The 72,089-nt window shown below is 37.9% G+C and overlaps 1 protein-coding gene and 2 pseudogenes across 1 annotated transcript; all 3 read left to right on the top strand.

Annotated features, from left to right (window-relative positions):
* Positions 1-11,666: 11,666 nt before the first annotated feature.
* LOC143626726 (uncharacterized) lies at positions 11,667-12,011 on the top strand. The gene has a single exon (XM_077096718.1). The coding sequence runs from the start codon at positions 11,667-11,669 to the stop codon at positions 12,009-12,011; it is 345 nt and encodes a 114-aa protein (XP_076952833.1).
* Positions 12,012-23,183: 11,172 nt separating this feature from the next.
* LOC143626689 (akuammiline synthase 1-like) lies at positions 23,184-24,532 on the top strand (annotated as a pseudogene).
* Positions 24,533-38,454: 13,922 nt separating this feature from the next.
* Positions 38,455-39,803, top strand: LOC143626688 (akuammiline synthase 1-like; annotated as a pseudogene).
* Positions 39,804-72,089: the final 32,286 nt, after the last annotated feature.

The following is a 72,089-nucleotide window of genomic DNA, read 5'->3' as shown; positions in this document are numbered from 1 at the left end:
AACCGTGGGCCACGGTCCGGAGTCGTAACTTTCGATTTTTCTTCTTATTTTATGAGTCTTTGGGCTGTCTTTTCATTATCTTTTTCATTCACAACAACCCTAAGACGGTTTTGGAGATCAAGATCAACACTTTGGTGGTTATAATCATTTGTTTTGAGTTTATCATTCATTGGATTATTTTAATTGAGGTGATGAGTAATCAAACAATGTGTGGCTAATCATCTTTATGTTCTCTCCCGAATTGTAAGGTTTTTCAATTGGATTACTTGTTTTTCGCTTATGTTATTTGTGGGATAATCTTTGATCTTATGAATATATTGCTATGGTGATTGTGAGTTTGTATTGTAATTGTAGTATGATTTGAACTCGTGTTCTTGACTATCCGTTCTTGGTGCCATAGGCAATCGAGATTTAGTAGAAGAGAATTAGGGTTAATAATACTAAACTGATTTTTGAGTGACAACCTTGCGTTTTTGTAATCCAAGTACTTAGTCCTCTTTTGTCACAATCAATTGCATTTTCACAAAACTATATTCGTGTAGTTCATTCCACAAATAAGCGTTAACTTGATCAACATTGGAAACCTGAAATCAGGAGAGAGCATTGTTTCTCTTATTGTTTAAAAACTCGTTTAATTGTTTTAGTTATTTTCGTTAATCAAATCAATCAACCAAATCATTGAATTTATTTTCTGCACTTAGTTTAATATAGTTAAATTTTATAGCTACTTAGTAACGCATTTTCCACAAACTCCCTGTGTTCGATACCCGCTTATCACTATCTAATAGTTGTAATCGGTTTATTTTTTAGTGAGTCTTTGACCTCACGTCAGCGAGTCCCCAGTTAACATCTGTATCTTTGGGCCAGTCCCCAGTTTGGGCTTGTCCCCAGTTTGTTGGGCTTGTCCCAGTTTATTGGGCTTGTCCCCAGTTTATTTTATGGGCTTGTCCCCAGTTGCACCGGCTTATGGGGGCATATGCTAAGCGAACCGCAAAAGAGAGGCACAACCGGTTGGAGATGTGGAACCGTGCCAATGCGTATAGGCGTGAACATGAGATAAACATGAGGTTCGGATGATCGTAATCGGAGGATGCGTGAGCAATGGCATGCAGGTGAACCGGTTGTAGCGGATCCGCAAGTCGTGGATTACATGACTCTTCCTTCGTTTGACGGTTCGGTACGATATCCCGAACCACCACTTCATCATTCAATGTCGGTCAGCCCAATGCAATCAATGGCACCTCCACCACCACAATGAGAAGGAAGCAGCAGTGGTGATGGGGTGTTTAACTTCAGCCAGTTTTCAAAATTCATGACATCTATCTTCGGGACGGCCCACCCGCCGTACAACTGATCGAGCCGCGTGAATCCAGGTGAACCCTGTTTTGTATATTTTGTATAATTGTTTTTATCTTTGTTTCAGTTATTTTTGGGTGGATGGGTAGAGGATGGAATGCTTATGATTAAGTATTATGGGAATGTGTTGGAATGAAGGTGGTGTTTAACAAGTGATTTGTTTTATTTTTCTTAAAACCGTACATTGGGGACAATGTATCCCAAGTGTGGGGATGAGTTTTAAAAAAAATCGATAAAAAAATATAAAAATAAAAATCAGAAAACAAAAATTTTTAAAATCAGAAAAACAGAAAAATTTTAAAAAATGTGTTTAAAAGAATCGGAAAGTGGTAAGATGGCGGGGTAAAGTTTTGGTCCCTTTTCATGGTCACAATTCCCTAAATAACATGTGCCTAGTTGTTTTTAAAAAAAGGAGATTATGTAGTTTTCTAACCAAGGTTAGCATGCTTTTGGTGTAATAACTTGCATAACACGTTCATTTACACTTGAGAATTGAGAAAGTATTGTTTGGTGGGACGATTGATATTCTCCGATAGAACTTGTACAATTAGTGCATTTCGAGATCTTAGCTTGGCATGAGTGCAAAAGTGATAGAGGCACTTAGGTTAAGCCTTGTCTAGATGAGTGCGAGTGTGGATTTTGGGGGGTTGGGGCCTCATACATTATACATATGAGGATGGTCATGTCAGGGGCGGGGGGTTGGTTCCTTTAGAAAACTTTATTGGGCCCATTCTTTCATTTAATCAACCCGGGGTTATTTTTCGAAACGATCCAACTTAATTTGTTTCTATGTAATTGTTTTAGTAATTATCAGTCAGAGATGTGAAGCATTATGTTTATCATGCTAGTTTATAATGTTCAAGTATTATATTAGTTCAAAAAGAAAAAAAAGAGAGAAAAAAAGAAAAGAAAAAAAAAGGGTTTGTATTAGAGTTGCAATGTTTATGTATATAATGTTCAAGTATTATATTACTTCAAAAAAAATGTTAGTGATGTTTATAGTTGTTTATTTTATTTTTATTTTTCTTAGATTGTTTGTAATAAGTCGGATCGGATCGCTTGAGCTATTTTCAATATTCCCTTCCATACCCTTACACTTGTCCCATTACAACCCGTTTAAGACCTCTTGATTTGTATCAATGTCAATAAGCATTTACATAGGTGGAGATTTGATGATTGTACAAGCGTATGCGAGGAGAATTGATTAAATATGAAATGTATGGATGATCACCAATAAAAAAAATGGTAATGTGTAAATGTGTTATGTATAGGTAAAAACCGAAAGCATGTTAGGTTTGGCTAGAAATCTTTCGTTTAAATGGAACATCAAGCGAACTAGTGCACCCGATAAAAATAAGGAAATAGGGTATGACTTGGGACCTTAACTGAACCGGAATTGTGGTAAGATTGGTGGAAACAAGTTGAATGGAATAGGAAGTTTGTGTCGAGATGTTGCTTGAGGGCAAGCAACGTTTAAGTGTGGGAATGTGGCGGGTGGTCCATGGGACAACCCTTAATTGATTTAAAGCCGTAATAATCATGTTTTTAATTGGTTTATTTGGTGGAATTAGATGACTACGGTGTGTTCGGTAATTTGTAGGTACCAAGGAGGTTCCGGAGCTATTATGGTGTATAACGAAGAAACCTAAGGAACCGGAGACGCGAAAGAAGTCAAAAACGTGAAAAAACATGGATGTATGGCTGAAGTCCATCGTGGCTCACGGTCCAGACCGTGAGCCACGGTCCAAATGATGATTCAAACAGAAGCCACCGTACCGTGGCTGGTACGGTGGCCGTGGAGCTAACCGTGACCCACGGTCCAACCGTGGGCCACGGTCTGGAGTCGTAACTGCCGATTTTTCTTCTTATTTTATGGGTCTTTGGGTTGTCTTTTCATTATCTTTTTCATTCACAACAACCCTAAGACGATTTTGGAGATCTAGATCAACACTTTGGTGGTTATAATCATTTGTTTTGAGTTTATGATTCATTGGATTATTTTAATTGAGGTGATGATTAATCAAACAATGTGTGGCTAATCATCTTTATGTTCTCTCCCGAATTGTAAGGTTTTTCAATTGGATTACTTGTTTTTCGCTTATGTTAATTGTGGGATAATCTTTGATCTTATGAATATATTGCTATGGTGATTGTGAGTTTGTATTGTAATTGTAGTATGATTTGAACTCGTGTTCTTAACTATCCGTTCTTGGTGCCATAGGCAATCGAGATTTAGTAGAAGAGAATTAGGGTTAATAATACTAAACTGATTTTTGAGTGACAACCTTGCGTTTTTGTAATCCAAGTACTTAGTCCTCTTTTATCACAATCAATTGCATTTTCACAAAACTATATTCGTGTAGTTCATTTCACAAATAAGCGTTAACTTGATCAACATTGGAAACCTGAAATCAGGAGAGAGCATTGTTTCTCTTATTGTTTAAAAACTCGTTTAATTGTTTTAGTTATTTTCGTTAATCAAATCAATCAACCAAATCATTGAATTTATTTTCTGCACTTATTTTAATATAGTTAAATATTATAGCTACTTAGTAACGCATTTTTCACAAACTCCCTGTGTTCGATACCCGCTTATCACTATCTAATAGTTGTAATCGGTTTATTTTTGAGTGAGTCTTCGACCTCACGTCAAATTTTGGCGCCGTTGTCGGGGAGTAGTGCGCAACGTGTGTTAGCTTTAGTAGTTTTTGTTTGTTATTTTCGGGTTTACGCTGGTTGTGTTAGTGTTTAGGTACCTATAGGTGTATGCATACTAGAGGCTCTAACAGGTCATCACCGCTAGTAATCGATCCCGAGATTGACAGAACACTTCGAAGAAACTGAGTCTTACTTAGGGAGAATAAGCTTCTTGGTTCTCCAACCGCATCAAACAACATGGATTCACCAGTTCCTACTTCGGGTCAAACGATCCCAACTACACCTCCATCAAATCCACCTCCACCAATCACTACTAATATATCTACAGCATCAAGTGAACTCCAGCACAAACCACAACCGAACCCATCAATGCCCAATTTACCTATGCAACATCATCCACAATGCCACCTATTACAAACCTTTTTCCTACATTTGGTGCATCGTCATCTCAACAATATCAACCACCAACCTTTCAACCATCACAATTAAGTTACCAATATCAACCTCAACCTTTCATGCAACATTCAAGATCACAAGGTGACGGATACGGATATGGGTTTGATAGTGAATTTGAGGGGTATGAAGTGGAATGTCACTACATGGGAGGTGATGGAGGAAAAATGGTAAATCCGGGAACGTTTGGTTATGGTCAATGGCAATAACCGCAACAAGTGCAAGAGCTTAATGTAACATCCTAAAATTTTTATAATGTTAAATAAAAGAAAGTTATGTTTAGTGATTTCACGTTTTAGTTATTTAATGTCGAGTAAGGAACGGGTCATGGGCTTAGATTACGTAAGATGGGTTAAATGAGAATGGGCCTTGGGTCCGTGGGCTTATAAATACCCATCCCAAGCCCAAGATATCATTTTATTTCCATCTTTCTCTTTTACACACTCAAAAGCACACACATAACCGACCGAGATCCGAAGTCGAGACCCGAGATTTTGCTGGTAGATCTGAGTTGGAAAGGTAAGAACTAATCCCGCAAAGCTAATATTACTGAAAATGGTTAGGATTTGACGGGTTAATCGGACCCGAAACACAACTGCCCAAATCGGACCCCTAAAACGTCGATTTTAGGCCGATTTGATGGTTGGGATTTGTAGGCGCCGATCATACGATTCCGTGGGTACCAAAATCGAGTTATTTGGCTAAGAAACGAAGGAGTTATGGGCAAACAGATCTGCAGCGCGACAACTTCGCCTTCATCTGGGTAACTTCGCCTTCAAGCGATGAACTTCGCCTGCAAGCTAAGTTCTCCTGATGAACTTCGCCTGCAAGCCAAGTTCGCCTGATGATAAGTTCGCCTGAAGCCAAGTTCGCCTGATGGCAACTTCGCTGAAATGGTAACTTCGCCTAAATGGTAACTTCGCCTAAAAGCCAAGTTCGCCTGAGGTTTAACTTCGCCTGAAGCCAAGTTCGCCTAAGGTTTAACTTCGCCTAAAAGCCAAGTTCGCCTAAGGTTTAACTTCGCCTGAAGCCAAGTTCGCCTAAGGTTTAACTTCGCCTGAAGCCAAGTTCGCCTAAGGTTTAACTTCGCCTAAAGTGAAGTTCGCTTAGAAAATAAATTAAAAACCTAATGGAAAATGTGTTAAGGCAGTTATCGAAAATAAAATTTTTCCAAGCTGACCTGGCAGCTTAACCCCAGCCAGGGGCTCTGCCCCTTGGACCCCGCTAGGGGCTGCCGCCCCTAGAACCCCGCTGCCAGGGGCGCTGCCCCCGGACCCCCGTTCGTTGTGGGTCATATATAGATAGAAATACAAAACTAGTAGTAGTAATTAATTGATATGTGTAAATATTATACAGTTAGCCGAGCCCAGTTAAAGAAAGGAATTACGATCAACGGCGAGCGTAACAGGATCCAGGTGAGTTTCTAGCCCCATTCCTTGTTATGTTTTCGGGGCTGTGTGCATACTTGATGTGTTGTTAATACATTTATCCTAAGTGATAAATGTATGCCATATGTGATATATGTGATATGTATGAATGATTGCTTGATGGTTCGTGAACGATCTTCGGATATTGCACGTACTGTCAGGTTGTAACGTTATAAAGCCATATGTGATATATGTGATATGTATGAATGATTGCTTGATGGTTCGTGAACGATCTTCGGATATTGCACGTACTGTCAGGTTGTAACGTTATAAATATGGCAAGTATGATATGTATGTTTATGTGTATGAACGTAATAAAGTTAATAAAAGAAGGAAATGACGATTGTATGGTTGTATGGTTACGAAAAGGGTACCAAGCCCTAATAATACTCGATGTATGTTGCATGTTGTATGGTAACGAAGAGGGAACTGAACCCTACTAATATTCGAAGGCAAGGGACCAGACCCTTATAATATCTGTGATGTAAGGGACCAGACCCTTAGAATATCTGTGATGTTAGGGACCAGACCCTTATAATATCTGTGATGTTAGGGACCAGACCCTTACAATATCTGTGAGGATAGGGACCAGACCCTTCATAATATCTGTGATGTTAGGGACCAGACCCTTATAATATCTGTGATGTTAGGGACCAGACCCTTATAATATCTGTGAGGTTATAGGGCGAAAGGCTCTTTAAAACGTATGATTATGAATATAAAGAAAGTATGTAAGTAAGAAAGAAAGTATGTAAGTAAGAATGAAGGCATGAGTACTTATGTGTGTATGAAAGAAAGTTATGAGGTTAAGTACGTATGTATGTAATAAGGTATTGTATGGTATTGTATGATTAACTAGAACTCACTCAGCGTAGCTGACTTTTAGTATGCACGCAGGTGAGTAGGTTGAGACAGCTGGCTTGAGTGGAGGACACATGGCAGAAGACTAAAGCCTGGCATCTGAAGATCTGATATGTTTTATAAGTTATGTTTTGATTTTGAAAGACAAGAGGAATGTTTTAAGACATGATTATGAATTGATATGTAATGTTTTATGAAAGTTTTATATTCCGCGTAAAGTTTTTAATTAACTCTGATATTTAGAACTGTGTTTATGAGTAAATCCAACACGAAAGTAAGGTTACCGGTAACGGGGCCTTACACTTAATCGACAACAACCACCGCCGGTTGTTGTCCAACAACCCATTCAACAACCGCCAGTTATACAACAAGCTCAACCACCAGTTCAACAAGCTCAACAACAACCACCGGTTGTTGTTAATCAAGTTCAACAACCACCGATTGTTCAACAACCGCAAGGGCAACCTCAAGATCAACAATTCCAACCCCAAATGCCCCAACCACAGTTCCAACAACAGTTTGTGCAGCCAAGGCCCGTTTATAGGCAAATGGGTCAACCAAGAGTACCAATGGGGGTACTAAGAAGGCATGCAAGAGAGATGGTAAGGGGAATTGAAGCCCATTTCCGACCCATAATTACTAATAATCCGTCTCCGGTGGTTATCCCTCTCAATAATCAAGGGAGGACATTTGAAGTAAGAACCAATTCCCTTCAAAGTCTTCCGAAGTATAAAGGTCTAACAACGGAGGAACCTTACTTCCACTTGGAGGCATATGACTCCATTTGCAACACAATTGGGGGTCAAGGTTTTACATCAGATGATGTGAAGTTGGTTCTATTTCAGTTCTCATTGGAAGACAAGGCAAAGAGATGGTTTTACACTTTGCCTTCCGCGTCTGTTTATATGATGATAAAGAATTTTCCTCATCACGGTATTGCTTTATGGGAGTTGTTGAATGCATTTCATGAAGGTTTGAGTATGGAGGATGAACAGGATTTGCGGTTGATTACTAATGGTTCATTTGGTACCAATTATGAACAAGATGATTGGGCGTATTTGAAACAAATGGCGGTTACCTCAAAGAGAAAGGCTCAAACCGGTAGAAGAGCAAGACCGGAGATTGGTAGACCGCAAGTGCAATCCATGGAAGAAGGAAATGTACAAACCACTAATCAATTCATCAATGTTTGTACAAATTGTAACGAATTGGGTCATGCAACGGAGGTATGTACGGTAGGTCAAGCACCGGTGGAAGAGGTAAATGCACTTCAAGGGGGAGGTGGTAGAAATTACAACATGAACTCCAACACCTACCACCCCGGGTTAAGAAATCACCCGAATTTTTGATATGGAAATCCCGCCACTCAATCTAATCCTAATTTTCAAGGAAGTCAAAGCAATTATGTTCCTCGCCAACAATATAATAACCAAGGTAATTATCATGGCGGGAATAATCAAGGATTTCAAGGTCAAGGGGGTGGTAGTCAAAGCGAGTCAACGGGTCAAAGTTCATCAAGTGGTAATGAGGTTATGGACATGTTGAAGTTAATGCAACAAGACATGCAACGAAGAAATCAACTTGATGAGGCGCGAATGCAAAAGGATGAAGTAAGAGATAAGGCCATCCAATCTTTGACTACACAAATGGGTCAACTCGCAACTGAAGTGTCCGAGTTGAAGAAGAATAAAGGTCAGTTGCCAAGCGACACAAAGGTAAATACCTCTCATAACTCTTCACGTAATGTTCCTATTAACCACGTGAGTGTTTTAAGAAGTGGTAAAGAATATAAAAAAGATTTATCACCGGGTGTGGTTGATGGGGAAGTTGAGGATATTACGGGTAATGAAAGTAATGATGAAATTGAAATTAATAAAACCACTAAACATGTCACTTTTGAAAAACCGTTAAAAAAATCCGGGTCAAACTTCACGTTTAAACGATGAACATAAGGAAGTAGAACCAAAGGTGGTTCCATTTCCTTCGGCTTTACTTGACCCGGGTAAGAAAAATGTTATTTCAAGAAGAGGTCCTCAAAGAAGAGATGTGGGAAGTCTTTAAGCAAGTAAAAGTAAATTTACCGTTACTTGAGGCAATCAAGCAAGTACCCGCATATGCAAAATTTTTAAAAGAATTATGCACTCAAAAGAGGCAACAAAAAGTGCCTCTACGAGTGGATTTAACTGAGCGGGTGAGTGCTATTTTAAAAGGAGATCTTCCTCCTAAGCTTCAAGATCCGGGAACGCCCTTAATTAACATTCAAGTAGGTGATTTTCAAATGTCTAAGGCGTTACTAGATCTTGGGGCCGGAGTAAGTATTCTTCCGGGGGGTTTATACGACCAATATGATTTTGGTCCTTTAAAACGAGTTGAGACAACGGTTGTTTTGGCCGATTTGTCTCATAAACTCCCCCGAGGAATTGTGCGAGACGTGATAGTAAAAGTTGAAGAATTTTACTATCCGGTTGACTTTTTGGTCTTAGATTACTCATCGGTTGATTCGACCCAACAACAAAATGTTATATTGGGTCGACCGTTTTTAAACACCGCTCATGCTATTATTGACTGTCGATCGGGCACAGTTGATGTGGCTTTTGGAAATAGAAAAATGAGATTAAATGTGTTCACTAACGGATCTAATGCTTAATTTGGTGATGAGTGTTTCATGGCAGATATTGTTGACATGTGTGAACCGCACAATTATGAGGACGATGCTTTGGAAGCATGTGTTTGTGATTTTTCTAAACGGGTACATCTTTGTGCATTGAGGATGGAAGAGAAAAATCAAGACGTGTTGGCGGTTAAAGAAGGACGGCCACCTTGGACTCATCAAATTGAAAGTCTACCGGCTGTGATAGATTCGGGTACTAAACCGTCATTGGAAAGTCCACCAAAGTTGGAATTGAAGGATTTGCCAAGCCATTTGAAGTATGCGTTTTTGGGGGATAATGACACATTACCGGTCATTATTGCATCCAATTTGGAAGAGGCCTAAGAACAAAAATTGTTGAAGGTGTTGATGGCGAACAAGGCTGCCATAGGTTGGACAATTGCTGATTTAAAAGGCATTAGTCCATATTTAGTTATGCACAAAATCATCACCAATGAGGAGGCAAAACCAACCCGAGAGACTCAAAGAAGGTTGAATCCCAATTTGAGAGAAGTTGTAAAGAAAGAGGTAATCAAGTGGTTGGCAGGAATCAACTATCCTATCTCAGATAGCGCATGGGTAAGTCCTACGCAGGTGGTACCGAAAAAAGCAGGTATACAGGTAATTAAATATGAAAGCGGTGAACAAATCACCACCCGACCGGTCACTGGGTGGCGAATTTGCATTGATTATTGTAAATTAAACGCCGCTACATGTAAAGATCATTTTCCATTACCATTTATTGACCAAATTATTGAAAAATTATCGGGTCAAAAGTATTACTGCTTTTTGGATGGGTACTCGGGTTATAACCAAATTGCCATTCACCCGGATGACCAACACAAGACCACTTTCACCTGTCCTTATGGCACTTTTGCTTTTCGGCGAATGCCATTCGGTTTGTGTAATGCCCCGGCCACATTCCAACGTTGTATGATGAGTATTTTTTCGGATATGGTCGGGGAATCGCTCGAGGTATTTATGGATGACTTTTCCATTTTTGGCCCAACTTATGAAAATTGTCTCAATGAATTAGAAAAAGTTTTAAAATGGTGTGTTGAGACAAATTTAGTTCTAAGTTGGGAGAAAAGTCACTTCATGGTACAAGAGGGTATCGTGTTGGGTCACGTAATTTCAGAAAAGGGAATGGAAGTGGATAAGGCAAAGGTTCGGGTAATATCATCTTTACCTCCACCTAAAAACATTAAAGGGGTAAGGTCATTTTTGGGACATGCGGGTTTTTATAGAAGATTTATTAAAGGCTTTAGTGTTATCACAAAACCTTTATGTAATCTATTATTAAAAGATGCTCCTTTTGATTTTACTAATGAGTGTGTGCAAGCATTTGATGTTTTGAAGGAACAGTTGGTGAAAGCTCCCATTCTACAACCACCGGATTGGTCAAAGCCGTTTGAGATCATGTGTGATGCTAGTGATACTACTATTGGAGCGGTATTGGGTCAACGAGTTGATAAAAAGGTGGTGGTAATTTATTATGCGAGTAAAACTTTATCTGAAGTGCAACTTAATTATACAACCACCGAAAAAGAATTGCGTGCGGTGGTGTATGCTTTGGATAAGTTTCGCTCGTATATTTGGGGGAGTAAGGTGATCGTTTATTCGGACCATAGCGCGGTTCGATATTTGATGGAGAAGAAGGATGCAAAAGCACGGTTAGTTAGATGGGTATTACTTTTGCAAGAGTTCGATTTAGAAGTTCGGGATAAAAAGGGGTGTGAGAATGTAGTGGCGGATCACCTTTCCCGAATTCCATTGGAGGGTGTTGATGACCCGATGGAGATAAACGAACGGTTTCCCAATGAACAATTGTTAGCTGTATCGACTACACCATGGTATGCCCACTTTGTGAGTTATTTAGCAACGGGATCTATTCCAAGTCACTGGGTGAAGAAAAGAAGGCAACGGTTCATGGCCCAAGTGAAACAGTATATTTGGGATGAACCGGACTTGCTCAAGATTGGTTCGGATCCAATGATAAGGAGGTGTATTCCTGATTCCGAGGTGTCGGAATTTTTACTCATGCACATGCATTGGCGTGTGGAGGTCATTTTAGTGGTCAAAAGACGGGTTATCGGGTGCTCCAATGTAGGTTTTATTGGCCCACACCTTTTAAAGATGCAAGTGAATATTCCCGACATTGTTTGAATTGCCAAAAGTTGGGTAGTATCTCAAAACGGAATGAAATGCCTTTACAGCCCATTTTGGTGGTTGACATTTTTGACGTTTAGGGCATAGACTTTATGGGCCCGTTTCCGAACTCATATGGGTACTTGTACATCCTTGTTGCAGTTGATTATGTGTCGAAATGGGTTAAATCAATTGCAACAAGAACTAATGATCATTCTGTGGTTTGTAAGTTTGTACAAACTAACATTTTCTCGAGATTCGGTATACCAAGAGTGATTATAAGTGATGGTGGATCGCACTTCAAGAACTTCATGTTTGGTAAGTTGTTGAAACGTTATGGTGTTAATCATCGAATTGCAACACCATATCATCCTCAAACTAGTGGCCAAGTTGAAGTTTCAAACCGCCAAATTAAGGAAATTTTGATGAAAACGGTTCGGGTGGATAGAAAAGATTAGTTGGTTAAGTTGGACGATGCATTATGGGCATATCGAACCACTTATAAGACACCGATTGGTACTACTCCTTACCGGTTAGTGTATGGAAAGGGGTGCCATTTATCAATGGAGTTGGCTCACCGGGCATTATGGGCACTTAAGAGTGTTAATATGGATTATCATGAAGGCGGAAGGTTGAGGAAGTTGAAGTTGAGTGAACAAGAGGAAATCCGAGACGAAGCATATGAATGTTCCTCGGCGTATAAGGAAAAGTTAAAAACAGTGCATGATGCTAAGATACGAAAGAGAACATTTGAATTTGGACAAAAAGTATGGTTGTACAATTCGAGACTCAAATTGTTTCCTGAGAAGCTAAAAAGCAAGTGGATGGGTTCGTACGTCATCACAAGAGTAAGGGAGTTTGGTGATGTGGAGATTGAAGATATGCAAAATCAAACGAAACAAGTGGTGAATGGTCATCGCCTCAAACCATACCTAGAAGGTAAGGATCTTAATGTGCTTGAAGGTGACAATGTGAGTTTCGTTTTAAATTGATACAACTCAACGGTGAAGATCGATCGCACGGTACGGTCCCTTCTGTTTAAATTGATACAACTCAACCGTGACTCACGGTCTAGACTGTGAGCTACGGTCCACTTGAACAGACATCAGAACTGAATCAACCGTGACCCACGGTTCGGACCGTGGGCCACGGTTCGGCGACGAGAGAAAGAGGGGGCCGGGTTTTGGGTGTTAATAAACAATAAAAATCAATTTTTACATCAATTCTTAACCACACAAATCACCTAACTCTATTATTTACTTCAACTCTCATCTTCTTCTTTCTTAAACCTTTCTTCCCCCTAACCTCCATCTTCAAAGATCCATAACTTCTTCATAACTTCACCAAATCAACCAATTTTTGAGTCTATTTTGACTAAAATTTCACAAGGATTTCGATTAAAGCATTGCTTTTGGAAGAATCCTCTGTTTTGTAGGTCGATTTTTGGACAAACAAGTTCGAAAATTTTTGGGTTTTTGGTTTAGTTTGAAGCTTTCTTCTTCTACATATTTAACAACACAAAGGTATGGAATCCCTTGTCATTATTGATGGTACATTGGATTGAAGTTGTAAGTTTGTTACGAATGTTTCTATGTACCCACTTGCTTGTTTGAGTAATGAGTATAATGATATGGTATGGTTGTGGATAGTTAATTATTGTTACAAAAATATGTTTGCTATATTGATTAATTGGAAATTATATGTTGAAGCAAATGTTGAAAAATTTGATCAATTGATTAACAAGTAACTATCCACAACCATAGTAACAAGCAAGTGTGGGGATGAGGATGTTTACCTAATTTGGTTTGGTTGGGTTGTTGTTGTGTGTAGATGGGAAGAACATCGGATAAAGGAAAAGGAAAGGCATCATCTTCAAGTGGGTGAGCAGCCCAATTAAAGAGACAAAGGATGCAGGAAGAGCAAGCATATGTGCAAGTACAATCGGTAAAACCCACTTGGAAAGGTGGGGGATTGTCAAAGTACCCATCGGAATGGCAAGCGAAGCTGTTTGTTGATAAAATGGCTACGTTGAATAAACGACTTGATGGATACATGTGTGAGAAGGAGGTCACCGATCCTGGTGTTGAGGTTTTTGGGATAGTTAACAAGTTTAAAGCTTTGGGTTGGGAAGCGGCGTTAAAGTGTTATGATAACGAAACGAACACTTTGTACGACCGAGAGATTGAAGAATGGGTATCCACGTTAAGATGTCCCGCATACAAGAAGGGGCACGATATGAAGTTAATTGGGACGGTAGGAGGTCATGAAGTGGTGATGTCATTTGATTCATTTAATCAGATCGCGCTTTTCGACACCAAGCCAAGCAACTCATACATCTACCCCTCTGCCAAAGACTTATTTGATTGCCCCAACAAGCACCCTCAATGGAACGACATGTTAGCAAAGGTGATTAAATCAAGAGAAGGTTTTAGTGATCAGATTTTGAGAAAAGATTTGAAGATCGAGGCAAAGTTGTTGATGTCTATTTGCTTGCACAACGATATGCCTCGTCGGGGGGACATTTCGGTAGTAAGGAACAGTGATGTTCCTGTTTTGTATGCGTTGATGTGTGGAAAGCCCCTTATTTCTTACGATATCTTGTCATGCATAATATTTGGATCAGCCGAGAAAGCAACAAGCGGAAGTTAATTCCGCATTGTCGACTGATCACAGCGTTGTTAAAGAATCAAGGTGTGATAACTGACGAGTCGGTGGGAATGAACAAAGTATTTAAAGAGTTTAAGTTGCCAGATTTGCCGGGTTGTGAGTACACACAAACTGATTGGCACCATGTTCTTGTGTGTGATAAGGTGAGATGGAGAGTAGCGAGAGAGGATGTTGAAGTAGATGATGAAGAGGAAGATGATGAGGTTGAACAAGTAGAAGAGGTTGGTGAACCTGATTATATGGACGTTGGTGGTGGCAGCAGTTCCCAACACGGGGGTTGGGACTATTCGGATGGTTATAACTCTTACGGGAATAATTGGGCCCATGTGGGGTCGATGAATGAGGTGGTGGAGAGGCATAGGCCCTCCACGTATGAAAACTGGTCTGATCAATCGCGTTCACTATTCGATCATCGGACGTTTATGGGGGCATATGCTGAGCGAACCGCAAAAGAGAGGCACGACCGGTTGGAGATGTGGAACCGTGCCAATGCGTATAGGCGTGAACATGAGATGAACATGAGGTTTGGATGATCGTAATCGGAGGATGCGTGAGCAATGGCATGCAGGTGAACCGGTTGTAGCGGATCCGCAAATCATGGATTACATGACTCTTCCTTCGTTTGACGGCTCGGTACGATATCCCGAACCACCACTTCATCATTCAATGTGGGTCAGCCCAATGCAATCAATGGCACCTCCACCACCACAAGGAGAAGGAAGCAGCAGTGGTGATGGGGTGTTTAACTTCGGCCAATTTTCAAAATTCATGACATCTATCTTCGGGCCGGCCCACCCGCCGTACAACTGATCGAGCCGCGTGAATCCAGGTGAACCCTGTTTTGTATATTATGTATAATTGTTTTTATCTTTGTTTTCAGTTATTTTTGGGTGGATGGGTAGAGGATGGAATGCTTATGATTAAGTATTATGGGAATGTGTTGGAATGAAGGTGGTGTTTAACAAGTGGTTTGTTTTATTTTTCTTAAAACCGTACATTGGGGACAATGTATCCCAAGTGTGTGGATGAGTTTTAAAAAAAATCGAAAAAAAAATATAAAAATAAAAATCAGAAAACAAAAATTTTTAAAATCAGAAAAACAGAAAAATTTTAAAAAAATGTAAAGAATCGGAAAGTGGTAAGATGGCGGGGTAAAGTTTTGGTCCCTTTTCATGGTCACAATTCCCTAAATAACATGTGCCTAGTTGTTTTTAAAAAAAGGAGATTATATAGTTTTCTAACCAAGGTTAGCATGCTTTTGGTGTAATAACTTGCATAACACGTTCATTTACACTTGAGAATTGAGAAAGTATTGTTTGGTGGGACGATTGATATTCTCCGATAGAACTTGTACAATTAGTGCATTTCGAGATCTTAGCTTGGCATGAGTGCAAAAGTGATAGAGGCACTTAGGTTAAGCCTCGTCTAGATGAGCGCGAGTGTGGGTTTTGGGGGGTTGGGGCCTCATACATTATACATATGAGGATGGTCATGTGAGGGGCGGGGGTTGGTTCCTTTAGAAAACTTTATTGGGACCATTCTTTCATTTAATCAACCCGGGGTTATTTTGCGAAACGATCCGACTTAATAGGTTTCTATGTAATTGTTTTAGTAATTATCAGTTAGAGATGTGAAGCATTATGTTTATCATGCTAGTTTATAATGTTCAAGTATTATATTAGTTCAAAAAGAAAAAAAAGAGAGAAAAAAAGAAAAGAAAAAAAAGGGTTTGTATTAGAGTTGCAATGTTTATGTATGTAATGTTCAAGTATTATATTAGTTCAAAAAAAAATGTTAGTGATGTTTATAGTTGTTTATTTTATTTTTATTTTTCTTAGATTGTTTGTAATAAGTCGGATCGGATCGCTTGAGCTACTTTCAATATTCCCTTCCATAACCTTACACTTGGCCCCATTACAACCCGTTTAAGACCTCTTGATTTGTATCAATGTCAATAAACATTTACATAGGTGGAGATTTGATGATTGTACAAGCGTATGCGAGGAGAATTGATTAAATATGAAATGTATGGATGATCACCAATAAAAAAAATGGTAATGTTTAAATGTGTTATGTATAGGTAAAAACCGAAAGCATGTTAGGTTTGGTTAGAAATCTTTCGTTTAAATGGAACATAAAGCGAACTAGTGCACCCGATAAAAATAAGGAAATAGGGTATGACTTGGGACCTTAACTGAACCAGAATTGTGGTAAGATTGGTGGAAACAAGTTGAATGGAACAGGAAGTTTGTGTCGAGATGTTGCTTGAGGGCAAGCAACGTTTAAGTGTGGGAATGTGACGGGTGGTCCATGGGACAACCCTTAATTGATTTAAAGCCGTAATAATCATGTTTTGAATTGGTTTATTTGGTGGATTTAGATGACTACGGTGTGTTTGGTAATTTGTAGGTACCAAGGAGGTTCCGGAGCTATTATGGTGTATAACGAAGAAACCTAAGGAACCGGAGACGCGAAAGAAGTCAAAAACGTGAAAAAACATAGATGTATGGCTGAAGTCCACCGTGGCTCACGGTCCAGACCGTGAGCCACGGTCCAAAATGATGATTCAAACAGAAGCCACCGTACCGTGGCTGGTACGGTGGCCGTGGAGCTCACCGTGACCACGGTCCAACCGTGGGCCACGATCCAGGATTTTTAGCAAGTCACCGTGACCCACGGTCCAACCGTGGGCCACGGTCTGGAGTCGTAACTGCCGATTTTTCTTCTTATTTTATGGGTCTTTGGGCTGTCTTTTCATTATCTTTTTCATTCACAACAACCCTAAGACGATTTTGGAGATCTAGATCAACACTTTGGTGGTTATAATCATTTGTTTTGAGTTTATGATTCATTGGATTATTTTAATTGAGGTGATGATTAATCAAACAATGTGTGGCTAATCATTTTTATGTTCTCTCCCGAATTGTAAGGTTTTTCAATTGGATTACTTGTTTTTCGCTTATGTTATTTGTGGGATAATCTTTGATCTTATGAATATATTGCTATGGTGATTGTGAGTTTGTATTGTAATTGTAGTATGATTTGAACTCGTGTTCTTGACTATCCGTTCTTGGTGCCATAGGCAATCGAGATTTAGTAGAAGAGAATTAGGGTTAATAATACTAAACTGATTTTTGAGTGACAACCTTGCGTTTTTGTAATCCAAGTACTTAGTCCTCTTTTATCACAATCAATTGCATTTTCACAAAACTATATTCGAGTAGTTCATTCCACCAATAATCGTTAACTTGATCAACATTGGAAACCTGAAATCGGGAGAGAGCATTGTTTCTCTTATTGTTTATAAACTCGTTTAATTGTTTTAGTTATTTTTGTTAATCAAATCAATCAACCAAATCATTGAATTTATTTTCTGCACTTAGTTTAATATAGTTAAATTTTATAGCTACTTAGTAACGCATTTTCAACATACTCCCTGTGTTCGATACCCCGCTTATCACTATCTAATAGTTGTAATCGGTTTATTTTTGAGTGAGTCTTTGACCTCACGTCAGCGAGTCCCCAGTTAACAACCGTATCTTTGGGCCAGTCCCCAGTTTGGGCTTGTCCCCAGTTTGTTGGGCTTGTCCCCAGTTTATTGGGCTTGTCCGCAGTTTATTTTATGGGCTTGTCCCCAGTTTGTTGGGCTTGTCCCCAGTTGCACGGGCTTGTCCCCAGAATATTTATTGGGCTTGTCCCCAGTTTAATGGGTTTGATCCCAGTTAATAATATGAATTATTTGCAGCGGAATTCCTAAGTTCTTTCTGAAGATCGAGAAGCTAAGGATCCCGGATCCTAAAGCTATTCCTTTAAGGATCATTAAGAGTTCGATACTTCTGGTAACTTAGGTCTATTTTGACCTTCTAGTATGATCTTTGCTAATTAATTTATGTATGATATTTGTTGCAATAAATTTGGGTATTTCAGTTTGAAAGGCTATTTGCTTAAAGTTATTTGATTACTAAAATCTTTAGCTATTTTCAGGATCCTTTATCCTAAAATTTGCCCTTTGAGGGAATTTTCTTATATAAATTTTATCAACTAAGTAAGATAATTTTTCTTAATATTTATTAAGGATATCTTATCCTGAGTTATTTTCTTAAGGATCTTTTATCCTAAAAATCTTTTACTCAGAGTTATTTGTCAAACTATCAACAATGTTAAAGTTATATCTAACAAATTTTTGAAAATAAATAACAAGTAAATAGTCAAAAGATTTATACATTAATTAAAATAAGCCCCAAGGACTTATCCAAAATTCTCAACCTGGACTTCACCATACGAAAGATGGACCATCCATCCGGGTTAAGTAGGAGTTACTAACGGTTCATAAGTGCAGGAAATTTAAAAACAGGGGCAAAAAAGGCTTCATCCCCACAAACAGATGATCCCACCACCTTTGTCACCCCCGCAGATTGCCTTAAGGATCCAGGATCCTACCCTTCGTGACCCACATTGAAGGAAGATCAGTTCCCCCTGGTATTGAGTCGCGTTTTACAAAGAAAAACTGATTCCTCCACACGGAATCATTTAGCGTGGCTTTTGAGATCGGATGGGGCTGTCGGGGCTTGGATTTGAAGATGAAACTAGCAGGACCGTGGGTAGTGAGGGTATACAAATATGACAACTCGGGAAGGCCGAAATCGATTTTTTCTCCTTCGATGATTTTCTCGATAGTGCTGAGAACCCTCCAAATCATCGGCATGGCCTGTATGTAAGAGATGCCGGTGGAATCGAAAAAACTTTGGGTAAAAGATGGAAAAGAGTACTTGTAGCCGATCAAAAAGGGAGTCGCCGGAAAACAGATCCAAACCTTGGAGTACACATCACACCTGACACTGGATTCATAGGGTCAGAATAGGGTTCTCGGAGGAAATAGCGAGTGAAAACTATCGACCTCGGGATCCGTAAACTTGCAAATCTCGGTCGACGGATTGGCAATGAGGCACTGAGGTTCCATTTTCGACAACTCTCAATCATCGGAAATTCGTTCGGAAGGGTTAGAAAGAGCCGGAGAAGAAGAAGACGAAGCAGCAGACATAATGTAAGAAAATAAGAGAGAAAGGTAGAAAGGATACCTGATGCGATGGAAGAAAGCGTGTATATAATCAAAGATATAGGGCGGCATATATAGACGGTTATAACTAACCTCGGGGGTTAAATGGTAAATACTCTGACAAAACCGTCCCATCTATCAGTTTCGCAGCAATTTTGAATTTCAAAATGACAGCTGTATTCCACTGTCACCTGCCATTTTGGGGGCAATTGTTAGGCCATGAATTTTATACTGAGGATCCTTTATCCTTGACTGTCTTATGGATAGTTTATCCTTGAAATATGTATCGGGATATAAAGGATCGACTATCCTCGGTATTACTTGTTTACTAATGATTGCATTTAGTATGGTGATGTGTTAGACAGGTGTAGCAACTTTAAGACGTACTTGTACCAATTATCCTCACAGTTAATTCTCTAGCTGGAGCATGGATCCAGGATCCTAGTTCAATGTAGCTGTTAGTGGACGAAGTCATATGAAGATGAACGTGCAAATATCAACAACGGCTACAAGACTCGTTCTCCCGCTTATCTCGCTAATGGATGGCTATTGGCACGTGGTCAACGGTCGTGGAGCGGCTAGGTGGAAGACTTCCAGATAATTAGGGAATATTGTTAGTGATATTTTTTATTTAAATGAGCTATGATCGAGTAGGTAAACACATGTACTATCACACACACTAACAGCAGAAACAAGCATTCTCTCTACACGCTAGCTTACTTTGTAATTTCGATCAGATACTTCACAACACTTGTAACCACCTTTTATTATCAATATAATCGACGGTGATAGTTTTCACCGTCTGGGGGTTTTTTGTGCCGGAGACCACGATAATCACATACTCATCGACCAAAGGTTACCTTGTTGATCATTGACTAAAGTAATTCGACCAAATATTATCTTATTAATCCTTGACCGAAGTTATTTTACCAAAGATTACCTTGATAAGATTTGACCGAAGTAAGACTATCTTGGTTAAGTGCTTTTTCCCTCATGATCAAACCTTTGTGTTCACCAATATTAAGCTTATACACTTTCCATTATCGAGTTAGCACCTTACCTCACATAACAGATTTGGATACTTGATCCTTAGCTGATTTTTGTCCAAAACACTAAGTTTGCCAAGGCATCTGCCCCAGCATTCTCTTCCCTTGGTACCTGTACAATGCTAAACAATTCGAAGGATTTTGCTAATTCCTTCACAACATCTAGATATTTGATTAGTTTTTCTCCTTTAACGGCGTATGAGCCATTAAAGTGGTTAGCAATCAACAATGAATCTATATATACTTGAAGATACCTGATCCTCATGTACTTAGCTAATTGCAAACCTGCAATCAGAGCTTCATACTTGCCTCATTGTTCGTTGCTTGAAATTCATAGGCTATAAACTGAGGTAATATGTCCCCCTGTGGCGATTTTAGTAGGATACCTAATCTCGTTCCTCTTACGTTGGAAGCTCCAATAGTGAAGAGTATCCAAGGATCCTTGGTCTCTTCTAGTTGTTGAACCTCCAAATCAGCTTCTTTCTGCATGTCGTTACTGAAATCAGCCACAAAGTCTGCGAGTGCTTGTGACTTGATGGCTGTTCTGGGCTCGTACTGAATATCATACGCACTCAGCTTCACAGCTCACTTGGGCATTCTACCTGATAATTCTGGCTTTCTAAGAACATTCTTAACATGATAATTAGTTCTCAATATAATAGTATGAGTCTCAAAATAATATCTTAATTTAGTAGAAGCCATAATAAGTGCAAGAATTAATTTTTCTAAATGAGAATTACCTGGCTTCTGCATCTAAAAGACTCTTACTTACATAATAGATGGGATGTTGTTCACCTTCATGATCCTTCACAAGGACAGCACTTACAGCATTTCTTGATACAGCTAGGTACAGGTATAAGGATTCTCTATCCACAGGCTTCACCAATGGCGCCATGGTGGGCGCCAAATTGTTTTGGATAAAAATCGGCTAAGGATAATGTATCCAAATTCGTTTAGTGAGGATTAGTGCTATGGTGATGAAAGCAAGTATGTATCGATTGCAAACACAAACACACGGATTTGTTACGGGGAAAAGCCCTTGATCTGGTTCGGATCGCCGGCACAAAAAACCCCGGATGATGACAAATCGTATATCACCACTTTATTAATCAAAAAAGGGTGTTACAATTGTTGGAGATATTGATCAGTATTACAAAGATAGCTAAGTGAACGAGCTGCGATAGAGAGAATGCTCAGGTGTGTGTGAATACAATGTGTTTTCTAACTGATCATAATCTCAATTATAAATAAAAGATAATAACTCAATGGAGTTTTTAATAATAAAGACTATTAACTAATAATCCCTAAAAATCCGCCATTGTCTTCAATATAATCCTAACAGCCACTTTGACCACGTGCTCCATCACTCAGACTGCGAAATAGGGGGTAGACCAGGTCTCTTAGCCATTACATCTGTCATATATAATGTTATACACAGGAAACAATCGTTAGTAAATAATAAGTACTGAGGATCCTTGATCCTAATGGGATCTGACTAAGGATAACTGATCCAAGAACATATGTCAGGATAACGTATCCACAGTGTCAAATTTCTGTGCACTAACAGGCGTATTAGCGTGTATTATTATTAAACAAATATTGTGTATATCATTATAATAGTGTAGGAGATCTAGTTTTCCTTATTTAAGGAATAGGTTGTTGTGTCCATTCTATATATTAGTATCTCCTAATTGATTTTATTAAGCAAAATACAAACGATTGTTTTGATTTTCAATAAGATGAAATATAAGGACAAGAACTGGTGTAATGTCCATCTTTTCAGCGTAACAGACAGTGGGATGGGCATTTATTGGTTGTCAGGCGACCACGAGCGGAGGTAGAGCCTCTGGCCAGCCGCGATTGGAGGTGTCAGAGGCTGATTATGATCAGAATTTGTTGGTTTGGGCAGAGAATGTAGCTTGTGGACGGAATGGTGTTTAGAGTTTGTAAAAATAGTTCATGACTTTCTGTGTGCAAGAAGATCACGGAATGGTGGTGAGTGTTTGATGGTTCTTTGAGCATTGGAAAAAGTATCAAAACTAGAACCATGGCCACAAAGAAACCAGAGGCGTTTGTCTTCATCGAGAACCAGTTGGCCACGTAATCACAAAGGGATTTAAACTTGTGACCGAAATCAGAGACCGTGGAGTTTCCTTTTTTTAATTGCCAGAGAGAATCATGGAGGGTATGCATGCGTTCAAAAGAGTGGTGACTGTAGGCATGCTTGAGAGCTTGTCATAGTTGATACTTGATAGGCTGACTTACATACAATGGCCTCGGCCATGGCTTCTTTTTCTTTCCAGGGGTTGCGAATAGTTTTGTTATTTGAGATGATGGATTCCAGTGGATCGATGTACGTGTGGAAGAACCGGATGAACATGGTTCTTCCACATGAGATAATTAGTATAGGAGAGGCGGATGGTAATGAGGTGCACAAAGGTTGGAAGAGCCGGCCATGGTGATTAAGGTTTGGAAAAAGAAGATATCGATAAGGATGGGTCGTTGGGATGTCTCATGTCTGGCTCTATAACCTCGAAAGAGAGCTGAAAGTGAATGAATATTATTTACACATGTGAGCCTATTAATTTGAATTTTAAACAACTTTAGACTAGTCCAGTAACTTGCATAGAAAAGAGAATGAATATTATTCAAACATGAAGAGAATTTCTCTTCATCTAATTTACATATAACCGTATTTGACTAAGTCTGTACATTTGAATTTTAAACAACTTAGACTAGTCTATTAATAATATTATCAACTTTTTGGGTGCGGTCCATATATTTATGTGTGTGTATATATATGTGTGCATATCATTTGCAGCTTCAAAATTAAAAACATCAAATCATTCCATAAATTAATGATGGTGATCGGGAAGATCCTACGATTCGGAAGAAGGCAACTCCACACCATCATTTCTCGAGAAATAATCAAGCCCTCATCTCCAACACCATCTCATCTCCGGACTTACAATCTTTCCCAGCTTGATCAAAGCATCCCACACATCTATATGCCACTAATTCTTTTCTACCCAAACAATGAAAGTTGCGGTTTAACCGCAGATGAAAAAGCCCAGGAGATAAAGAAATCATTGTCACATAGCCTAACACGATACTATCCATTTGCGGGCAAGTTAAACACTCCGATGGCACCTTATATTGACTGTAACGATAAGGGAGTTGTGTTTGTTGAAGCCAAACACGATTGCCATATGGACAAGGGGCAACAAATGAGCGAAGAAGATAACTCTATTGGCCAACTTTTTCCTGATGGCATGCTGTGGAAACATTCTCCTCAAAGCACCAGTCTTGTAGGGGTTCAAATTAAGCACTTTGCATGTGGTGGAACAGGATTGGCACTGTCTGTGTCACACAAAATTGGTGATGGTTGCACTCTTGGCTCATTTGCTAATCATTGGGCTTCAGTTACACGTTATGGTTCCACTGATCACAAAGAAGTATTGGCACTTAACCCTCATTTTATTCAATCCCCATCTAGTACCGATTCTCTTCCACCAGAAACTGCGGTTTTGAATCCACGTATTGCCAGTCTTGTCACCAGAAAATTTGTGTTCCCCAACTCAAAGTTAAGTGACCTGAAGAACAAGGTCCTCGTGATGGCCGAAGCTGGATCTATAAACAATCCTACACGGTTCCAAGCATTGACTTCTCTAATTTACAAAACCGTAGTTGCAGCAACCAATTCTAGGTCATCTTATTTTAAGCAGTCTTTTTTGAGTATTCCAGTGGATTTGCGTAATAAACTTGTTCCAAAGCTTCCCCAAACAACCATAGGAAATTTGATTATATCGATGTCATTCATGACCCGGCGTAAAAGTGAAACTTCATTAACTACGATGGTTTCAGCATTACAATAAAAGCAAAGATGGAACTTGAACAAGCCCCTATCCTGCAACAGGCTTCTCAAAACTATAATTTGTTTCTATCAAGTTTAGGGAAGGAAGATTTAGAAGCATTTCTGAATAGAAACTTTTGGTGTTCGAGCATATGTGGATTCCCTCATTACAAAATCAATTTCGGATGGGGATCGCCCACAATAGCAAATATCACGTTTGGATCCTCGGACTGGACTGGTGCAGTGCTAATGGATACTCCAAATGGAGATGGTATCGTAGCACGGGTGACTTTAGAACCATAAGATATGGAAATATTTCAGAAAGACAGGGAATTGCTTTCGTTTTGCCAAATTTAACCGAATTTCTTTATGCATCGATAGAAAACATATGCATTAGATCTATCGACGACATTTTGTTTGATTCTGGTGGTAAAGTCAGCGGAGTTATGTTATAGTTTATGAAATGTGTCAAGTGAAAAGGCTATCTTAGATATGATCATTAATTCTCATTATTTCTCTTAATACGATATCATTGATAGTTTCGAATGAGGCTTTCCCTATCCAAGATTGGCATTCCGTTTGTGTGTATGCTCATGTTAACATAATTATTTTTAAAATAGGATTCATTTCAAGTTGAGGAACATGTTTTGTTTGTTAAACGTATTTTCAGTACATGATAATCGAAAGTTTTTGAGTTTAAGAACTATGTTGCATGTGTAAACTCAACCACTGAGGTTCCTGAATTTGGATGTTTCAGATTATCGATACGTGTGTTACATCAATAAAAATCCAAAAAACAATAGAAATATTGGTCCCAAATAATACCTACACCAGTGGTTATGGTGATCAGTCGATATCGGTTCGTCACGTGCCATTATTGTATCAAGTTTCCGTATAGTTAAATTTACGATACAACTTTGTTTCTAAAAAAGATTTATATTGGAACGTAAACAAAAACCTCGTAGATTATATTATATTGCATTATATATAAATTATCTATAAGATAAATGCAATGGGTTGGTGCCGCAAGATCGTCATTGGTTCATATGGCAGCACCAGCTCATGCCACGCCATCCAGTTTTTTTTCTTGTTTTGTAAAAATAAATTGTCATAATTCTGGCACCATAATAAACGTAATTTAAACCGATCCAATTCGCATCGACTCGCCATCGTAGTGCCCAAGTTTTACAGACCAAATAACGTCATTTTAAATATGTTATATATTGTATTAGAAGTTACACAAGTATTTCCAGTGCTTCCTATCATAATTTTTTGGTTTAGTACTAGTACCGTAAAGAAACTCACTGATACTAACCGAATTCGTGTTGGTTTAATTATCAGATGTATTTGTTATTTAGTATGTTAATTTTTTTATGGGCTATACAAGGGCCGCAATTGTCTTTTGTTTTAATTAACAAAAAAAAATTTCAATTCAATGTCCGTATTAAACCAAATGCATGTTATTGCACTGCCAAAATATAACGGGTAGTGTTATTATTTAATTTTGGGTTATCTTTTATATTATTTTAGTGTCACAATATTCTTCTATCTTTAAATAAAAAAAATTACAGAAAAGTTGACAAACGACATTGTAGAAGTGCCTTGAAGCACTAATGGTTGATTATATAATTGTAATCGATTCATGTTCTTTAAAATGATTAATGTAAACCAAAGTTTGGTTTGGTGGACTGAAAAAAATGTGACACCTCGATCTTTCACTTCATCTTTAGAGATGATAATGGAACGGGTTTAAATATTTCGAAGCCCATACATGAATAGTAATGCCCATCTCAAATATGTCAGTATATGTAGGGTAGTTACACATCAGCTATTGGGAAAATCCGGGGGTTTCTTGTGTATAACTTTCTATCCTACCTAACAAATAAAAAAAGATTATACTTGTCATTCTAGGCCACCAAAATTTGTGCTAGCGAGGATGGTGCTGGCAATGGTTGATGGAAATATTTATGTGGCTTTTGACCCTTTAACATTTATATGGACTAAATATGTGTAGCCTCATAACTATGGTATCTAACTTTATGAGAGTTAATACCATAAGGGGTCAATATGTAAATATGATGGTTAAAAGATTATGAAGTCGTTGCCCTAATATAACTGTCATTAACGATCATCTTCTTCTATATATGATCACAAACAAAATACTCAAACACCATAATTGCATCCATCATAATTAAAGGCAATTAGACTCTTAATCAAGATCACCATCATGGCATCATCTTCATCAAACACTTAAAGGAATGAATCTTCTCCATCAAGTAAGTTTTACAACCCATTATTTATGGTAGATTAATTTGGGAATTGTATAATTGATACCAATTGATTCAATAGGTGATATCAGAGCCATGTTAATTGATAAATTTCATCATGTTCGATTGATTTTATGATTAGCAATTTTGTAGTACACACTTTCTGATATACAAAATTGGCCGTTCATATAATCGAATTAATAGTATGGTGCTAATGAAATAGAGTTGAAAATTCCGATGTTCATATATGAATTATTATTGTATTATGTTTGCAATATGGATAACTGCACAAAATTTCATGCGCCCCAAGTTAACAATCTTGACTTTTAAATTGTGGTTTATCCACAAAATTAAGTTTTCACTTCAATAAGTATCCAAGTTGTTTCCACCAATTTTTTTTTCTTTTTTATCTGAATGAGAAATTATAATAAATTGCATCAGATATCATTAATTTGTATGCAAACAATTTGAAGTAATATCTATTATTTGGATGAATGCATAATTTACATTGGATGAATATATATGAATTATGATATCTATTATTATGATAACCAATAATTGATGTAATTTGATTTCCAAACATTTTCATTCAGAACATATATATAGTCAACAACTGTATTTGGTCATTTGGATAAACTTATGCTTAAAAAATAAATTTTGATGAATAACAAGATCATGTGGATGATTTTTAAGTTCAATCTTATTATGATTCATCTGAATTTACATGTTACTGTATATATTGTTTACATCTTAGATGCTTTGTGCTTTAATGATTTGAGTAATCAAACCAACGGGAGATCACTCAAACCAATATAAGTACTAATATCAAGCCACTAAATATACATCATCTAAATTGTTATTCCATGAACCCAATGTGAATTGGTTTAATAATTTAGATAGTGAAAATAAACATATTTGTTTCATTATACCCAACGGTGTTTTAAAATAAATATGTTTAAGAAATCATTTGATATAACATTTTATGTTCAATTGTTAACTGAACCAACGAGATGCTAATAGTTTAACATAATGTGTAATTTTACCTATTATTTGGTGTTAGTAATAGGTCATTATTTTATACCTGATATGTTTTATTTTGTATCCTAATTATGTTGTGTATAGTCATAACTAAGCATAATATGTATACTTTACATGCAACAGCATCTACCTTATGATCAGGTTCCGGTTATTTGCACGGAATAGAACCTTTGAACGGAAATAACTTTGGTACTTGGATAGAACAAGTTAAGTTGGCCTTGGGATTTATGGACCTTGATTATTCTTTAAGACATGATGCTCCCCCTCCTCTTGCCGATAATCTAACGGTAGAACAAATGAAAATTCATGATTGGTGGGAGCGTTTTAACAGAATGTCTCTTATGGTAATCAAGAATTCAATCTCTCCTATCATTAGAGGAGCCATCCCTGATTCGGAAAATGCTAAGGCTTACTTAGACTTGGTTGAGGATCAATTCAAAGGTACCTCAAAAACTAATGCTGGTATCTTAATCCTTAGAATGTTAACTACCAAGTACAACGGGACAAGTGGGGTGCGTGAGCATATCATGATGATGAATGACATGGCTAACCAACTGAAAACTCTAGACATGGAAATCAGTGAAGGTTTCTTAGTTCACTTTATTATGACATCTCTTCCTTCTTAGTTTGATCTTTAAGATCAACTATAATACTCAAAAGGAGAAATGGAAGATGAGTGATTCAGGAAGAATAACGCTTAAAGCTAGAAAAGCATGATATTTCTCACCTAGCCACTTTTGACTCCAAGAAGAAAAAGAGCACATTCAAAGGTAAGGGTGAAATGGGAAATAAGTCAAAAACCCAAAAAGTTCTCTACACCTGGAGCAAGTACTAGCATAGCTAAAGGCACTCCTAAATGTCGTTTCTGTCACAAGAAAGGGCATTATCAAATGGATTGTCCAAAGTTTCTGGAATGGCTAGCGAAAAAAGTTATTGCCCTAAATCTTATGATTCATGAATCATTTAATGTTAATGTTCCTTGTAATACATGGTGGTTTGACTCTGGTTCCACTGTACACATTTCTAATTCTTTACAGGGATTCTGTACAATAAGGAAGATGGAAAGAAACCAGCGGACGGTTAAAGTGGGAAATGGCTTGGTTTCCGAAGTGGAAGGCGTGGGGACTCTTTCTTTAGTTCAAGATGGAGGCTTCATTTTAAATTTACCTTAAACTTTATATGTACCAACTATTACTAGAAACTAATTTCTGTTCCTAAACTAGATCGTGACGGATATGTATTTACATTGGGAAATGGTAAATGTATTATAATTTTCAATTCCCGCAATGTTGGTTATGGTCTATTGGAATATGGTAATCTTTACAAATTACGTCTAGATCATAATTTTTCGGAATCCCAATTGTCTTATAATGTAGAAGAAAACTTTGTATGTAAAAAGAGGAAAAGAATTACAGAGACTTCATCTAAATTGTGGCACCAAATATTAGGCCATAATTCACGAGAAATAATGAAGCGACTCGTGAAAAATAAAGTACCACCAAAACTAGACTTTTCCGATTTTGAAGAAAAATGTGTTAAGTGTATTAAAGAAAAATGACCAAGAAAATTAAGAAAGGTTCCACTAGAAGCACAGGATTACTTGATTATATCCATACCGACATATGTGGTCCTTTTCTTACGGGTATTGGAGGGCATAAGTCGTTTATTACCTTTATTGATGACTATTCGCGTTACATGTACTTGTATTTAATCCATGAAAAATCTGAAAGTTTAGAAACTTTTAAAACCTTTAAGGCTAAAGTTGAGAATCAACTAGACCGGAAAATAAAGGTTGTAAGATCAGACAGGGGTGGAGAATACTACGGCCGACACACCGATGTTGGACAAAGCCCGGGGCCTTTTCATGAATTTTATAAGAATCATGGTATAATAAATCACTATACCATGCCCGGGACTGCTCAATAAAATGGTGTAGCTGAAAGGCGTAATCATATTCTTATGGATATGATACGTGGTATGTTGGCTAATTGTGATCTCCCTTTATTTCTTTGGGCTGAAGCATTAAAAACAGCCGTCCACATACTTAATCAAGTTCCTTCTAAGTCTGTCCCTAAGACTCCATTTGAACTATGGATGGGAAGGAAACCTAATTTAAATTATTTTAAAGTGTGGGGGTGTCCGGCTGAAGCTAAATTGTATAATCCACATTCCAATAAATTAGATATGTAAACTGTTAGTTGCTCTTTTATTGGATATCCCGAACGTTCAAAAGGATATCGATTTTATTGTCCTTCTCATTTTACCAGAATTGTCAAAACTAGACATGCTGAATTTCTTGAGTTTACAAACTTGAGTGGGAGTGACGGTGGTAGGCAAATAAATCTTTAAGTAGAAACTGAAGAGGCACCATCCAATGACATACCGATGCCCGTTAGTCAGCTACTTGAACCACCTAATGATTCGTTGGTTTCTCATAATAATAGTGTTACTAACACCGAGGAACCATCTACATCAAATCCATTAACATCTCAAGAGTTAAATGAACAAGAGACTCAAGAACCGCCATTAAGAAGGTCTTCCCGGCCTAGGCGGCCCATAGTTTATGATGATTTTGTGACTTACCTTCATGAGACTGACTTTGATTTGGGTAAAATAAATGATCCAACTACATTCAAAGAAGCCATGAATTGCGACCAATCAGCTCAATGGTTGAGTGCCATGGAAGATGAGTTGAACTCAATGAAAATAAATAATGTTTGGACACTTACTGAATTACCAAAATGTGCTAAGCCTGTAGGTTGTAAGTGGGTATATAAAACTAAATTAGACCCCTAATGGAAACATTGAACGTTATAAAGCACGTTTGCAAAAGGATATACCCAAAGAGAGGGAATTGACTATCAGGAGACCTTTTCTCCCGTGTCAAGAAAGGATTCCCTAAGATTAGTTATGGCCTTGGTAGCACATATTGACTTAGAGTTACATCAAATGGATGTTAAAACTGCATTCTTAAACGGATATTTGCATGAAGATGTGTTCATGAAACAACCTGAAGGTTTTGAGCCTAAAGGTAAAGAACATTTGGTATGCAAATTAAATAAGTCAATTTACGGGTTAAAATAACCATCTAGACAATGGTACATCAAATTTGATGAAGTAATAAAAAGACATTATTATATTAAAAACCAAGTAGATCAGTGCGTTTATATTAAGATGAGTGGGAGTAAATTCATCATACTTGTGTTATATGTTGATGACATCTTACTAGCAAGTAATAATTTAGACATGTTGCATGATTCCAAAGATTATTATCTGCTAATTTTGACATGAAAGATCTCGGTGAAGCCTCTTATGTGATTGGCATAGAAATCCATCGAAATCGCTGCAATGGGACATTAGGACTTTCTCAAAAGGCATATATTGAGCGGATACTTAAAAGATTTAATATGGAACATTGCACTCCCACTGTAGTACCTGTAGTTAAGGGTGATAGTTTTGGGTCTTATCAATGCCCTAAATCAGAGGCAGAACTCAAACAAATGAGACTCCTACCATATGCTTCTATTGTAGGAAGCTTAATGTAGGGGTGTTCATGGGTCGGTTTGGGGCAGGTTTTGGTAAAACCCATAACCATAACCAACATGGCGGTTAATAGAAAACCATGACCATAACCGATCCGTTATGGCGGTTTCGGTTAATCGGTTTTGATGGTTATAACGAGTCGGTTATGGGTCGGTTAACCGTGACCAAAACAAATATAATTAGGCCTAAACCTTTCGTACCAAATATTACCAAAAAAAAACAAAAAAAGACATGACCCGATCCAAAAAAATACATAATCCATAATATTAATACCAAATATTCAAACGAAACGCCATGACATAACTCAACAATAAAATTCAAGTTAATTCGATAAGAAACAATGAACCAAAACACAAAAAGATAGAATCCGACAATATGTTCGTATCATAAGTATAATAAACGGGGCGGTTCGGTTATGGCGGTTTTGATATTATCAATAACCAAAACCGACTCGTATCTGGCGGTTGTCAATAATCATTAAACCGACCCACCGGTTATAGCGGTTATCGGTTAAAATTGGTTCGGTTATGGTTCGGTTTATGGTTAACAACGGTTAATTTGCTCACCCCTAGCTTAATGTATGCTCAAGTATGTACTCGTCCCGATATCGCATACATAACTGGAATGCTTGGCAGGTATCATACAAATCCTGGCCTAGATCACTGGAAAGCTACTAAAAAGGTATTGCGATATTTACAAGGGACAAAAGAGTATAAGTTGACTTATAGAAGGTCAGATGATCTTGAACTCATAGGCTATACCGATTCTGATTTTGCGAAGTGTAAGGATGACAAAAAGTCTACTTCGGGATACATTTTTATGCTATCAGGTGGGCCCATTTCATGGAAGATTCATAAGCAGCAATTAACTACTACATCAACAATGATGGCAGAATATGTTGTGTGTTATAATGCCACGTGCCAAGCATTGATTCTGAGAAATCTGATTAAGGGACTCAAAATTGTTACTTCCATACAGAGGCCTATAAGGATGTTTTGTGATAATAGTGCATCTGTGAGTTTTTCAAACAGTAATAGCTCAAGTGATGCTGGACTATATCTTGACACAAAGTATTTGTTTGTACGAGAGCGAGTGAAAGATCAAAGTGTTATTGTTGAATATATTAGCACACATGACATGTTAGCGGTCCAACCGTGGGCCACGGTCTGGAGTCGTAACTGCCGATTTTTCTTCTTATTTTATGGGTCTTTGGGCTGTCTTTTCATTATCTTTTTCATTCACAACAACCCTAAGACGATTTTGGAGATCTAGATCAACACTTTGGTGGTTATAATCATTTGTTTTGAGTTTATGATTCATTGGATTATTTTAATTGAGGTGATGATTAATCAAACAATGTGTGGCTAATCATTTTTATGTTCTCTCCCGAATTGTAAGGTTTTTCAATTGGATTACTTGTTTTTCGCTTATGTTATTTGTGGGATAATCTTTGATCTTATGAATATATTGCTATGGTGATTGTGAGTTTGTATTGTAATTGTAGTATGATTTGAACTCGTGTTCTTGACTATCCGTTCTTGGTGCCATAGGCAATCGAGATTTAGTAGAAGAGAATTAGGGTTAATAATACTAAACTGATTTTTGAGTGACAACCTTGCGTTTTTGTAATCCAAGTACTTAGTCCTCTTTTATCACAATCAATTGCATTTTCACAAAACTATATTCGAGTAGTTCATTCCACCAATAATCGTTAACTTGATCAACATTGGAAACCTGAAATCGGGAGAGAGCATTGTTTCTCTTATTGTTTATAAACTCGTTTAATTGTTTTAGTTATTTTTGTTAATCAAATCAATCAACCAAATCATTGAATTTATTTTCTGCACTTAGTTTAATATAGTTAAATTTTATAGCTACTTAGTAACGCATTTTCAACATACTCCCTGTGTTCGATACCCCGCTTATCACTATCTAATAGTTGTAATCGGTTTATTTTTGAGTGAGTCTTTGACCTCACGTCAGCGAGTCCCCAGTTAACAACCGTATCTTTGGGCCAGTCCCCAGTTTGGGCTTGTCCCCAGTTTGTTGGGCTTGTCCCCAGTTTATTGGGCTTGTCCGCAGTTTATTTTATGGGCTTGTCCCCAGTTTGTTGGGCTTGTCCCCAGTTGCACGGGCTTGTCCCCAGAATATTTATTGGGCTTGTCCCCAGTTTAATGGGTTTGATCCCAGTTAATAATATGAATTATTTGCAGCGGAATTCCTAAGTTCTTTCTGAAGATCGAGAAGCTAAGGATCCCGGATCCTAAAGCTATTCCTTTAAGGATCATTAAGAGTTCGATACTTCTGGTAACTTAGGTCTATTTTGACCTTCTAGTATGATCTTTGCTAATTAATTTATGTATGATATTTGTTGCAATAAATTTGGGTATTTCAGTTTGAAAGGCTATTTGCTTAAAGTTATTTGATTACTAAAATCTTTAGCTATTTTCAGGATCCTTTATCCTAAAATTTGCCCTTTGAGGGAATTTTCTTATATAAATTTTATCAACTAAGTAAGATAATTTTTCTTAATATTTATTAAGGATATCTTATCCTGAGTTATTTTCTTAAGGATCTTTTATCCTAAAAATCTTTTACTCAGAGTTATTTGTCAAACTATCAACAATGTTAAAGTTATATCTAACAAATTTTTGAAAATAAATAACAAGTAAATAGTCAAAAGATTTATACATTAATTAAAATAAGCCCCAAGGACTTATCCAAAATTCTCAACCTGGACTTCACCATACGAAAGATGGACCATCCATCCGGGTTAAGTAGGAGTTACTAACGGTTCATAAGTGCAGGAAATTTAAAAACAGGGGCAAAAAAGGCTTCATCCCCACAAACAGATGATCCCACCACCTTTGTCACCCCCGCAGATTGCCTTAAGGATCCAGGATCCTACCCTTCGTGACCCACATTGAAGGAAGATCAGTTCCCCCTGGTATTGAGTCGCGTTTTACAAAGAAAAACTGATTCCTCCACACGGAATCATTTAGCGTGGCTTTTGAGATCGGATGGGGCTGTCGGGGCTTGGATTTGAAGATGAAACTAGCAGGACCGTGGGTAGTGAGGGTATACAAATATGACAACTCGGGAAGGCCGAAATCGATTTTTTCTCCTTCGATGATTTTCTCGATAGTGCTGAGAACCCTCCAAATCATCGGCATGGCCTGTATGTAAGAGATGCCGGTGGAATCGAAAAAACTTTGGGTAAAAGATGGAAAAGAGTACTTGTAGCCGATCAAAAAGGGAGTCGCCGGAAAACAGATCCAAACCTTGGAGTACACATCACACCTGACACTGGATTCATAGGGTCAGAATAGGGTTCTCGGAGGAAATAGCGAGTGAAAACTATCGACCTCGGGATCCGTAAACTTGCAAATCTCGGTCGACGGATTGGCAATGAGGCACTGAGGTTCCATTTTCGACAACTCTCAATCATCGGAAATTCGTTCGGAAGGGTTAGAAAGAGCCGGAGAAGAAGAAGACGAAGCAGCAGACATAATGTAAGAAAATAAGAGAGAAAGGTAGAAAGGATACCTGATGCGATGGAAGAAAGCGTGTATATAATCAAAGATATAGGGCGGCATATATAGACGGTTATAACTAACCTCGGGGGTTAAATGGTAAATACTCTGACAAAACCGTCCCATCTATCAGTTTCGCAGCAATTTTGAATTTCAAAATGACAGCTGTATTCCACTGTCACCTGCCATTTTGGGGGCAATTGTTAGGCCATGAATTTTATACTGAGGATCCTTTATCCTTGACTGTCTTATGGATAGTTTATCCTTGAAATATGTATCGGGATATAAAGGATCGACTATCCTCGGTATTACTTGTTTACTAATGATTGCATTTAGTATGGTGATGTGTTAGACAGGTGTAGCAACTTTAAGACGTACTTGTACCAATTATCCTCACAGTTAATTCTCTAGCTGGAGCATGGATCCAGGATCCTAGTTCAATGTAGCTGTTAGTGGACGAAGTCATATGAAGATGAACGTGCAAATATCAACAACGGCTACAAGACTCGTTCTCCCGCTTATCTCGCTAATGGATGGCTATTGGCACGTGGTCAACGGTCGTGGAGCGGCTAGGTGGAAGACTTCCAGATAATTAGGGAATATTGTTAGTGATATTTTTTATTTAAATGAGCTATGATCGAGTAGGTAAACACATGTACTATCACACACACTAACAGCAGAAACAAGCATTCTCTCTACACGCTAGCTTACTTTGTAATTTCGATCAGATACTTCACAACACTTGTAACCACCTTTTATTATCAATATAATCGACGGTGATAGTTTTCACCGTCTGGGGGTTTTTTGTGCCGGAGACCACGATAATCACATACTCATCGACCAAAGGTTACCTTGTTGATCATTGACTAAAGTAATTCGACCAAATATTATCTTATTAATCCTTGACCGAAGTTATTTTACCAAAGATTACCTTGATAAGATTTGACCGAAGTAAGACTATCTTGGTTAAGTGCTTTTTCCCTCATGATCAAACCTTTGTGTTCACCAATATTAAGCTTATACACTTTCCATTATCGAGTTAGCACCTTACCTCACATAACAGATTTGGATACTTGATCCTTAGCTGATTTTTGTCCAAAACACTAAGTTTGCCAAGGCATCTGCCCCAGCATTCTCTTCCCTTGGTACCTGTACAATGCTAAACAATTCGAAGGATTTTGCTAATTCCTTCACAACATCTAGATATTTGATTAGTTTTTCTCCTTTAACGGCGTATGAGCCATTAAAGTGGTTAGCAATCAACAATGAATCTATATATACTTGAAGATACCTGATCCTCATGTACTTAGCTAATTGCAAACCTGCAATCAGAGCTTCATACTTGCCTCATTGTTCGTTGCTTGAAATTCATAGGCTATAAACTGAGGTAATATGTCCCCCTGTGGCGATTTTAGTAGGATACCTAATCTCGTTCCTCTTACGTTGGAAGCTCCAATAGTGAAGAGTATCCAAGGATCCTTGGTCTCTTCTAGTTGTTGAACCTCCAAATCAGCTTCTTTCTGCATGTCGTTACTGAAATCAGCCACAAAGTCTGCGAGTGCTTGTGACTTGATGGCTGTTCTGGGCTCGTACTGAATATCATACGCACTCAGCTTCACAGCTCACTTGGGCATTCTACCTGATAATTCTGGCTTTCTAAGAACATTCTTAACATGATAATTAGTTCTCAATATAATAGTATGAGTCTCAAAATAATGTCTTAATTTAGTAGAAGCCATAATAAGTGCAAGAATTAATTTTTCTAAATGAGAATTACCTGGCTTCTGCATCTAAAAGACTCTTACTTACATAATAGATGGGATGTTGTTCACCTTCATGATCCTTCACAAGGACAGCACTTACAGCATTTCTTGATACAGCTAGGTACAGGTATAAGGATTCTCTATCCACAGGCTTCACCAATGGCGCCATGGTGGGCGCCAAATTGTTTTGGATAAAAATCGGCTAAGGATAATGTATCCAAATTCGTTTAGTGAGGATTAGTGCTATGGTGATGAAAGCAAGTATGTATCGATTGCAAACACAAACACACGGATTTGTTACGGGGAAAAGCCCTTGATCTGGTTCGGATCGCCGGCACAAAAAACCCCGGATGATGACAAATCGTATATCACCACTTTATTAATCAAAAAAGGGTGTTACAATTGTTGGAGATATTGATCAGTATTACAAAGATAGCTAAGTGAACGAGCTGCGATAGAGAGAATGCTCAGGTGTGTGTGAATACAATGTGTTTTCTAACTGATCATAATCTCAATTATAAATAAAAGATAATAACTCAATGGAGTTTTTAATAATAAAGACTATTAACTAATAATCCCTAAAAATCCGCCATTGTCTTCAATATAATCCTAACAGCCACTTTGACCACGTGCTCCATCACTCAGACTGCGAAATAGGGGGTAGACCAGGTCTCTTAGCCATTACATCTGTCATATATAATGTTATACACAGGAAACAATCGTTAGTAAATAATAAGTACTGAGGATCCTTGATCCTAATGGGATCTGACTAAGGATAACTGATCCAAGAACATATGTCAGGATAACGTATCCACAGTGTCAAATTTCTGTGCACTAACAGGCGTATTAGCGTGTATTATTATTAAACAAATATTGTGTATATCATTATAATAGTGTAGGAGATCTAGTTTTCCTTATTTAAGGAATAGGTTGTTGTGTCCATTCTATATATTAGTATCTCCTAATTGATTTTATTAAGCAAAATACAAACGATTGTTTTGATTTTCAATAAGATGAAATATAAGGACAAGAACTGGTGTAATGTCCATCTTTTCAGCGTAACAGACAGTGGGATGGGCATTTATTGGTTGTCAGGCGACCACGAGCGGAGGTAGAGCCTCTGGCCAGCCGCGATTGGAGGTGTCAGAGGCTGATTATGATCAGAATTTGTTGGTTTGGGCAGAGAATGTAGCTTGTGGACGGAATGGTGTTTAGAGTTTGTAAAAATAGTTCATGACTTTCTGTGTGCAAGAAGATCACGGAATGGTGGTGAGTGTTTGATGGTTCTTTGAGCATTGGAAAAAGTATCAAAACTAGAACCATGGCCACAAAGAAACCAGAGGCGTTTGTCTTCATCGAGAACCAGTTGGCCACGTAATCACAAAGGGATTTAAACTTGTGACCGAAATCAGAGACCGTGGAGTTTCCTTTTTTTAATTGCCAGAGAGAATCATGGAGGGTATGCATGCGTTCAAAAGAGTGGTGACTGTAGGCATGCTTGAGAGCTTGTCATAGTTGATACTTGATAGGCTGACTTACATACAATGGCCTCGGCCATGGCTTCTTTTTCTTTCCAGGGGTTGCGAATAGTTTTGTTATTTGAGATGATGGATTCCAGTGGATCGATGTACGTGTGGAAGAACCGGATGAACATGGTTCTTCCACATGAGATAATTAGTATAGGAGAGGCGGATGGTAATGAGGTGCACAAAGGTTGGAAGAGCCGGCCATGGTGATTAAGGTTTGGAAAAAGAAGATATCGATAAGGATGGGTCGTTGGGATGTCTCATGTCTGGCTCTATAACCTCGAAAGAGAGCTGAAAGTGAATGAATATTATTTACACATGTGAGCCTATTAATTTGAATTTTAAACAACTTTAGACTAGTCCAGTAACTTGCATAGAAAAGAGAATGAATATTATTCAAACATGAAGAGAATTTCTCTTCATCTAATTTACATATAACCGTATTTGACTAAGTCTGTACATTTGAATTTTAAACAACTTAGACTAGTCTATTAATAATATTATCAACTTTTTGGGTGCGGTCCATATATTTATGTGTGTGTATATATATGTGTGCATATCATTTGCAGCTTCAAAATTAAAAACATCAAATCATTCCATAAATTAATGATGGTGATCGGGAAGATCCTACGATTCGGAAGAAGGCAACTCCACACCATCATTTCTCGAGAAATAATCAAGCCCTCATCTCCAACACCATCTCATCTCCGGACTTACAATCTTTCCCAGCTTGATCAAAGCATCCCACACATCTATATGCCACTAATTCTTTTCTACCCAAACAATGAAAGTTGCGGTTTAACCGCAGATGAAAAAGCCCAGGAGATAAAGAAATCATTGTCACATAGCCTAACACGATACTATCCATTTGCGGGCAAGTTAAACACTCCGATGGCACCTTATATTGACTGTAACGATAAGGGAGTTGTGTTTGTTGAAGCCAAACACGATTGCCATATGGACAAGGGGCAACAAATGAGCGAAGAAGATAACTCTATTGGCCAACTTTTTCCTGATGGCATGCTGTGGAAACATTCTCCTCAAAGCACCAGTCTTGTAGGGGTTCAAATTAAGCACTTTGCATGTGGTGGAACAGGATTGGCACTGTCTGTGTCACACAAAATTGGTGATGGTTGCACTCTTGGCTCATTTGCTAATCATTGGGCTTCAGTTACACGTTATGGTTCCACTGATCACAAAGAAGTATTGGCACTTAACCCTCATTTTATTCAATCCCCATCTAGTACCGATTCTCTTCCACCAGAAACTGCGGTTTTGAATCCACGTATTGCCAGTCTTGTCACCAGAAAATTTGTGTTCCCCAACTCAAAGTTAAGTGACCTGAAGAACAAGGTCCTCGTGATGGCCGAAGCTGGATCTATAAACAATCCTACACGGTTCCAAGCATTGACTTCTCTAATTTACAAAACCGTAGTTGCAGCAACCAATTCTAGGTCATCTTATTTTAAGCAGTCTTTTTTGAGTATTCCAGTGGATTTGCGTAATAAACTTGTTCCAAAGCTTCCCCAAACAACCATAGGAAATTTGATTATATCGATGTCATTCATGACCCGGCGTAAAAGTGAAACTTCATTAACTACGATGGTTTCAGCATTACAATAAAAGCAAAGATGGAACTTGAACAAGCCCCTATCCTGCAACAGGCTTCTCAAAACTATAATTTGTTTCTATCAAGTTTAGGGAAGGAAGATTTAGAAGCATTTCTGAATAGAAACTTTTGGTGTTCGAGCATATGTGGATTCCCTCATTACAAAATCAATTTCGGATGGGGAACGCCCACAATAGCAAATATCACGTTTGGATCCTCGGACTGGACTGGTGCAGTGCTAATGGATACTCCAAATGGAGATGGTATCGTAGCACGGGTGACTTTAGAACCACAAGATATGGAAATATTTCAGAAAGACAGGGAATTGCTTTCGTTTTGCCAAATTTAACCGAATTTCTTTATGCATCGATAGAAAACATATGCATTAGATCTATCGACGACATTTTGTTTGATTCTGGTGGTAAAGTCAGCGGAGTTATGTTATAGTTTATGAAATGTGTCAAGTGAAAAGGCTATCTTAGATATGATCATTAATTCTCATTATTTCTCTTAATACGATATCATTGATAGTTTCGAATGAGGCTTTCCCTATCCAAGATTGGCATTCCGTTTGTGTGTATGCTCATGTTAACATAATTATTTTTAAAATAGGATTCATTTCAAGTTGAGGAACATGTTTTGTTTGTTAAACGTATTTTCAGTACATGATAATCGAAAGTTTTTGAGTTTAAGAACTATGTTGCATGTGTAAACTCAACCACTGAGGTTCCTGAATTTGGATGTTTCAGATTATCGATACGTGTGTTACATCAATAAAAATCCAAAAAACAATAGAAATATTGGTCCCAAATAATACCTACACCAGTGGTTATGGTGATCAGTCGATATCGGTTCGTCACGTGCCATTATTGTATCAAGTTTCCGTATAGTTAAATTTACGATACAACTTTGTTTCTAAAAAAGATTTATATTGGAACGTAAACAAAAACCTCGTAGATTATATTATATTGCATTATATATAAATTATCTATAAGATAAATGCAATGGGTTGGTGCCGCAAGATCGTCATTGGTTCATATGGCAGCACCAGCTCATGCCACGCCATCCAGTTTTTTTTCTTGTTTTGTAAAAATAAATTGTCATAATTCTGGCACCATAATAAACGTAATTTAAACCGATCCAATTCGCATCGACTCGCCATCGTAGTGCCCAAGTTTTACAGACCAAATAACGTCATTTTAAATATGTTATATATTGTATTAGAAGTTACACAAGTATTTCCAGTGCTTCCTATCATAATTTTTTGGTTTAGTACTAGTACCGTAAAGAAACTCACTGATACTAACCGAATTCGTGTTGGTTTAATTATCAGATGTATTTGTTATTTAGTATGTTAATTTTTTTATGGGCTATACAAGGGCCGCAATTGTCTTTTGTTTTAATTAACAAAAAAAAATTTCAATTCAATGTCCGTATTAAACCAAATGCATGTTATTGCACTGCCAAAATATAACGGGTAGTGTTATTATTTAATTTTGGGTTATCTTTTATATTATTTTAGTGTCACAATATTCTTCTATCTTTAAATAAAAAAAATTACAGAAAAGTTGACAAACGACATTGTAGAAGTGCCTTGAAGCACTAATGGTTGATTATATAATTGTAATCGATTCATGTTCTTTAAAATGATTAATGTAAACCAAAGTTTGGTTTGGTGGACTGAAAAAAATGTGACACCTCGATCTTTCACTTCATCTTTAGAGATGATAATGGAACGGGTTTAAATATTTCGAAGCCCATACATGAATAGTAATGCCCATCTCAAATATGTCAGTATATGTAGGGTAGTTACACATCAGCTATTGGGAAAATCCGGGGGTTTCTTGTGTATAACTTTCTATCCTACCTAACAAATAAAAAAAGATTATACTTGTCATTCTAGGCCACCAAAATTTGTGCTAGCGAGGATGGTGCTGGCAATGGTTGATGGAAATATTTATGTGGCTTTTGACCCTTTAACATTTATATGGACTAAATATGTGTAGCCTCATAACTATGGTATCTAACTTTATGAGAGTTAATACCATAAGGGGTCAATATGTAAATATGATGGTTAAAAGATTATGAAGTCGTTGCCCTAATATAACTGTCATTAACGATCATCTTCTTCTATATATGATCACAAACAAAATACTCAAACACCATAATTGCATCCATCATAATTAAAGGCAATTAGACTCTTAATCAAGATCACCATCATGGCATCATCTTCATCAAACACTTAAAGGAATGAATCTTCTCCATCAAGTAAGTTTTACAACCCATTATTTATGGTAGATTAATTTGGGAATTGTATAATTGATACCAATTGATTCAATAGGTGATATCAGAGCCATGTTAATTGATAAATTTCATCATGTTCGATTGATTTTATGATTAGCAATTTTGTAGTACACACTTTCTGATATACAAAATTGGCCGTTCATATAATCGAATTAATAGTATGGTGCTAATGAAATAGAGTTGAAAATTCCGATGTTCATATATGAATTATTATTGTATTATGTTTGCAATATGGATAACTGCACAAAATTTCATGCGCCCCAAGTTAACAATCTTGACTTTTAAATTGTGGTTTATCCACAAAATTAAGTTTTCACTTCAATAAGTATCCAAGTTGTTTCCACCAATTTTTTTTTCTTTTTTATCTGAATGAGAAATTATAATAAATTGCATCAGATATCATTAATTTGTATGCAAACAATTTGAAGTAATATCTATTATTTGGATGAATGCATAATTTACATTGGATGAATATATATGAATTATGATATCTATTATTATGATAACCAATAATTGATGTAATTTGATTTCCAAACATTTTCATTCAGAACATATATATAGTCAACAACTGTATTTGGTCATTTGGATAAACTTATGCTTAAAAAATAAATTTTGATGAATAACAAGATCATGTGGATGATTTTTAAGTTCAATCTTATTATGATTCATCTGAATTTACATGTTACTGTATATATTGTTTACATCTTAGATGCTTTGTGCTTTAATGATTTGAGTAATCAAACCAACGGGAGATCACTCAAACCAATATAAGTACTAATATCAAGCCACTAAATATACATCATCTAAATTGTTATTCCATGAACCCAATGTGAATTGGTTTAATAATTTAGATAGTGAAAATAAACATATTTGTTTCATTATACCCAACGGTGTTTTAAAATAAATATGTTTAAGAAATCATTTGATATAACATTTTATGTTCAATTGTTAACTGAACCAACGAGATGCTAATAGTTTAACATAATGTGTAATTTTACCTATTATTTGGTGTTAGTAATAGGTCATTATTTTATACCTGATATGTTTTATTTTGTATCCTAATTATGTTGTGTATAGTCATAACTAAGCATAATATGTATACTTTACATGCAACAGCATCTACCTTATGATCAGGTTCCGGTTATTTGCACGGAATAGAACCTTTGAACGGAAATAACTTTGGTACTTGGATAGAACAAGTTAAGTTGGCCTTGGGATTTATGGACCTTGATTATTCTTTAAGACATGATGCTCCCCCTCCTCTTGCCGATAATCTAACGGTAGAACAAATGAAAATTCATGATTGGTGGGAGCGTTTTAACAGAATGTCTCTTATGGTAATCAAGAATTCAATCTCTCCTATCATTAGAGGAGCCATCCCTGATTCGGAAAATGCTAAGGCTTACTTAGACTTGGTTGAGGATCAATTCAAAGGTACCTCAAAAACTAATGCTGGTATCTTAATCCTTAGAATGTTAACTACCAAGTACAACGGGACAAGTGGGGTGCGTGAGCATATCATGATGATGAATGACATGGCTAACCAACTGAAAACTCTAGACATGGAAATCAGTGAAGGTTTCTTAGTTCACTTTATTATGACATCTCTTCCTTCTTAGTTTGATCTTTAAGATCAACTATAATACTCAAAAGGAGAAATGGAAGATGAGTGATTCAGGAAGAATAACGCTTAAAGCTAGAAAAGCATGATATTTCTCACCTAGCCACTTTTGACTCCAAGAAGAAAAAGAGCACATTCAAAGGTAAGGGTGAAATGGGAAATAAGTCAAAAACCCAAAAAGTTCTCTACACCTGGAGCAAGTACTAGCATAGCTAAAGGCACTCCTAAATGTCGTTTCTGTCACAAGAAAGGGCATTATCAAATGGATTGTCCAAAGTTTCTGGAATGGCTAGCGAAAAAAGTTATTGCCCTAAATCTTATGATTCATGAATCATTTAATGTTAATGTTCCTTGTAATACATGGTGGTTTGACTCTGGTTCCACTGTACACATTTCTAATTCTTTACAGGGATTCTGTACAATAAGGAAGATGGAAAGAAACCAGCGGACGGTTAAAGTGGGAAATGGCTTGGTTTCCGAAGTGGAAGGCGTGGGGACTCTTTCTTTAGTTCAAGATGGAGGCTTCATTTTAAATTTACCTTAAACTTTATATGTACCAACTATTACTAGAAACTAATTTCTGTTCCTAAACTAGATCGTGACGGATATGTATTTACATTGGGAAATGGTAAATGTATTATAATTTTCAATTCCCGCAATGTTGGTTATGGTCTATTGGAATATGGTAATCTTTACAAATTACGTCTAGATCATAATTTTTCGGAATCCCAATTGTCTTATAATGTAGAAGAAAACTTTGTATGTAAAAAGAGGAAAAGAATTACAGAGACTTCATCTAAATTGTGGCACCAAATATTAGGCCATAATTCACGAGAAATAATGAAGCGACTCGTGAAAAATAAAGTACCACCAAAACTAGACTTTTCCGATTTTGAAGAAAAATGTGTTAAGTGTATTAAAGAAAAATGACCAAGAAAATTAAGAAAGGTTCCACTAGAAGCACAGGATTACTTGATTATATCCATACCGACATATGTGGTCCTTTTCTTACGGGTATTGGAGGGCATAAGTCGTTTATTACCTTTATTGATGACTATTCGCGTTACATGTACTTGTATTTAATCCATGAAAAATCTGAAAGTTTAGAAACTTTTAAAACCTTTAAGGCTAAAGTTGAGAATCAACTAGACCGGAAAATAAAGGTTGTAAGATCAGACAGGGGTGGAGAATACTACGGCCGACACACCGATGTTGGACAAAGCCCGGGGCCTTTTCATGAATTTTATAAGAATCATGGTATAATAAATCACTATACCATGCCCGGGACTGCTCAATAAAATGGTGTAGCTGAAAGGCGTAATCATATTCTTATGGATATGATACGTGGTATGTTGGCTAATTGTGATCTCCCTTTATTTCTTTGGGCTGAAGCATTAAAAACAGCCGTCCACATACTTAATCAAGTTCCTTCTAAGTCTGTCCCTAAGACTCCATTTGAACTATGGATGGGAAGGAAACCTAATTTAAATTATTTTAAAGTGTGGGGGTGTCCGGCTGAAGCTAAATTGTATAATCCACATTCCAATAAATTAGATATGTAAACTGTTAGTTGCTCTTTTATTGGATATCCCGAACGTTCAAAAGGATATCGATTTTATTGTCCTTCTCATTTTACCAGAATTGTCAAAACTAGACATGCTGAATTTCTTGAGTTTACAAACTTGAGTGGGAGTGACGGTGGTAGGCAAATAAATCTTTAAGTAGAAACTGAAGAGGCACCATCCAATGACATACCGATGCCCGTTAGTCAGCTACTTGAACCACCTAATGATTCGTTGGTTTCTCATAATAATAGTGTTACTAACACCGAGGAACCATCTACATCAAATCCATTAACATCTCAAGAGTTAAATGAACAAGAGACTCAAGAACCGCCATTAAGAAGGTCTTCCCGGCCTAGGCGGCCCATAGTTTATGATGATTTTGTGACTTACCTTCATGAGACTGACTTTGATTTGGGTAAAATAAATGATCCAACTACATTCAAAGAAGCCATGAATTGCGACCAATCAGCTCAATGGTTGAGTGCCATGGAAGATGAGTTGAACTCAATGAAAATAAATAATGTTTGGACACTTACTGAATTACCAAAATGTGCTAAGCCTGTAGGTTGTAAGTGGGTATATAAAACTAAATTAGACCCCTAATGGAAACATTGAACGTTATAAAGCACGTTTGCAAAAGGATATACCCAAAGAGAGGGAATTGACTATCAGGAGACCTTTTCTCCCGTGTCAAGAAAGGATTCCCTAAGATTAGTTATGGCCTTGGTAGCACATATTGACTTAGAGTTACATCAAATGGATGTTAAAACTGCATTCTTAAACGGATATTTGCATGAAGATGTGTTCATGAAACAACCTGAAGGTTTTGAGCCTAAAGGTAAAGAACATTTGGTATGCAAATTAAATAAGTCAATTTACGGGTTAAAATAACCATCTAGACAATGGTACATCAAATTTGATGAAGTAATAAAAAGACATTATTATATTAAAAACCAAGTAGATCAGTGCGTTTATATTAAGATGAGTGGGAGTAAATTCATCATACTTGTGTTATATGTTGATGACATCTTACTAGCAAGTAATAATTTAGACATGTTGCATGATTCCAAAGATTATTATCTGCTAATTTTGACATGAAAGATCTCGGTGAAGCCTCTTATGTGATTGGCATAGAAATCCATCGAAATCGCTGCAATGGGACATTAGGACTTTCTCAAAAGGCATATATTGAGCGGATACTTAAAAGATTTAATATGGAACATTGCACTCCCACTGTAGTACCTGTAGTTAAGGGTGATAGTTTTGGGTCTTATCAATGCCCTAAATCAGAGGCAGAACTCAAACAAATGAGACTCCTACCATATGCTTCTATTGTAGGAAGCTTAATGTAGGGGTGTTCATGGGTCGGTTTGGGGCAGGTTTTGGTAAAACCCATAACCATAACCAACATGGCGGTTAATAGAAAACCATGACCATAACCGATCCGTTATGGCGGTTTCGGTTAATCGGTTTTGATGGTTATAACGAGTCGGTTATGGGTCGGTTAACCGTGACCAAAACAAATATAATTAGGCCTAAACCTTTCGTACCAAATATTACCAAAAAAAAACAAAAAAAGACATGACCCGATCCAAAAAAATACATAATCCATAATATTAATACCAAATATTCAAACGAAACGCCATGACATAACTCAACAATAAAATTCAAGTTAATTCGATAAGAAACAATGAACCAAAACACAAAAAGATAGAATCCGACAATATGTTCGTATCATAAGTATAATAAACGGGGCGGTTCGGTTATGGCGGTTTTGATATTATCAATAACCAAAACCGACTCGTATCTGGCGGTTGTCAATAATCATTAAACCGACCCACCGGTTATAGCGGTTATCGGTTAAAATTGGTTCGGTTATGGTTCGGTTTATGGTTAACAACGGTTAATTTGCTCACCCCTAGCTTAATGTATGCTCAAGTATGTACTCGTCCCGATATCGCATACATAACTGGAATGCTTGGCAGGTATCATACAAATCCTGGCCTAGATCACTGGAAAGCTACTAAAAAGGTATTGCGATATTTACAAGGGACAAAAGAGTATAAGTTGACTTATAGAAGGTCAGATGATCTTGAACTCATAGGCTATACCGATTCTGATTTTGCGAAGTGTAAGGATGACAAAAAGTCTACTTCGGGATACATTTTTATGCTATCAGGTGGGCCCATTTCATGGAAGATTCATAAGCAGCAATTAACTACTACATCAACAATGATGGCAGAATATGTTGTGTGTTATAATGCCACGTGCCAAGCATTGATTCTGAGAAATCTGATTAAGGGACTCAAAATTGTTACTTCCATACAGAGGCCTATAAGGATGTTTTGTGATAATAGTGCATCTGTGAGTTTTTCAAACAGTAATAGCTCAAGTGATGCTGGACTATATCTTGACACAAAGTATTTGTTTGTACGAGAGCGAGTGAAAGATCAAAGTGTTATTGTTGAATATATTAGCACACATGACATGTTAGCGGATCCACTTACTAAAGGTTTACCGCCCAAAATATTCAATGATCATGTACTTAATATGGGCTTTAGGCGAGACCTTTTATGAATGTCATGTAAACAATGTAAACACGTTTAGGATATTATCTTCTTACTTCACTCAAATGTAAAGTGTGTCTATATATATGAATAAATGTGCACTATAATGTTTATTTTAGACAAACAAACTCTTTACCACCTAACCTATAAATTTGAAGACAATATCATTATCATAATTGATAGGGGTCTTTGCATTGATAATAATGCAACTGACTGTATTGGTTTGTTTTGATGTTGCCATAAGAAGGCTTAAGGAAATTATCTAATTTTATTACTTGGCCAATTAGTGTTATTTTACATGTATATATAGTACACACATGTATAAATCTTTAATGAAATGGTCTAGCAGCCAAGTGGGAGAATGTTGGAAATATTTATGTGGCTTTTGACCATTTAACATTTATATGGACTAAATGTGTGTAGCCTCATAACTATGGTATCTAACTTGATGGGAGTTAATACCATAAGGGGTCAATATGTAAATATGATGGTTAAAAGATTATGGAGTCGTTGCCCTAATATAACTGTCATTAACGATCATCTTCTTATATATATGATCACAATCAAAATACTCTTAACACCATAATTGTATCCATCATAATTAAAGGCAATTAGGCTCTTAAACAAGATCACCATCATGGCATATCTTCATCAAACACTCAAAGGAATGAATCTTCTCCATCAAGTAAGTTTTATAACCCATTATTTGTGGTAGATTAATTTGGGACTTGTATAATTGATACCATATGTTGAAATTGATTCAACAATGGTGGCACCAAGAACGATTAATGTCAGTTCTAATTGTGGCGTGTAAGTCCTGATTGGATATGTTTATTTTATGATTATGTTGAAGAAAATCAAGGTTCAAAATGATGGAAATACTGGGAAAAATATAATCTCGAGCCGGTCAGGAATTTATGGGAGCTGGGCAAAAGTCATCGTCAAAGTTGGAACAAAAGGTAACGGTTGTCCATGAAGGAAGATTGGTGAATTTATGCAACAACACTAATTAGAAGTGTACAAATTGGATTTTCAAATACCCGGTTTCGGGTATGGAACCGGGTTCGGGTATGATTGGGTATTAGCAATACCTGGGTTGGGTTCGGGTCCGGGTATTGTATCTAAAAACCATACCCTATGCATCAAGTTCAGGTCGGGTATAGAACCGGGTATTTTAAAACCAGGTATTTGAATACCTTATTTCTGTAGATTGAAAAAACCCTATTTTTGGTTTTTTCGTGCTTTTTTCCTTGTATTTTTCTTGTATAGATAAGATTTTTTAAGGGATTGCACCTTTTAGGGGAATATTTTGGGTATTTTGCACGTAATTTTCAGGTAATTTCGGGCATGTATTTTAAGGACCCAGTTTCGGGTATCCATTTTCAGGTATTACCATGTATAAATTGAGTCCGGTTCCGGTTACAGGTTTTGGTACTGAAATGCACCAATCCGTACCTTACGGAGAGAGTCGGGTACGGGTTCGGGTATAAAAGAACCGGTTCCATGTATTTTTTTCAGGTTTGGGATTTTTTTCACCTCTAACATTAATGGCTTAGGTTGTGTTTGTTTTTGCTTCAAAGGTCTGCAGGAGGGTTATGTCTGCGGGCGGGCGCGCGCACATAAGTTCCTGAAGACAGTTTGTTTAAAAAAAAGAAACAGATCTGAAAACTGATTATATGGTCTTAAATAATAAGCTAATATCCACCATCTTCACACTTCTTATCACCCTACCAACATCCAATGTCCACCACCACCACCCATCGTGCGACACCACCCACCACCACCGTCTGCCACCACCACCTACCGTCCACTGCCACCACCACCCACCGTCCGACGCCACCACCACCCACCACCACCACCACCACCCACCGTCCACCACCACCGTCAACCACCCACCTTCCGCCACCACAACCCACCACCACCACCCATTGTCTGCAACCACCACCACCACCCGCCACCACCATCCACCACCACCACCCACCATCACCACCGTCCACCACCCACACCACCACCGGTCATCACCACCGCCAACCACTGTCGGCCACAACCACCGTCCACCACCACCACCCACTGCCACCACCACAGTCCACCACCCACCACCACCGTCCATCACCACCACTACCCACCATCTGCCACCATCACTGTCCACTACCACCGTCCCCCACCCACCACAACCGTCCATCACCACCGTTCACCGCCTACCACAATCGTCTACCGCCAATCGTCAACCACCACCCACTTCCATAGTTTGTACACCACCACCCACTTCCATAGTCTATACACCACTACCAATTATTTTAGCAATCTACATACGTTAACTGACTTCTATCTATTGTGATATATCTGATAGGTTACTAATTTTAAGCTAGGTTACTAATTTTCAGCTTATGCAGATGATATCCAGTTTATAAAACAAACAGTATTATATTTTCAGATTGCAAACCTTCAGACCACATCTTTAGTTGCAGACATAAAATCAAATTGCAGACAGTTTTTGTCTTCTAAAACGAACAGCACCTTAGTAAAAATGCATTGGGCTTGGATTAAGCCGTGCATTAGTATTTGGGCTGTATCTAAGCCCATGAGAAATAGTTGCCTGGGCTAGATATTAGGTTGGGCTAAGATTGAGACCAAGGTGATCAGTGTGTGTTTAATTATGTTAGACACAAAGTTGGGATTTGATTTGTTTTTAAGTAGGAGCAAACTTTATTGGGCTGAAAATATTTAGATTATTGGCCACGTCTAAGAGTTAGATAGGAACCAGGTTTGTGACGAACCTTCTTTATAAAATGTTATAAAACTTCCATTTCTTTTATAAAAACATCAATAAGCTATACCTTTTTTTTATTTTATCCATTAAATAAATCAAAGTGTATATTCATCTTCCAAGGTTCCTTAAAGAGATTCAAAATTTAGGTTGTTAATCATTATTATAATTAGAAAAGAAAAAAAAGGATATTGGTTTTTAATACTCTCAATTTTCCCTAATTGGTAGATAACACTCTCAACTTTCGATTTGTCGCCTACCACTCCCAACTTTCACCATATTTTCTTATACCACTCCACGTCTAAAGAAACACTAACCTTGTTAATGTTTTGGACTAAAAATGTCATTTAAATTATTTGAGGGGGTAAAACAGAAATTTTACACACATCTAGATGTTAAAATTAATATTCTTCAAAATAACCAAAAATTAATATTCCCCATAAACGCCAATTAAACAACCCTTTCACGTTCGCCGCCACCTTTCTCGCCGGAGAACCTCTAACCACCGCCGTCTCATCCGTTATTGGCAACGGAGGCGATGGCGGCGACTCATCCGCACATTCTTCAGCTAATGCGACGTCTTACGGCGGCGAAACCGAAACCTCTAGCGGCGGAGTTAAGGCTTTTCCGGTGAGCTTCCGGTGACTCAGCTTCTTAGGTTTCCGGTCGTCGCGGCTGTTAACCTGTTCATGTTCACTACTGGTAAGGTTTTCTTCAAACGCTTCGATAACTTGATGAATTAGCTCACGGTTAGCTGACGTGTCCCACCCGCCGGAACCAGTAGTTAGTGTAATAGTCGAAGCAATCGCAGTCGAATACCGGAGATTTGTGTATGGCCGGTGACTTGTTATTGTTATTGTTATTATTGGATGACCTAGGGTTTGTGGATTTGATAGAACGAGTAATCATGTAGGCTAAGAATTTGAATGACATTTGAATATTAAAAATAAAATTTCTGTTTTACCCTCTCAAATAATTTGAATGACATTTTTAGTTCAAAACATTAACGAGGTTAGTGTTCCATTAGACGGGGAGTGGTATAAGAAAATATGGTGAAAGTTGGGAGTGGTAGGCGACAAATCGAAAGTTGGGAGTGTTATCTACCAATGAGGAAAAGTTGGGAGCATTAAAAACCAATATCCCAAAAAAAAGCACCCGAACTATGATTCTAAAGCCATACAATGGGGTAGGGATGAGATCGAGACCGCACCCGTACCCATACTCGTACCTGTACCCGAAAGTACATGTACCTAAAATTAGTAAATCTTGGTACCCATACCCATACCCAAATTATATGGTACAGGGGTATAGGTACAGGTACTTTGGGTACGGTACTCGCTTTGGTGCCTATTAGTTCTTTAAAAAAAATCTCTACTAAACCAGGTATCGGCAACTGTACGATGCCGACAATCAATTATCTATAATACCAAAATCGTAATACCGCAACCAAAACATAATACCAAAACTAAAAATGAAACAAATCAGCCATAATATAAAATTCATTTCATTTTCCTTCTTTTTAGTTTATTGCTTCCTCAATTTTTATATAAAAACAAGAGAGAAAGTTAATACATGTTATTTAATTATATACATGATTACAAATACATGAAATAAAAATATACGAATACACAATATATGAATATACACATATAAATTGAGAATGAACTTATTCAACTACTATATATTATATTTTGAAAATCTTGCATGAAAGTTAATTAGTCATAAATGTTAGAAACATAATAAAAACCCCTACATATTCTAAACGGGTACCAGTACCCGTAATACTCGTACTTGTACCCGAACCTGTACCCGAAAGTACCCTTACCTATAATCGGTAAACTTGCGTACCTATACCTGTACCCAATAGACACGTACAGATACGGGTATGGATATTTTGGGAAAAAAAGCTCATCCCTACAATGGGGACATGGATTCTAAACCCAAGCTTTTATCTTTATTATTGTACTTTTTTTTGCGTACACATAAGATCACACTATTATGACATATCTAACCTCAGACCTCAAATGGAGTCCGATAACAACATTTGCACATCACATGGGATACCAAACTAACAAAGAGGCACCAAAATTTGATAGCCAACACAAGGTGCGATATGTTAATTCGCGAGCCTTAACATTTTTCATCTGTCCACTTGCCCATACAAGAAATCAACAAGGTTTATTATTTCAAACATTATGTAAAAAGAAAATCCATTTATTTTGCAATTCCAAACCTTGCAATCACAGCACAAAAGTAATGTTACATGCGAATGTATTAAATAAATAAGCCTATGTCATGTATATGCATAATATCATCATATTCATGTGTTAATGTTATGTGGGAACTGGGAATTTCAAAGCATCAAAGATGTACCCTAGTAGAAGATTGAAATACATGGCTTAACCTACAAGGGTGGGTAGGGCTGTAAATGAACCGAACCGAACGAAAACCACACCAGCCGAACAGAAAATCAAGTTTGTGTTCGCTCGTTAAGGAATTGAACTTGTTCATGAATGGCTCACAAATGCAAACGAACATGAACTATTTAAGAAAAAAACAACATCCTTAATCTAAAATGTTAGACATAATCACCTTATAATTAAATATGAAGTTATGCACTTGAAATAATAATCATCATAAACATAATCATCCCCCGATTAACGGTTTTATTCTGATAATGCCAACGAATCACAAGTTAGATTTGCTAGTTGAAGGTGGCCTTATAAAACAAACCATTGACGAAACGAAACGAACTGGACATAAACTATAAAATTATAAAATTTAAATGTTAGGTTGGTTATTACAAACAAAATACAAAAATATAAAACAAACATTTAACTAACGAACAAAAACTACCAAGCGTATACAAACATAAATGAACGAACGCAACATTTGTTCATGCTCGTTCATTTAACTAAACGAACAAAATTTCTTGTTTATGTTCATTTATTCAATCAATCAAGCCCTGTATATCCCACCGCATAGCACGCTATCGGTAGAGTCAGGGGAGGGTGGGATGTAGACAAGTCTTTCCTCTATCCGTGAGAATAGAGAGACTGCTTCCAGAGAGACCCTCAGCTCATAAAGCTACATACAGGTAAACAGAGTAAACAAACATCCTACAAGCAAAGACACTTAGCAATACATAGAGTAGCACCCTACCAAAATACCAAGGAATCTGTAAATAAGATTTGGGCATAAGAATCACAAGACAGCATCAAACAAAAAATATACATAAGCAACAAGGAGTCAAGCTAGCCAAAGTAGACCCTAAATACAAAGCTAAGCTAACTAGGTACCTTCCCCTAGAAAGTCTCTAACCTTAATCCTACGTCTCCACGAATCTCTATTCTGGACCATGTCCTCAGAGAGGTGCAACTCTGTCAAGTCATGTCTAATTCTCCCATCCCAAGTCAATTTAGGCCTGCCTCTACTCCTCTTTCCTTCCACAATGAGGGTTTCCATTACTCTAACTGGCGCTGTTGTTGGTCTCCTTTCACATGCCCAAACCATCTCAATCTCCCTTCCTTTATTTTGTCTGATATGCTAACTACTCCTAACCTTTACCTAAAGACCTCATTTCTAATCCTATCTAATCTAGTGTGTCCACACATCCACCTCAGCATCCTCATCTCTGCTACCTCCATCTTACGCGCCTGTGTCTTCTTGATGGCCCAACAGTCTGTTCCATACAACATTGCAGGTCTAACTGCTACTCTATAAAATTTCCCCTTTAATTTAGATGGAAACCGCTTGTCGCATAAAACCCCAGTGGCTGCTTTCCACCTACACCAGCCAGCTTGTATGCAGTGGGTTATGTCACTATCTATCTCTCCATTGCTTTGGACAAACGATCCTAAATATTTAAACTTCGTTATCCGCGGAACCACCTGATCCTCAATAGTGATCTGGGTGTCCTCGCTATCGCCAACACCACTGAAGTCACAATAAAGGTACTCCGTCTTAGAGCGACTAATTCTTAAACCTTTATCCTCTAAAGCTACACGCCACGCCTCTAGCCTTTCGTTCAAGCTTTGTTTAGTCTTAGCCATTAACACAATATCATCCGCAAAGAGCATGCACCATGGGACAGGCTCCTGAATCGAATTGGATAGCTCATCCATGACTACCGTGAAAAGAAACAGGCTTAACGCCGATCCTTGGTGGAGTCCCATCTCCACGGGGAAACAATTTGTATCTTCTACCGGCGCACGAACACTAGCTGTAGTCCTGTCATACATATCTTTAATTAAGTCTATATACTTTCCAGGTACCCCTCTACCTTCTAAACTATCCCAGATTAGCCTACGTAGCACACTGTCATATGCTTTTTCGAGGTCGATGAATATCATATGTAGGTCCCTCTTTTTCTCCCTATACTTCTCCATTAATCTTCTCAGTATGTGTATCGCTTCCGTTGTTGACCGTCCTGGCATGAAACCAAATTGGTTAACCATAACCTGCGTTTCTCTCCTAATTCGTGTCTCGATTACTCTCTCCCATAATTTCATAGTATAAGCTAACAACTTAATTCCTCTGTAATTTCCACAACACTGTGCGTCTCCCTTGTTCTTGTATAGGGGCACTACTACACTACTCCTCCACTGGTCTGGCATTTTTCTGTTCTTGAAAATAAGGTTGAATAGAGTAGTGAGCCATTGAACTCCTTCATCCCCTAAACACTTCCAAGATTCAATCGGTATGTTGTCTAGACCAACCGCCTTAGCCCTTCCCGTCACACCCTCAAAATCCACTAACGGAGTTTTACCGTCAGAGGGTGTGAACTAACAGGATCGGAATCATTATTTATAATCAAACCATAAAACAAAGTTTCAAAACCATGAAAACGTTTACGAGTAATTATATGCGGAAGCGTAAAAACCTTTAACCAAAAGTTGCGTCACGCAGGACGACTTAAAACCAATGATAACCGTTAAAATTAAGTTTGCATAACAAAAGCATTTTCAAGCAATGCATGTTCCTAAACCGCGCGCCCGCCTCGGCTACCTGAGAATAACATACTAAAAGTGTCAACACAAGGATGGTGAGTTCACAAGTTTAAATAAGAATAAAGCGATTAGCGTTTGCGTTCAGCGTGTTGCGTTAAGCGTTTTGCGTTACAGCGTTTTGCGTTACAGCGTTTTGCATTACCAGATAGTGTTATGTCAATTATATATCTATAGGTAGCTAGCCTATAAAACAAGTATCACTAAGTGTTCGACACCGAAGCTGACTGTTTATCAATTTGCCTTGCCACCAGGTCATCCAGACCATGGTATGTGTTTAGCCAAGATTACACCCGCTCGACATCCAGTCGAGTTTAGCGTTGGGTGGGGTTTGTCAAACCCAGTAGTACTACTCAACAGTGACTCGCTATTATCCAAATATTAACCGGTTCGATGTTATGAAGGACTTTAGTTTACGCGTTTGCCACTTAGTCTTTACAAGTGATATATAATCTATATTAACAAAATCTTAAATGCGTTTCGGAGTATGTTATCTCCCCCAAGTGAAAAGCGTTTAAAAAGTTTAAAAAGGGGAAAGTGAAACTCACTGTTTGCAAAGAAATTCCCAAATTAAATCACCAAGATGCGCGTCACAGAAAAACTCTCTCTAGCGTTCTAAAACAACAAAGAGATTTTTCTAAGTGTCGGAATATTATCGAGTCTCTAGACCCGGCACATAATACCTATGCACATAACATGTTTCGTGTTTCGTTTGTGGATCGTGTGTGACTTTAACAAGTGTATTTGTGACACATTACATGTGTAAGCAATCATATACGTGTCATGTATTCATAAAGTACATCACTAGCAATTTCTCCCCGTAAGGGCATTTTGGTCAAATCATGACAATTAACTAGCAATTATTCCCCGCAAGGGTAATTTGGTCAAAACATAACAATTATATAGCAAGTATCATGTTTCATGCGTTTTCACAAAACTCAGCAGCTAGTTTCACCGAGACAGAAATTCTACTTGAAAGATTGTACTATTCCACCGATCATAGCATCTCAATTAATTTACCAAAAATCATCACAGAAGCATATATGTCTTAGGTTTCCAGAACATATTTTATTATATTTTTATTCCACATAGTTTTCTCACAATCATCAAATCATTACAGCAAACTCATAACAGTCAAATTCATGCGCAACAGAATTTTATTTGAAACTCCCGTTAAACGAAAAATCCAATAAATGCAAGACCACTTGGGTTAGGTTCCTAACTCAATAAGTCAACTTCCAGAAGTGGAACCAACCCAATTGGTCTCGTAGTTCATGAGATATAACATTTACAAAACAACCTAACAGCAGGTCTAACAGCTCAGCTTTGCATAATGTTTTTGTAAAATCATAAAAGTTAACTTCTACTTGTCCAAAAATTACAAATTTATATTCTTTAGAAACTAGACTCAACCTAGTTTACGGTAGTATCAATAACTTCAACCAATTTTTACATTTACACTTCGTTATAGTCACTTAAACATCAAATACACATTCTGTCCAGAAACTGTTTGCATCCAAACTCAACATATTAACTATCTATGAACTATCATGCATTCATATAACACCCTAGACTCCATAAACACCATCCATGCACATCAATTACACATTACATACATGATTAGGGTTTTTGTTTGAACTCAAATCATAGACACAACAATTAACGTGTAGCAATATCAATACTAGTTATTATCAAATCAACAACAATCATGTTAACTTCATACATACACATAATCGGCCATCTAGGGTTTGTGATTAACCCAACAAACATCAAAATCAAGTATAAAGGATGCATAGGATAATCAATTATACCTTCCTAGCACCTAATTCTTCAATCAAGGGCTTGATTTGATGGTGTATATGTGTGTATAAGTCGACGGCAGCCAAGGGGAGGGGGCTTGGGTTCCGATCGGAGTTGGGAGAAGAAAGAATAAGTTAGGGTTTAGTTGTTAATGATATATTTATAATAATAATAAGTTACACTCAAGTCCCTCCACTATCAATTGTTGTTTTTCTAACTTAAATAACTAGTTTACATCTTGAGTTAACATTTATAACCATGTTATCACACAACACATAAGTCTAACACATAATTATCAAATGATTACTGTTTTGACGTTTTTCGTTTATTCATCAATCGTTTGCGTCAACTCGTTTGCGTTTCGGTGCAATTCCCGAAAGACTACACATGTAGCAAGTGTTAAGCGTCATTTAAACCCTAGTTTAAATGTAATGAAGTGTGCGTTATAGATTTAGTGATCTTAAGTTTGAATTGACGGAGTTGAGTTAACGGAGTTAACCTGAAATTGACGATTGTCACATCATTCCCATGTTAAAGAATTTCCGTCCCGAAAATTTGAGTTAAGTCGTGATGAGTGTCTGAAAAAGTAAGAAAAATTTTCAGTTTGTCATATCATCCCCTAGTAGAAAGAAATTTCGTCCCGAAATTTAATTCATACCTCCGGTGATGTCTGACGGTTTGCCGAGTTTCGCGGTTTTCGGTGTTTGGTCAGCCCTTCAAAAAGGTAAGGATACTTTTTCATCATTTGATCCTCGCGTTCCCACGTGAACTCCGGTCCACGTCTCGAGTTCCAACGAACCTTAACGATTGGAATTTTGCTGTGCTTGAGCGTTTTGGTCTCCCAATCCAAAACCTCGACTGGTTCCTCAATGAAACGTAACTGTTCATCAACTTGTAGTTCCTCCAAAGGGACTACTTGGGTTTCATCAGATAGGCATTTCTTCAAATTGGACACGTGGAATACATTGTGTACGCCACTGAGTTCCGTTGGTAGTTCCAGTCGGTACGCCACCGGACCAATACGCTCAGTTATCCGGTAAGGACCAACATATCGTGGGTTGAGTTTGTTTCACTTACCAAAGCGAACCACACCTTTCCAAGGTGAGACTTTTAGTAACACTCGATCGTTTACTTGAAATTCGAGAGGTTTTCGGCGCTTGTCGGCGTAACTCTTTTGGCGATCTCGTGCTGCTGCCATGCGATTTCGGATTTGAACAATCTTTTCCGACGTTTCGAGTACCAGTTCGGGACCAGTGATTTGGCTGTCACCCACCTCTGCCCAGCAGAGTGGTGATCGACACTTCCGTCCGTACAGCGCTTCAAACGGCGCTGCTTTAATACTTGCGTGGTAGCTGTTATTATACGAAAACTCTACCAAAGGTAAGTAAGGTTCCCAACTTTTTCCGAAATCCAATACGCATGCACGCAACATATCTTCCAGGGTCTGAATAGTTCGTTCGCTTTGCCCATCCGTCTGAGGATGGTATGCTGTGCTCATATCGAGACGGGTGCCTAGTGCGCTTTGCAGCGACTTCCAAAAGTGCGAAGTGAAACGAGGATCTCGATCAGAAATGATTGAGACAGGCACTCCGTGTCTAGACACTACTTCCTTCATGTAAACACGAGTCAGTCTTTCCATTTTGTCTGATTCCTTAATCGCTAAGAAGTGTGCAGACTTAGTCAACCGGTCAATGATCACCCAGGTGGTATCGCATCCCGTCGGTGTCTTAGGTAAACCCGTGATAAAATCCATTGAGATGTGTTCCCATTTCCACATTGGGAGTTCCGGTTGTTGTAGTAGACCAGATGGTTTCTGGTATTCTATCTTGACTCTGGCACAAGTCAAGCATTTGCTCACGTAGGTGGCAATGTCGGCTTTCATATTCAGCCACCAGTAAAGTGCCTTTAAATCATGATACATTTTATCTGAGCCAGGGTGGATAGAATACCGGGACTTGTGAGCTTCGTCCATCACTAGAGTTCTCAACTCTCCGTATCGTGGAACCCAAATCCGGTTCTCAAAATATCGGACCCCGTCAGATCTGGTTTCAAGTTGCTTGTTCATGCCCCGCATGAGTTCTGATGGAAGATTATCATCTTTCAAAGCTTCAAGTTGCGCATCGCGAATCTGGTCGGGTAAGTTTGCATGAACCGTGAGTTGCAATGCTCGCACTAGTCTGGGTTTATCTGTTTCTTTTCTGCTGAGGGCGTCGGCTACTACATTGGCCTTGCCAGGGTGGTACTTGATGGCACAATCATAATCTTTGAGCAGCTCGACCCAACGACGCTGTCGCATGTTCAGCTCCTTCTGATCGTAGATATGTTGGAGACTCTTGTGGTCGGTGTAAATGGTAAACTTGGTACCGTACAAGTAATGCCTCCATATCTTAAGAGCAAACACCACAGCTCCAAGTTCCAAATCATGGGTCGTGTAGTTCTTCTCGTGAACCCGTAGTTGTCGAGAGGCGTAGGCTATAACCTTCTCGAGTTGCATCAGCACACAACCGAGAACTTGTATAGATGCGTCACAGTGTACCTCAAAATTTTCCGTTCCCTCGGGGAGGGCTAGGATAGGGGCGCTGCAGAGTTTGGTTTTCAACAGTTGAAAAGCGGATTCTTGCGCGTCACCCCAATTGTACTTAGTACCCTTGTGAGTCAAAGCGGTGAGGGGTTGAGCAATCTTTGAAAATCCCTCAATGAAACGCAGGTAGTAGCCGGCCAGTCCTAGGAATTGCCGCACCTCAGTCGGAGTCTTAGGTGCTTCCCAGTTTTTGATGGCCTCTACCTTACCGGGATCGACATGGATACCATTCTCGTTAATCACATGCCCTAAAAAGTGAACCTCGCGAAGCCAAAATTCACATTTCGAGAGTTTAGCATACAGTTGTTCATTCTTCAGCAATTCCAGAATTACCCTTAAGTGCTCTTCGTGGTCAGCTTCGTTCTTGGAGTAGACGAGAATATCATCAATGAAAACAATCACAAACTTGTCAAGATACGCCTTGCATACTCGATTCATGAGATCCATAAATACGGCTGGTGCGTTGGTTAGGCCAAAAGGCATAACCAAAAACTCGTAGTGACCATACCGTGTTATAAAATCCGTCTTAGAGATATCTTCTTCGCGCACTCTTAGTTGGTGATAACCAGATCGCAGATCGATCTTCGAGTAATAACTCGATCCTTGAAGCTGGTCAAACAGATCATCAATTCGGGGTAGAGGATAACGGTTCTTGACCGTCACCTTGTTCAACTCTCGGTAGTCGATACACATGCGGAAAGTCCCGTCCTTCTTTCGGACAAATAAGACAGGGGCTCCCCATGGTGATGAGCTAGGTCGGATAAAACCCTTATCCAACAAATCTTGCAACTGAGTGGACAGTTCCTGAAGTTCCGCCGGTGCGAGCCGATATGGGGCTCGTGCTATGGGTGCTGCACCGGGTGTCAACTCGATTTGGAATTCAACTTGACGAATAGGAGGGAGTCCGGGCAAATCCTCCGGGAAAACTTCCGGAAAATCTCGCACAACAGGTATATCTTTAATTCGTTTCTCCTCCGCGGGTTTCTCAACGATCTGCGCCAAAATTGCCGGATGACCCTTTCGTAGGTACTTCTGCGCCTTCATGAGGGTAATGACGCTGGTGGTCATGCCGCTTCTCTCACCTCGGACCGAAAGGATCTCGCCGGAAGGGGTAGTAATGTGAACTATCTTATCGTGACATATAATCTCCGCTCGGTTCTCGGACAACCAGTCCATGCCAACCACGACATCGAAACTACTAAGCGTAAAAGGAATAAGGTCGATATCAAAGACATGACCTGACAGTTTTAACTTGCATCCCGCAAGTACATGAGTCGTTACTATAGTCTTACCGTCAGCTAATTCAACAGGAAACTTAACATCTAACGGAGTTGGAGTTAAGTCTAAGAGTTGGCTAAAGGCTTTCGACACAAAACTCCTATCTGCTCCAGTGTCAAACAATACAGAAGCAAAACAATCGTTTACAGGGAACTTACCAGTCACCACGTGCGGATCATTGCGGGCTTGACCCGACCCAATCACAAAAGCTCTTCCCTTGCCATTGCTTCCGCCACTACTGCCACTTCCATTACCCCCATTGTTGTCGTTCTGTTTCAGCTTGGGACAGTCTTTCCTGAAATGACCTTCCTGCCCACATTCGAAACATCCCTTCGTCGTCATAGGTGGCTTAGTAGCACCCTTTGCCGCAAGGTCTCCTCTACATTCCTTCGCCTGGTGACCCATCTTTCCGCATCTCTGACACTTGACACGGTCACACTGTCCAACATGATGATAGTTGCACCTATTGCACTTCGGATATTTCCCAGCATATCCGCTCGAACCCTGCCCGCTACCGTTGTTATTGTTGTTGTGATTCTGATTGTTAAAGCTCCGAGTGAATTCGGGCTTACGGTAGTGTTGTTGCGGTGGGAGATTCGAGGACGAGGATCTGGTGTTGTCAAACTTCCTCTTGCCGCTGCTCGGGTTGCTGTTGCTGTTGTTGTCATTACTCGGGTTGTCACGGGCTTTAGTGGTTGAACCCCTAGGTGGTAACGCACCTTGGGTCACAGCCTGATCCGTCAGTTTGTGAGCTAAACGGATCGCTTGTTGTATCGTGGCTGGTCTGGAAGACATCACCATGCCCTGAATCAGCGGTGCTAACCCATCAAGATACATTTCAATCCTCTTACTCGGCGGATCCACCATCCGCGGACACATCACAGCCAACTCGTGAGAACGGGTAGTGTAGGCTTCGATTTCTGAGCCCACCATCTTCAGTGACCAAAATTCCGACTCTAACTTTGAAATCTCTTCTCTCGGACAGTACTCCTCTCGCATCATGTTCTTGAACTCCTCCCAGTTCATAGCGTTAGCCAGTTCCAATCCAAGGATCTGCACGTTCGAATTCCACCAAGTGAGGGCAGAATCCTCAAGTGTTCCAGCAGCGAATTTGACCCTACTGGCAGGGGGACAATTGCAAATTTCAAATGCCGACTCGGCCTTCTCAGCCCAACGCAGGAAGCCTATAGCTCCCTCAGTGCCCTTAAACGTACTGGGCTTGCAGTCAAGGTAGTTCTTGAAGGTACACGTTCCAATTGGACCTCCAGCTTGGTTCTGAACATGTGCGGCTAAAGCGGCCGCTACATGGTCGTTCAGCAGTGTTTGGAGTTCAGCTGCAGTCAAGTTGATGTTACCACGTCCGTGTCCAGCGTTTCTTCCGGCCATTTCCTAGAATCACAGTATAAAATGTTAAACATGAATTTTTCTTTCATATACAACACACCATACATGTAATAAAAAGATAGGTGAGAAAGAAATAAGAGACAACATCACATCACAACCATATATTAATCTAATAAATAATTCATGATTAAAACCATTGTATTCGCTACAAAGTATTTCCAATCAATCCTTAAAATCTTAGAAAATAATAGTTCGGATGGAGACAACCCCTCCATCTAAGTGTCATCATCACTAGATGTCAACGTCTGAGGACACCTCTGAGTGTTCCTCTGGCTCAGCCGGTTCCTCCTCCGGTTCCTCTTCGGGTTCCTCCTGGGGATCTTCCTCGGGATCCTCCTCAGGCTCCTCTTCGGGATCTTCTTCAGGTTCCTCTTCAGGCTCTGCCTCAGGTTCGGCTGCGTTCTGAGCAATTTGCATTTGTAAGACATCGCAACGCTCTAAAGCTATCTCGGTTCGGGTCCTTGCTACTTGGAGTTGCTCTTGCAAGTCTATCATCTCGGCTTGCATCTTCCTCATAATCTTCATCTGTTGATCACTAGCCTCTTGCATTTCCTTCATTTCCGCTGCCATGCGGGCAATCTCCTCCTTAGTCTCGGTTCCGTCTTTTAACAGCCCGGAAACGTTCGCTCTCATATAGCGCATGTAACCCACGTCACGCTCCAAGCATGAAACAACAGCTGCGAGAACTCGCTCTACAGGTTCGGTTATGGGTGGTAGGGTGTTGGGGTAAGCAGGGTGGTTCGGGTGAGGTAACGGGGGAACTTGCTCACGATAGACCATACGTCTAATCATGTTAGGGTACCAATCCCAGCTAATGTCGTTTTCGTATATGCCTCCGGATAGGCGGTACCTCTTCGGTGCGGGAACTTCGAGTTCCGGGACTACTCGGGGTGGCGATGCGGTAGGCAACTGCGGTTCCTTCCCGTGAGCATGCGTCATCGAATCGGATGATGATGAGGGTGGCGTCGACATTCCTACAGGTAAGCAGTGTATGCGCGCGCGTATGAGTGAAAGAGGTATAGAGATAGGATAACAAAGACTACACAAATCTATGCAGTACATATCATTATAACTAATGGGTCGTCGCGGTTATAATTTAGTATGCATGCAGCTTCTAGTTCGCTATAACCAATGGCTCTGATACCAATCTGTCACACCCTCAAAATCCACTAACGGAGTTTTACCGTCAGAGGGTGTGAACTAACATGATCGGAATCATTAGTTACAATCAAACCATAAAACAAAGTTTCAAAACCATGAAAACGTTTACGAGTAATTATATGCGGAAGCGTAAAAACCTTTAACCAAAAGTTGCGTCACGCAGGACGACTTAAAACCAATGATAACCGTTAAAATTAAGTTTGCATAACAAAAGCGTTTTCAAGCAATGCATGTTCCTAAACCGCGCGCCCGCCTCGGCTACCTGAGAATAACATACTAAAAGTGTCAACACAACGTTGGTGAGTTCACAAGTTTAAATAAGAATAAAGCGATTAGCGTTTGCGTTCAGCGTGTTGCGTTAAGCGTTTTGCGTTACATCGTTTTGCGTTACAGCGTTTTGCGTTACCAGATAGTGTTATGTCAATTATATATCTATAGGTAGCTAGCCTATAAAACAAGTATCACTAAGTGTTCGACACCGAAGCTGACTGTTTATCAATTTGCCTTGCCACCAGGTCATCCAGACCATGGTATGTGTTTAGCCAAGATTACACCCGCTCGACATCCAGTCGAGTTTAGCGTTGGGTGGGGTTTGTCAAACCCAGTAGTACTACTCAACAGTGACTCGCTATTATCCAAATATTAACCGGTTCGATGTTATGAAGGACTTTAGTTTACGCGTTTGCCACTTAGTCTTTACAAGTGATATATAATCTATATTAACAAAATCTTAAATGCATTTCGGAGTATGTTATCTCCCCCAAGTGAAAAGCGTTTAAAAAGTTTAAAAAGGAGAAAGTGAAACTCACTGTTTGCGAAGAAATTCCCAAATTAAATCACCAAGATGCGCGTCACAAAAAAACTCTCTCTAGCGTTCTAAAACAACAAAGAGATTTTTCTAAGTGTCGGAATATTATCGAGTCTCTAGACCCGTCACATAATACCTATGCACATAACATGTTTCGTGTTTCGTTTGTGAATCGTGTGTGACTTTAACAAGTGTATTTGTGACACATTACATGTGTAAGCAATCATATACGTGTCATGTATTCATAAAGTACATCACTAGCAATTTCTCCCCGTAAGGGCATTTTGGTCAAATCATGACAATTAACTAGAAATTATTCCCCGCAAGGGTAATTTGGTCAAAACATAACAATTATATAGCAAGTATCATGTTTCATATATTTTCACAAAACTCAGCAGCTAGTTTCACCGAGACAGAAATTCTACTTGAAAGATTGTACTATTCCACCGATCATAGCATCTCAATTAATTTACCAAAAATCATCACAGAAGCATATATGTCTTAGGTTTCCAGAACATATTTTATTATATTTTTATTCCACATAGTTTTCTCACAATCATCAAATCATTACAGCAAACTCATAACAGTCAAATTCATGCGCAACAGAATTTTATTTGAAACTCCCGTTAAACGAAAAATCCAATAAATGCAAGACCACTTGGGTTAGGTTCCTAACTCAATAAGTCAACTTCCAGAAGTGGAACCAACCCAATTGGTCTCGTAGTTCATGAGATATAACATTTACAAAACAACCTAACAGCAGGTCTAACAGCTCAGCTTTGCACAATGTTTTTGTAAAATCATAAAAGTTAACTTCTACTTGTCCAAAAATTACAAATTTATATTCTTTAGAAACTAGACTCAACCTAGTTTACGGTAGTATCAATAACTTCAACCAATTTTTACATTTACACTTCGTTATAGTCACTTAAACATCAAATACACATTCTGTCCAGAAACTGTTTGCATCCAAACTCAACATATTAACTATCTATGAACTATCATGCATTCATATAACACCCTAGACTCCATAAACACCATCCATGCACATCAATTACACATTACATACATGATTAGGGTTTTTGTTTGAACTCAAATCATAGACACAACAATTAACGTGTAGCAATATCAATACTAGTTATTATCAAATCAACAACAATCATGTTAACTTCATACATACACATAATCGGCCATCTAGGGTTTGTGATTAACCCAACAAACATCAAAATCAAGTATAAAGGATGCATAGGATAATCAATTATACCTTCCTAGCACCTAATTCTTCAATCAAGGGCTTGATTTGATGGTGTATATGTGTGTATAAGTCGACGGCAGCCAAGGGGAGGGGGCTTGGGTTCCGATCGGAGTTGGGAGAAGAAAGAATAAGTTAGGGTTTAGTTGTTAATGATATATTTATAATAATAATAAATTACACTCAAGTCCCTCCACTATCAATTGTTGTTTTTCTAACTTAAATAACTAGTTTACATCTTGAGTTAACGTTTATAACCATGTTATCACACAACACATAATTATCACATAATTACTGTTTTGACGTTTTTCGTTTATTCATCAATCGTTTGCGTCAACTCGTTTCCGTTTCGGTGCAATTCCCGAAAGACTACACATGTAGTAAGTGTTAAGCGTCATTTAAACCCTAGTTTAAATGTAATGAAGTTTGCGTTACAGATTCAGTGATCTTAAGTTTGAATTGACGGAGTTGAGTTAACGGAGTTAACCTGAAATTGACGATTGTCACACTTCCAATCTTCCTAAGTGCTATCCTCACCTCTCCCTGTGTGATACCTCTACAGTAGGAGTTATTTCTTTGTTGTCTCTGTGTAACAGGGTTGCCTGTTTCTCGTTGGTAGGTCTGTCAACAATTAATAAAAACCCAAATCATGACAAATTTAAGTTCAATCAAGAAACCCACTACCCAGATCGATTCAAACAAATCGGACAACTATCCCAACTCAGATTGAGGAAGTGGCAAAAGCAGATATCCTCAAAAAGAAACAAGAAGCAAAAAAAACTCTGATTTTTATTGAAATTGGGTTCACAAGTAGCAGATCTAAGACGAAAATTTATGAAGATGGTTAAGGTTATTACCGTAAAATACCTGGAGATTGATGAATCTGGGCCACCAGAATTAAAAGTAATTTGGAGGTTGATGAATCTATGAGGATAATTAAAACAAGATTAATATGACCACCGTTCCCTTTGTGAGTTGAAAGGCCAGCACGATCTTCGGAGGATGGTGTGCGTGTTGACCAAAAAGACCGTGCTCCCTGGTAGCTTGAAAGTTGGTTGGAGTAAAAAAAATTCGCCGGCCATCTTACAATCATGTTGGCTGTCGGAGGATTTCCCGGTGCTACTGTCGGAAAAAAACCGCCGGAGAACTTGTACGGAGATGTGAACGTTGGGGGGTTGTTGGGCAATTGTACGGAGAGAAAAAATTTTTAAACAACCTACTTTTTTTTTGTTCATTTATGTTCATTTATTAAACATACAAAACGTAAATAAACTTCTTGCCAAACGATTCACAACCTGTTCGTTGAACGTTCTATTCGTTTACAACTCTAATAGTGATAGTTGATCTTTCCTAATTAGAGAATAGTTCCTCAAGAAAAGTTCAACTAAGAATACTATGGATCTGAAGAAACCAATGAACCACAAGTACCATACGGCCGTACATAAGATTGAGCCGGTCGATTTTCGGTTTAACTATAAATATATCCCGTTTATAAAAAAAATTATACATATAATAACAAATGTGAGTTATTTACGCTTAAAAACAAAAGCAAATTGGATAAAATTAACAATTATCAACCGTGTTACTGTTTTCATTTGATCGTCTTTCTCAATATTAACACATGGAGTGTTTATAAAAGTCAGACCAGATAAAATAATATAATCAAACTTAGTAAAAGCTGACTTTAAAAAAAAACCAACTCAAAATTAAGATTGTTTGGCAACCTTGTGTTGAGTTATTAAAAGACTTTACTGATTAAATATCGTCTCTGAATCGGCCAACATGTTACTAAAACTTACTTATTGAAAGGCTCAGTTATTCATTAATGGGTGCTTTTAAGTGAACCAAACATACTCGAATTCTGATCTATTCAGAGGTAGCATGTTAATGGAATTATTAAAAAGCAACCAGTCACTTAATATACGGCCAAAATATAGTTTCTTTTTCCATCAACGTCTCCCCCATGTTTTCTTAATTCTTATATATTCTTTACCTGCCTGTGAATCTTTGCGATTCTACTTGGATCATGGAAATAACATTATTGGTGTTTAAAAAGTAATAATAAAAAAACCATTGTCTTGATTTCCAATTATTAAATCGCGCATCGAGAATGATGGCTACCAAGAGTCAAGTGACCTTTACACAATTGGAAGGACACCACACCACATAAAGCAGTGTCGATAAACTCGAACCACATATTGTTAATATCATCGGCCTTTTTGGTTCATTGTAATTCAATAGTTATAGAGTTTAAATTATATCGTTAGTTGTTTTACTTGTGAAATTTGGAACTAAAATTAAGACCTAATTCAAAGGGTAATATGTTTAGTCTAAGAGTGAAATGAATTATTAAGTGTGATATATTCCATCACATTATCTATTATCATTTGACTTATGTTTACTGGTATCAACTTATCCACCTCTTTAGTGCCCACAACCATTTAGCGCCTCCTCCCTTAGCGCCTCTGCATAACGTTGTTCAACGCCATTTGGTGCCCCAGAAGGTGCTTACATGGCCATGGGTGGCGTTCCATGGTCTAACAATCATATATAAATAGTGAAGACATGGAAAAGCGTTGGAGTTAATAGTGGAATTGTATTTGCGTTCAAAAGTTTTGCAGCCAAGTTGAAAATGTGTCATTTGTAAAACTGTAAAAGTTTTGTGGCCAATGTTGAAAGCCTAAAAGTCGTGTGCCAAAAATGTAAAGTTGTGAAACTTTTGATATAAATGTTTGAAGGACAAAGTTGGTAGTTATAACTAACTTTGGTCATCAGTACCAAAGTGGATCAAAATCCATTGTGTTCTTCATTACGAAAGATGTTGTAACAGAAGCGGTTATGACACTTATAACCATTAAATGGCATCGCACTTCAGGAAGAGTTGTCGTGGTTCATTCGTTTGTTAACCACCTATATAAGGAAATCATTTGGTTTGATATTAAAATCAAAATTCATAGAAAAGAACACCGTCGTTGAGAAATTTTTATGTCTTATCCAGTTATTAATTTCATGTTAGACGAAATACTTTAATTTGAAAATGACTGTGATTCCATCATAATATATACATATGTCCAGGCGAACCCGAACTCATATATTTAGGTACGTCCTGTGAAGGCAAAATATATTTTAATTTGAAAATGAACTAGGTGATTTTATCATCGTTTGTTGATACGGTATTATGCTTAAATATAAAACCAAAAAATAGATTAGGTTCGTTAGGCCGCCCCTGTGAAGAGGGGGGACACGAGGTAGAAGATGAATGATTTTGAGTTTTTAGAGAGAATGAGATTCTTTTTGTATTAAAAAATGATTTCATTCAATGAAACAACTGGTCAACCAAACACCTTTTTTTTTTCTTTTTCTCACAATGATCAATTTCGTCTCACCTGTAATTTCATCATACCAAACACTAAGAGTATTTAAAAAGCAAAAAAAAAAATACGGGTAGCATAGTACTAGTGGAGCCCTCCGCTTTGTCTGCCATGATTAAAAATTTATACGCCACACAAAATGTTTTTATTATTGTACTTGGTTTTCTTTTTCATGAAAAAAATATCTTTGCTTTCTTGATTTCAATTATGCCGAGTGGCACGCGGGAAGGCCCATTGCAGAATTCACAATCAAATAATTTTCTTTTCATTATTGTTTATTCAACGACATACTAGCAATTAGGGGTGAGCAAAAAACGGTTCGGAAACGTCTGAACCGAAGAACCGGAACCGAACCGGTGCCTCAGAACCGCTATGTGTGTACTGGTTCGGTTTTCGGTTCTCATAATTTGCATTAAACGGTTCCCGGTTTTGTTCCGGGTAAAACCGGCGGTTCTAGACTTGGAACCGAAGAACCGGAATATTCAAAAAGTTTTAAATAAATTTATCAATCTCCATTTTTTATAGAGTAGCTTATTAACCGACATCCATTTAATCATTTTTTAATTCAAATCTTCTTTATTTACGTTCAAGAACTAGCAACCATGGTCAATTTTGATTTAAGCTATCAAGGTAATTTAATATAAAATGATATGATCTTCCATTAATCTATCGTTGCTAATGATTTATTTAACTTCAACATTTAGATTTTAATAAAAAATATAACGGATGGCCATGTTGTAATTTAAATTAGTTTTACTGTGAAAGAAGACATACAATTGTATAAACTTGTTTTGCAATTTGCAAAGTTTGCATAACTCATTTGATAAATAAATGATCGAACCGGTTCTAGCCAGAACCGATTGTTGAGAACCGGATTTAGCGGTTCTGGAACCGAACCGGTTTACTATAATAGGTTCCGGTTCCGGTTCTATTTTTCACTCATTTTCAGTTTCGGTTCGGTTCTCGCGGTTCTAAACCGTTGCACAGCCCTACTAGCAATAATGCTAACTAACCTATTATGCAACAACCCATCACCCAAATCTTACTTTAGAATCTAGCCTACTAATACATTGAACAAACACGAATGAACACAAACGTGTGTGTGATTTTAACGAATGAACACGAATAAGAAAAGCCATTCGTCTAAGTCCATGCGTTTGTTCGTTTGTTCGTTTGTTAGTTTGACTAAAGTTAAACAAACAAACGGATATGAATAAACCATGCATGTCCTCGTTCGGTTCCTTTGGAAACGTGTACATGATGTTCATAAGCAATGGCGAAGCTTAGACGAAAACGGAGAAGGGGGTGGACTCAAAATGTCTTTAAAAAAATTAAAAACGAGGGGGGGTCTCAAATTTTTTGGTTGAAATGGGTAAATTTACAGTACGTATAAAAATTTTCGAACAAAAAACGAATAAATTTATACTATTGCGCAAAAAAAAACAGGGAGGGTCGGGCCCACCTTGGCGGCGCTGTAATTTGCCCATGTTCACAATTACGGATCATGCATGGTTCGATTTTTCTTTTTCTTTTTTAGAAAATTTGATTTAAATAATTTCAATTAGTTACTATTGACAAAAGTCTAAACTAACGGGTTGCTTGCTGTTGGTCCCATTTTATAACATATTTGGTCCAAACGAGTCGTGACTAACAAAAACCTAACTCCGTTAGTGTAATGATGAGGTCGTGCATACATGTCAAAAACATGCTTGTGTGACAAATATTACAATAATATCATAAAATACAATACAGTATATCAAGAAAATATTAGATACAAGAATATTCCACGAAAATACTTGGAACAAGAATATTCCATCAAAATATGGGCAACTTTCTATTTCCAAGCATATACTACTTTTGGGTTGAAGAATATTCCATTTCATCAAGTATATGACTACATGATTTGCCACTCTGAGATCCAAGGCAATGAGTTAAACTATCTTACTAATGTGATTGAATGAATAATCATTTAGGGCTATTGTTAATCTTCACAAAGTTCAACCAGATCAAATCATGTTTTTTGGCATAAGGAAGGTGTGATCAACGTAGGAGGCGGTGCGCATTGAGATGCTATGAACGATAATCTCTTGAACGTAATACAGTGAGTGTGTTGGATGAAGAGGACGTAAGCACATAACATCCATGTAAATATTCTTTCTTCCTTCGTAACACGTGTAACAATAATCATTTTTGAATAATATTTTTTTTATATGTACAATCGGTTAAATCAGTTTGCTACTTTTTCTTTAAACAACTAATTTGGATCACTGACGAACCACTGACCCACCCGATCATCTTTATTTCACTCTCAAAAGGAAGCTCACCTGTGAAAAAAGAAAACCCTCTTACTCAAATTGAGCCCTCTTTTTCTATTTTGTTTTTGTATCAAGTGGGATTGAATCCAAGATCACTCTCTTATTAAATTGAAGTTTTAGACTACTATTACTCTACTAGATTGTATTTTTAATATAAATAAACAATTAAATGAATTATATAAGAAACTAGTCACTAGTAGTTACAAAATCCTCCAAGGATTTAAAGTTAATATATTTATTAAAAAAAAGACTTTTCAATAAGCTTTATTGTATAGATATAATCTTTTTTCCAATTAAATTAAGAACATGCATAAAAATGTCGTTTAAATTACTTTGAAGTTGTAATTTAAGATATTATATTTTTTCCCTCTTAACGAATATTTTTTTTCTTTTAGTTTTTATTGTGGTCTATTCAAAATGCAACGTCACATATAAAATCATGTCTAGCATATTTAAAATAAATATTGATTTTTATGGGATTTTTGAAATATTATAAAAATTATTCATTATTGTAACAAATTAAAAACACAAAGTCTGTTTAGTATAAAGTAATAGAATAATTAAAAGAATGGAATAAACAAATAATGAAATTAATCATTATCATTTTATTGTACAGTTTAGTTATCATATGAGAATGATATAAAATATTATTTTTTATTGTTTGATAAATGATGAAAAAACAAAGGAATAGAATACAAATTTGGTAGTGGTGACTAGTGGTGGTAGTGATCTGCAACGCTCCAAACAACAAATAATCAACTCTATAATTCTTTCTTATAATGTTGAACTCTCAACATATCCCACCAAGTCATCATCTCAAGTACCGAGTTGACTT

Source organism: Bidens hawaiensis, unplaced genomic scaffold (genome assembly GCF_021521415.1).
Source record: "Bidens hawaiensis isolate Kalapana, Puna unplaced genomic scaffold, B.hawaiensis_p1.1 tig00004478_1, whole genome shotgun sequence".
In the NCBI taxonomy this organism is placed as follows: Eukaryota; Viridiplantae; Streptophyta; class Magnoliopsida; order Asterales; family Asteraceae; genus Bidens; species Bidens hawaiensis.
This window is presented reverse-complemented; position numbering and strand designations above follow the sequence as displayed.

Bases quoted from the DNA above. Each gene is read 5' to 3' on its own strand.
- LOC143626726 (XM_077096718.1), top strand. From the start codon at position 11,667: ATGGGCCCGTTTCCGAACTCATATGGGTACTTGTACATCCTTGTTGCA.